At 36.3% G+C, this 61,598-nt stretch overlaps 1 protein-coding gene and 1 pseudogene across 1 annotated transcript in view; one reads left to right on the top strand and one right to left on the bottom strand.

The window, feature by feature from the left end:
- Positions 1–1,287: 1,287 nt before the first annotated feature.
- On the top strand, positions 1,288–52,906 carry LOC120204640 (annotated as a pseudogene).
- Positions 52,907–53,714: 808 nt separating this feature from the next.
- LOC120204537 (ERBB-3 BINDING PROTEIN 1-like) overlaps positions 53,715–61,598 on the bottom strand; it is a 19,999-nt gene continuing 12,115 nt past the window's right edge. The window contains exons 2-12 of the mRNA XM_039204591.1: positions 60,010–60,017; positions 56,829–56,882; positions 56,612–56,738; positions 56,433–56,517; positions 56,162–56,311; positions 55,925–56,078; positions 54,592–54,807; positions 54,364–54,500; positions 54,184–54,275; positions 53,904–54,083; positions 53,715–53,791 (exon numbers count right to left, since the gene is read on the bottom strand). Of these exons, the coding sequence (XP_039060522.1) occupies positions 53,718–53,791; positions 53,904–54,083; positions 54,184–54,275; positions 54,364–54,500; positions 54,592–54,807; positions 55,925–56,078; positions 56,162–56,311; positions 56,433–56,517; positions 56,612–56,702 (1,179 nt within the window). The 5' untranslated portion in view covers positions 56,703–56,738; positions 56,829–56,882; positions 60,010–60,017 and the 3' untranslated portion in view covers positions 53,715–53,717. The remainder of the gene's footprint in view (positions 53,792–53,903; positions 54,084–54,183; positions 54,276–54,363; positions 54,501–54,591; positions 54,808–55,924; positions 56,079–56,161; positions 56,312–56,432; positions 56,518–56,611; positions 56,739–56,828; positions 56,883–60,009; positions 60,018–61,598) is intronic.

The raw sequence follows: 61,598 nt of genomic DNA, 5'->3' as shown, positions 1-61,598 counted from the left end.
CCCATTTTTAATAAAATAAATGATCGGCGGTGACTCCTAATCCATTTAATCTAAGTCGAAGCCCAACTCCGGGGCCCAACCGAAAGACGGTCTCGATAGCTTGGCGACTCCGCTGGGGAGAGGTAAGCGAGTCAGGCTAAGGTAATTTCCAGTTGTCTTTTAACGAAAAGGGTAAGTTTAAATTTTAAGGTAACATTTCGATCCTTATTGCTTACTTTTGATTATATTTTTTGAGTAAATAGTTGTACTAATCGTTTTCTAATGATTTCAGCCCTTAAAGATTTTTCATCTAAGGCTCTAAACCCGAGCTCTGAACCCTATTTTAAATAGGGGTGAAGGCGACGGCTTCGTGTGAATTTATTCACCGTGCGGGCCTAGCTAGTAGCCTTCGGGATTCATATACCTTATGTCTTCGTGTGAATTTATTCACCGTGCGGGAATAAGGGAATGTGTCCTCTCGAGTTTAACTTAGTCCACACAAACCTGTGATGGGTTTAGGACTAAGGGTCTGGCAAGCCCAAGGGAGCACCAGCAAGGACAACTCGGGTACCTCTTTTAGAACCTAAACCGGGAGACTATGGAGAATTAGAGCCCACCCCAAAACCTTATTTCAAACCCTAGGTATTTTTATTTCCTGCTTTTTTTTTGTTCAAAGCATGCGAATTAGACAAATATGCGGTTATGATTTGTTTGAAATTAGCATGTGGGATAGAGATCATGTCCAGGTAGGAATAATAAGCACATGGAGTAGATATCATGTGGGGTAGGACTTTTCATTTTCATCATTTTTTATTATTATCCTTATCTCACTAACTTTTTATTTTCTTTCATTTTTGTTCCTTTTCATTTTTTTATCATTCACATCATTTAGACGAGGTGTTGATCCATAAAAAACGTGTTTTTTAAACATGAATAATCTACATTAATGGATAAAGGGATTATAATACAAAGAGATAAAAAGTTCAGAAGCCCAGTTGTGGTCAAAGAATACTCAGAGTCAAAGGTTGTAGGGGCAAGACGAGGAAAAAGTTACTGACCCGGAGAGTCCTTTCGAAAACTACGAGAACAAGATGAATTCCAGAAACAAGTCGATAAGCTTTAGATGGATAGCTCCAATGGAACTTTCGTTTGGAACAAGCTCGACATAGAGTGAAGGCCGGAGATGCAGTCCTGAAAAAGAAAAAAATGGAAGCCAAGATTGCTCAGATCGAGGAGAACATGTTGAAGCTCTAGAGAGAGCTAGAAGATATGATAAACCAGAGTAGTATGAGTACTCTTAATACAATAATGAAGAACCAAGAGTCCCTGGTTGATCAGATTGTTGCCAAGTTAGATGGCCTACAACAAACCAGTGCGTCTGGGGCAGGTTCACCAGAAGGGGTAACTATACCACCTACCCCACAAGTAGTTGTCTCACCTGAAATCATACCGGAACTTTGAAGGGACTCATCTACTGCAAAAGCGAAGCCCTCATCCTCTATATTTAACCCTGAGAACAATCCGGGTTATTACTATACACCGGATTCAGATGAAGAGGACAAATCAAAGAAGATAGAGGAGAAAATCAAGCAATTGGAGGACCAAATAGAGGTAGTTAAAGGAGATAATGACTACCATGGAGTTGATGTCGCGGAGCTCAGTCTAGTCCCGGACTTGGTTCTTCCTCCGAAATTCAAGGTCCCTGAGTTCGAGAAGTTCGACGGGAACAGTTTCCCCTCAGCCCACATCATCATGTTATGTCAGAAAATGACAGGGTATGTGGGAAATGACCAACTCCTAATCCACTTCTTCTAGGAGAGCCTGTCCGGTTCAGCTATCCGGTGGTACAATCAGCTAAGCCGATAATATATCAAGACCTGGAAAGACCTGGTAAAGTCATTTCTGGAACAATACAAGCACGTCAACGATATGAGACCAGACCGGGTTATGCTACAAAGCTTGGAGAAATAGCACAATGAAAGTTTCCGACAATACACACAATGATTGAGGGATTTATCTATGCAAGTTCATCCACCATTGGATGAAAATAAAACTCGGAAGCTATTTGTACAGACCCTGAAGGCACCTTACTTCGGGCACCTGGTGGCAATCACATCAGGAAGTTTCTCAGATCTAGTCATGGTTGGTGAGATGATCGAGCTAGCTATAAAACAAGGAAGAATTGAGGGAAGAGACTCCAGTGAGAAGCCTCCTATGAAGAACAAAGAGCAAGAGATCAACAATATCAACACCTACAACGTCAACAAATGTGTTACGATCTCAAGTTAAAAAATCACTGATGTTGTACCATCCGATACTTCTAAACAAACTCAGAGAGAACTATGGAAAGAAAAGATTCACATCAGTCCAATCCCAATGACATATTAGGAGTTACTCCCAACGCTAGTTGAGAAGAATCTTGTGACTCCGGTTCAATACAAACCCAGAAAGGCCCCATACCCTGAAGGCCATAATGTTAACGTTGTATGCAGTAATCATATTGGGAGCTTAGGGAACACCACTGAGAATTGTGGGGCATTGAGATGTAAGGTCCAAGATCTGATCGATTCAGGGGCATGAACTTTCAATGTGTAATGTGGCATTATGAACGATAGTCAAATGGGGCATCCATCAGGAATTATGTTGCATTATCAAGCATATCATCTTGTTTGAACTTTTTTTCTTTCGTACTTCTTATGCGTGAACATTTTTAAGTCACTTGGCGTTTAAACATTTTAAATAAAATGCTTCATTCTTAGAAAATGAGCAAATTTTAATCTTGAATTCCTTGAATATCACTTTATTTAAAAGATGTTTAATAATTGGGGTTGTAAATCTTTGATAAATGACAAGATTAAACCCTACAAAACAAAGGCCCCTTGATCCTAATTTAAATATCATACTACACGCTCTTCTCCTATAGGGACCGAGCTAGTTTTCTCTTCTCATGAAGAGTCTATCAAAGGTTTCGTATTCAGGTATGTGTTAGGAGCGAACAGAATGGGGAAACTAGCACATGAGATTGCAAAACTAATTGGTTTATTCTTTTGTTTAAGACGTTCAATGATGATCCTGATCTTCTCAGATGGAATGGTCAAGTAGGTGAATCTAGTTTAGGTCAGTTGCTTGGGAATTGAACTCTAACGATGAGATTTTATGACCTTAAAAAACACCTAGACTATAACAGGTTCTTCTTAACAAATTTAAGAAATTGGACCCGTATACCCACATTATAATATTATTTATATACAATAAAGCTTGAGTTGTCCCTCTACAACAATTGGTTAAACGCCTCGGTTTTATGGATAATATTCAGCTAGCCTAATAAAGGTGATTATACTATACAATAAAGCTTGAGCTGTCCCTCCAAGGCAATTGGTTAAACACCCCGGCTTTATGGATAAGATTCAGCTAACCTGATAAAGGTATTTACATATTGAGTTGTCCCTGTAGAGCAATTGGTAAACGCCCGGCTTTATAGATCCAACTATCCATTTAATGGAAAATTTAAATAAGGAGTTTCGGTAAAAATGGACTAAGGGAAGATTTCAGAGAACTGAAACAGAAGTATTTTGAAAGGTCTAGCCATTGATTATGCTAGTTGTGTAATTTTGTTCGCCTCCGATCAAAATGCCAAATCAAGAAAGAGGGGCATGCCATGGTTTTTGCGATGATCGAATCGATGAAACAAACCTTAATAACCCACCTCTAAACAAACTTTTCGGTCTTGATATTTGTCAAAGATTTGCAGCTATCAAAGCTTAAAAGAGAATTTGATTCTTTTGATATCCAATAAACTCTTGTTTTATGATTTGCTTCAATTCTGAAACCTATGAGGAGACAATATTTTGCAAAACTCCTGTTGCTATTTTTCAAACTTTTGAAAATTCAAAGAAAAAAACATTTTCAAACAATATGAGTTCTCTGTAAGCATGTATTTGAAATCAACGAATATCTCTCCGAAGCTCAAGATTGAAACTGGGGCAGGAGAACCCAAATTTTTTGGGCAAAATTTGTTGGAGAAAGGAAAATAAATTGTCTTAGGTTGAGGTTTGCAAGAATACACCCTGGTGAAAATGAAGACAAACTGAGAGAATAAAGACTGCTCACGCAATTATTCCCTTCACAGATCAACATTCTGTTTTAAGATCAAGAATCAGAAATTTAAGATTCCAACATCAAGAGTCATCAAGACTGACAACCAGGGATTGAGATTTCTATCCAAACCCTAAAATAACATGTTTTGCATATACATTTTAGGCATACATAAGAGCATCGCATCCATAGCATCACATATGTGTATAATTTTGCAGATTCATGCTAGAGTCAATTTCAACTTCTCAGTGAAGGATATTGAACTCAAAAGAAATGCAATTTACAAGTGTGGATCTGAACTTCACAACGAAGAACATCCAATTAAAAGCTCAATTTCACAGCGAATGAGCCATCCACGATTTCAACTTCACGAATAAGGATATCGTGCCCAATGAAGTGATCTAGTGTAACAACAAACATGTCATCCACAGATTTGACTTCCTTAAGTCAACGATTAAAGCTTTTGAAAGGATTTCTTTAACATGTATGAACAAGCAAATTATCGATCACCTTTGAGATTGTTTCTCTCGAAACAAAGGGTCGCCTCGCTCAAGACTAATTTACTCAAAACAAAGTTTTGTCTCTCTTGAGACAATTTCTCTTAAAACAAATTTTATCTCTCTTGAGACATTTTATCTTAAAACAAATTTTGTAGGTTTCCCTTGAAACAAAAACTTTGAATTTTTTTTCCTTGAAACAAAGTTTTGTCTCTCTTGAGACAGTTTCTTTTAGAACTAAATTGTCTCTCTTGAGACATTTTCTCGTAAAATAAATTTTGTCTCTCTTGAGACAATTTTCCTTGAAACAAAATCTTTGAATATGTTTTACATTACACGAATTTTGTCTCACTTGAGACAATTTATTTTGGAACTAAGTTTTGTCTCTCTCAAAACAAATTTTGTCTCCCTTGAGATAATTTCTCTTGAAACATAAACATTGAAAACATTTCCCTTGAAATGAATTTTGTCTCTCTTGAGATAGTTTCCATCGAAACAAAATTTTGTCTCCCTAGAGACAGTTTCTCTTGAAATGAATATTGTCTCTCTTGAGATAGTTTCCCTTGAAACAAAATTTTGTCTCCCTAGAGACAGTTTCTCTTGAAACATAAACATTGAAAACATTTCCCTTGAAATGAATTTTGTCTCTCTTGAGATAATTTCCCTTGAAACAAAATTTTGTCTCTCTTGAGACAGTTTCTCTTGAAACATAAACATTGAAAACATTTCCCTTAAAATGAATTTTGTCTCTCTTGAGATAATTTCCCTTGAAACAAATTTTGTCTCCCTTGAGATAGTTTCTCTTGAAGCATAAACATTGAAAACATTTTCCTTGAAATGAATTTTGTCTCTCTTGAATCGAATTTTGTCTCCCTTAAGACAGTTCCTCTTGAAACATAAACTTTGAAAATGCTTCCCTTGAAACACAAAATATTTGAGTCAGTTCTCCTTGAAACGAGTTTTAAGACAGTTTTCCGTGAAGCAGCGCAACTTACATTGAACCCAATTTCACGACGAATGAGTCATCTATAACACAGCCATACCGAAGTCTTCAGGTCAAGTTTCACCTTCACGTCGAAGTATCTTGAGCCAGAAGACGATCCAAAGACCACCCACCAAGTGCTTTGAGTCCGATTTCAACTTCATGACGAAGGATATCGTGCTCAGAGGCTTCCAGTTTAACTCGACCTTACAACGAGAGAGTCTTTTCGTATTTCAGTTCAATTTGACAAACCAATCAAATATCGGGTTTCAACTCTACGATAGAGGATATTCGATATGACCAAATTTGTGTCTTGTAGTGTTTGCTCTATTTTTGTTACACGATAATGAGCAAAGAGGGGCAGCTGAAGACACCGAATTTTGACCATTAACATTAATACTATATAATATAATATATTTATAAACTATATTATATAATAAATATATATGTTTATTTTTTATTTGTTTTGGGTTTTATTACACTTTGTACAGGCCCAACATTATGAGTAGCCCAAACTAGTATGGATTAGGGTTTGTATGAACCCTAATCTCTAATTCTCTCATCCAACCGCCAAGCACCTTGACGTTGGATCAAGGTGTGATCCAACGGTCCATAGCAGACCCCTCTAGGGTTTTCAGAACCTAGCAACCTTTGCTCCACGGTGCCGTTCTCTCGAGAGATCCTTACACATCACGCCCCATCTCATCCAGCATCAAGCAAGCCCCAATGCATCACATCTCGCCTCCAAAAACCGAGATTCTCAGCCACGAACAACAAACCCATTAACAGACAGTGTTTTAGTAGGAATCAAACGCTAAAATAAGAGTAGTTTAGTCCAAATCGGACTCTAAAAATAGCCGAATCTAATGCTATAAATACATGTAATCCATTTTTTTGCAATACTATGATTGGAAATATGAAATACAAACAGAAATTTTCAAGCAACTTCAAGAAGCAATTCAAGCATTTTTGCAAAGTTTCGAAGGTAACAAAGGGGGAATACCTTACCTTTGTGTTGTTGTTTGGCTTGCATGTTGGTGTGGCGTTTGTTTTCTCACTGTTTTTGTTCAAATAAACCCCAAAGGGAAACGTTTTGAGCCAATGACAAAAAGGGAGTTTTCGTAACTTTAACTTCAGATCTACGCTCCCTGGAGGCTATTTAAAAAAAACAAATCGCATTTGATGAACACGGCGGTCTGCGAACGGCGTACCGCCGTGTGGCCGTATTCTAGAAAGCACGGTGGCGTGTTCATCTGCCTGGTGAACACGCAAGAGCAGGTGAGAGGTTTTGGGTTTTCTGATTTTGATCCAAGGGAGGGGTGGTTTTAAGAATGGAAATTGTTTGCGTTTATTGAGTTATATACTCAACCCACAGATGCCCGACTCGACCCAGTGCCCGGTGACCTACGTGTTTAGAGAAACAAAAGGGAGGAATTATGTTCAGTCACCCTTGTTTTTTAAACAATTCAATTTTGCCCATTCCAATCAATTTTAGCCGAATTTCCTTTTAAATTAGCACCTGAATTTTACTTTTGATTCAAATTGACCCCATTATTATTGTGTATATATATATATATATATATATATCTATTTTATTATTTTGTTTCCCTATTTTTCTCCTTTCTAATACTTAATTATATATGCATCTATACATTTATTATTATATATATATATATATATATATATTATTTAAATATCATATTGTATTATTTTACATATATATTTTCTTTTCCTTTTATTTATTTTATTAATATTAATATTAGTATGTATGTATGTATGTATGTATTATTATTATTATTATGGTTTTGTTTTCTTCATATCTATTTTTCATTTTTCCTTCTCTTGCTCTTATTTATTTATCTATTATGTATATATCATTTTTACCATAATTTTCCTATATTTTATTAATGTTATCTTCTTATTTTTTCTTCATTTATTTTTGTTTATTCTACTCATTTATGTTCTCTTTCTTTTCCCTTATGATCTGTCTCCTATCATTATGTTTTTTCATCTTTATTTTGTCATTATTTTTCTTTATCTCTTTACTTTTTTTATCTTCTTTATTTCATCTGTTTCTTATTTTATTCGTTTTATTACCTTTTTTATCTAACACGATTTTCGATTTTTTAAGGGCACAATTTAAATCAATCTAAGGTAAGTAATTTGGATCAATTTTTAGCTTTTAATTTAAGGTTACAATTTTCTTAATTAAAGACAACTGGAAATTATGTAGTACCGAAAGGGCAGTTCCAGGGTACAGTTCCAGGGTGCTAACCATTCCTTAACTATAACCGACTTCCGAATCTGACACATCGCTGGTAAGACGCAGATCATGTAAGAAATAAAGTATCCGATCAACCCATTTTTAATAAAATAAATGATGTGGCGACTCCTAATCCATTTAATCTAAGTCGAAGCCCAATTTCGGGGCCCAACCGAAAGATGGTCCCGACAGCTTGGCGTCTCCACTGGGGAGAGGTAAGCGAGTCAGGCTAAGGTAATTTTCAGTTGTCTTTTAACGAAAAGGGTAAGTTTAAATTTTAAGGTAACATTTTGATTCTTGTTGCTTACTTTTGATTATATTTTTCGAGTAAATAGTTCTATTAACCGTTTTCTAATGATTTCAGCCCTTAAAGATTTTTAAACTAAGGCTCTAAAAATGAGCTTCAAACCCTATTTTAAGTGGGGGGTAAAAACAACGCCTTCGTGTGAATTTATTCACCGTGCGGGCCTAGCTAGTAGCCTTCGGGATTTATATACCTTATGTCTTTGTGTGCATTTATTCACCGTGCGGGCATAAGAGAATGTGTCCTCTCGAGTTTAACTTAGTCCACACAAGTCTGTGATGGGTTTAGGACTAAGGGTCTGGCAAGCCCAAGGGGGCACCGGTAAGGACAACTCGAGTACCTCTTTTAGAACCTAAACCGGGAGACTATGGAGAATTAGAGCCCACCCCAAAACCTCATTTCAAACCCTAGGCTATTTTTATTTCCTGATTTCTTTTTTGTTCAAAACATGCGAACTAGACAAATATGCGGTTAGGATTTGTTTGAAATTAGCATGTGGGATAGAGATCATGTCTGGGTAGGAATAATAAGCACATGGAGTAGATATCATGTGGGGTAGGACTTTTCAATTTCATCATTTTTTATTATTATCCTTATCTCACTAACTTTTTGTTTCCTTTCATTTTTGTTCCTTTTCATTTTTTATCATTCGCATCATTTAGACGAGGTGTTGATCCACCAAAAACGTGTTTGTTAAACATGAATAATCTACATTAATGGACAAAGGGGTTATAATACAAAGAGATAAAAAGCTCAGAAGCCCAGCCTTGGTCAAAGAATACTCAGAGTCAAAGGTTGCAAGGGTAAGACGAGGAAAAAGTTACTAACCCGGAGAGTCCTTTCAAAAACTATGAGAACAAGATGAATTCCAGAAACAAGTCGATAAGCTTCAGATGGAAGGCTTCAATGACACTTTCTTTTGGAACAAGCTCGACATAGAGCGAAAGCCGGAGATGCAACCCTTCGAGACCTTTTTTGGGGCAAGCAACTCGTCACATGCACAAGGAGCCAGAATGGTTCGAAAGGATATTCAACTGGTGAAAAATTGACGAATCAACTTATCAGAAGTTGTGCGGGATATACCATCAATAAGTTTTTTGTCTCTTCAGACGTAAAACTTTTGTCCCCAATAAGGATTATTCAAAATAACAGGCACATGTTTTGGATCAATGCCTCAGACATTTCATGCATCATGCATTCTTGCATATTCTGCATTATTTTCTTTTCTTTTTTTTTCTCATTTCATGGAAATTAAATAACAAGTGATGTCTCATAAAAATGGGTACAAACAATGAACATTCCACCTCAAGTATTTGACACACCCCATCCACATAACACCTGCTTGAAAAAGAAGAAAATGGAAGCCAGGATTGCTCAGATCGAGGAGAACATGTTGAAGCTCTAGAGAGAGCTAGAAGATAAGATAAACCAGAGTAGTCTGAGTACTCTGAATACAATCATGAAGAACCAAGAGTCCTTGGTTGATCAAATTATTGCCAAGTTTGTTGGCCAACAACAAAGCAGTGCGTCTGGGATAGGTTTACCAGAAGGGGTAACTATACCACCTACCCCACAAGTGGTTGTCTCACCTGAAATCATACCGGAACTTCGAAAGGACTCATCTGCTACGAAAGCGAAGCCCTCATCCTTTGTATTTAACCTTGAGAACAATTCGGGTTATTACCATATACCAGATTCAGATGAAGACGACAAATCAAAGAAGATGGAGGAGAAAATCAAGCAATTGGAGGACCAAATGAAGGTAGTTAAAGGAGACAATGACTACCCTGAAGTTGATGTCACGGAGCTTAGTCTAGTCTCGGACTTGGTTCTTCCTACGAAATTCAAGGTCCCTGAGTTCGAGAAGTTCAACGGAAAAAGTTATCCCTCAGCCCAAATCATTATGTTATGTCAGAAAATGACAGGGTATGTGGGAAATGACCAACTCCTGATCCACTACTTCCAGGAGAGCCTGTTCGGTTCAGCTATCCGATGGTACAAAAAGCTAAGCCGATCATATATCAAGACCTAGAAAGACCTGGCCAAGTCATTTCTGGAAAAATACAAGCACGTCAATGATATAAGACCAGACCGGGTTATACTACAAAGCCTGGAGAAAGAGCACAATGAAAGTTTCTGACAATACGCACAACGATGGAGGGATTTATCTGTGCAAGTTCATCCACTCTTGGATGAAAAAGAAACTCGAAAGCTATTTGTACAGACCCTGAAGGCACCTTACTTCAGGCACCTGGTGGCAATCACTTCAGGAAGTTTCTCAGATCTAGTCATGGCTGGTGAGATGATCGAGCTAGCTATAAAATAAGGAAGAACTGAGGGAAGAGACTCCAGTGAGAAGCCTCCCATGAAGAACAAAGAGCGACAGATCAACAATGTCAACACCTACAACGCCAACAAAGGTGTTACGATCTCAAGTTCGAAAATCACTGCTACTGTACCATCCAGTACTTCTAAACAAACTCAGAGAGAACCAATGAAAGAAAAGATTCACATCATTCCAATCCCAATGACATATGAGGAGTTACTCCCAACGTTAGTTGAGAAGAATCTTGTGACTCCGGTTCAATCCAAACTCAGAGAGGCCCCATACCCTAAAGGCCATGATGTTAACGCCGTATGCAACTATCATATTGGGAGCTCAGGGCACACCACTGAGAATTGTGGGGCATTGAGATGTAAGGTCTAAGATCTGATCGATTCAGGGGCATGGACTTTCAATGTGTAATAGGGCATTATGATCGAGAGTCAAATGGGGCATCCATCAGGAATTATGTTGCATTATCAAGCATATCATCCTGTTTGAACTTGTTTTTCTTTCGTACTTCTTATGTGTGAACATTTTTAAGTCACTTTACATTTAAACATTTTAAATAAAATGCTTCCTTATTAGGAAATGAGCAAATTTTAATCTTGAATTCCTTGAATATCACCTTAATTAAAAGTTGTTTAATAATTGAGGTTGTAAATCTTTGACAAATGACAAGATTAAACCCTGCAAAACAAAGACCCCTTGGTCCTAATTTAAACATCATACTACACGCTCTTCTCCTACAGGGACCGAGCTAGTTTTATCTTCTCATGAAGAGTCCATCAAAGGTTTCGTATTCAGGTATGTGTTAGAAGCAAACAGAATGGGGCAACTAGCACATGAGATTGCAAAACTAATTGGTTTATGCTTTTGTTTAAGACATTCAATCATGATCCTGATCTTCTCAGATAGAATGTTCAAGTAGGTAAATCTAGTTTAGTTCAGTTGCTTGAGAATTGAACTCTAACGATGAGATTTTCTGACCTTCAAAAACACCTAGACTATAACATGTTCTTCTTACCAACTTAAGAAATTGGACCCGTATACCCACATTATAATATTATTTATATACAATAAAGCTTGAGTTGTCCCTCTACAACAATTGGTTAAATGCCCCGACTTTATGGATAATATTCAGCTAGCCTGATAAAGGTGATTATGCTAGTTGTGTCATTTTGTTCACCTCCGATCAAAATGCCAAATCAAGAAAGAGGGGCATGCCATGGTTTTCGCGATGATCGAATCGATGAAACAAACCTTAATAGCCCACCTCTAAACAAACTTTTCGGTCTTGAAATTTGTCAAAGATTTGCAGCTATCAAAGCTTAAAAGAGCATTTGATTCTTTTGATATCCAATAAACTATTGTTTTATGATTTGCTTCAATTCTGAAACCTAGAATGAGATAATATTTTCCAAACCTCCTGTTGGTATTTTTCAAAATTTTGAAAATTCAAAGAAAAAAGCATTTTCAAACAATATGAGTTCTCTGTAAGCATGTCTTGGAAATCAACGAATATCTCTTCGAAGCTCAAGATTGAAACTGGGGCAGGAGAAGCCAAATTTTTGGGGCAAAATTTGTTGGAGCAAGGAAAATAAATTGTCTTAGGTTGAGGTTTGCAAGAATACACCCTAGTGGAAATGAAGACAAACTGAGATAATGAAGACTGCTCACGCAATTATTCCCTTCACAGATCACCATTCTGTTTTAAGATCAAGAATCAGAAATTTAAGATTCCAACATCAAGAGTCATCAAGACTGACAACCAGGGATTGAGATTTCTATCCAAACCCTAAAATAACATGTTTTGCATATACATTTTAGGCATACATAAGAGCATCACATCCATAGCATCGCATATGTGTATAATTTTGCAGATTCATGCTAGAGTCAATTTCAACTTCTCAGTGAAGGATATTGAACTCAAAATAAGTGCAATTTACAAGTGTGGATCTGAACTTCACAACGAAGAACATCCAATTAAAAGCTCAATTTCACAGTGAATAAGCCATCCACGATTTCAACTTCACAAAGAAGGATATCGTGCCCAATGAAGTGATCTAGTGTCATAACAAACATGTCATCCACAGATTTGACTTCCTTAAGTCAACGATTAAAGCTTTTGAAATGATTTCTTTAACATGTATGAACAAGCAGACTATTGATCACCTTTGAGATTATTTCTCTCGAAACAAGGGGTCGCCTTGCTCAAGACTAATTTACTCAAAACAAAGTTTTGTCTCTCTTGAGACAGTTTCTCTTAAAACAAATTTTGTCTCTCTTGAGACGGTTTCCCTTGAAACAAAAACTTTGAATTTGTTTTCCTTGAAACAAAGTTTTGTCTCTCTTGAGACAGTTTCTTTTAGAACTAATTTTTGTCTCTCTTGAGACATTTTCTCGTAAAACAAATTTTGTCTCTCTTGAGACAGTTTTCCTTGAAACAAAATCTTTGAATATGTTTTACATTACACGAATTTCGTCCCCCTTGAGAGAGTTTCTTTTGGAACTAAGTTTTGTCTCTCTCAAAACAAATTTTGTCTCCCTTGAGACAGTTTCTCTTGAAACATAAACATTGAAAACATTTCCCTTGAAATGAATTTTGTCTCTCTTGAGATAGTTTCCATCGAAACAAAATTTTATCTCCCTAGAGACAGTTTCTCTTGAAATGAATTTTGTCTCTCTTGAGATAGTTTCCCTTGAAATAAAATTTTGTATCCATAGAGACAATTTATCTTGAAACATAAACATTGAAAACATTTCCCTTGAAATGAATTTTGTCTCTCTTTAGATAATTTCCCTTGAAACAAAATTTTGTCTCCCTTGAGACAGTTTCTCTTGAAACATAAACATTGAAAACATTTCCCTTAAAATGAATTTTGTTTCTCTTGAGATAATTTCCCTTGAAACAAATTTTGTCTCCCTTGAGATAGTTTCTCTTGAAACATAAACATTGAAAACATTTTCCTTGAAATGAATTTTATCTCTCTTGAAACGAATTTTGTCTCCCTTAAGATAGTTCCTCTTGAACATAAACTTTGAAAATGCTTCCCTTGAAACACAAAATATTTGAGTTAGTTCTCCTTGAAACGAGTTTTGAGACAGTTTCCCGTGAAACATTGCAACTTACATTGAACCCAACTTCACGATGAAGGTGTCATCTGTAACACAACCATACCGAAGTATTCAGGTCAAGTTTCACCTTCACGTCGAAGTATCTTGAGCCAGAAGACGATCCAGAGACCACCCGCTAAGTGCTTTGAGTCCGATTTCAACTTCACGACTAAGGATATCGTGCTCAGAGGCTTTCAATTTAACTCGACCTCACAATGAGGGAGTCATTTCATATTTCAGTTCAATTTGACAAACCAATCAAATATCGGGTTTCAACTTTATGACAGAGGATATTCGATATGAACGAAATTTGCGTCTTTTAGTCTTTGCTCTATTTTCGTTACACGATAATGAGCAAATAGGGGCAGCTGAAGACATCGAATTTCGACCATTAACTTTAATATTATATAATATATTTATAAACTATATTATATAATAAATATATATGTTTATTTTTTTATTTATTTTTGGTTTTATTACACTTTGTACAGGCCCAACATCATGTGCAGCCCAAACCATTATGGATTAGGGTTTGTATAAACCCTAATCTCTCAATCTCTCATCCAGCCGCCAAGCACCTAGATCGTTGGATCAAGGTGTGATCCAACGATCCACAGCAGACCCTTCTAGGGTTTCCAGAACCTAGCAACCTTTGCTCCACGGCATCGTTCTCTCGAGAGATCCTTACGCAGCACGCCCCATCTCATCCAGCACCAAGCAAGCCCCAACGTCGCACGTCTCACCTCCAACAACCGAGATTCTCGACCACGAACAACAAATCCATTAACAGGCAGTGTTTTAATAGGAATCAAACGCTAAAATAAGAGTAGTTTAGTCCAAATCGGACTCTAAAAATAGCCGAATCTAAGGCTATAAATACATGTAATCCATTTGTTTGTAATACTACGATTGGAAATACGAAATACAAACAGAAATTTTCGAGCAACTTCAAGAACAATCCAAGCATTTTTGCAAAGTTTCGAAGGTAACAAATGGGAAATACCTTACCTTTTTGTTGTTGTTTGGCTTGCATGTTGGTGTGGCGTTTGTTTTCTCACTGTTTTTTTTTTCAAATAAACCCCAAAGGGAAACGTTTTGAGCCAATGACCAAAATGGAGTTTTCGAAACTTTAACTTCATATCTACGCTCCTGAGAGGCTATTTTTCAAAAAAAATAAATTGCATTTTTGGAATAAGGGTGTGAAAATCTTTTGAAAAAATGAAAACTTTTTATTTTTACTGCCGATGATCGACGGTCGGCGCAGATCAACGGCGATCGGCGAGGCGGCATGTGGTCGTGTTCTGGAAAGCACGACGGCGTATTCATCCGCCTGATGAACACACAAGAACATGCGAGAGGTTTTGGGTTTTCTGATTTTGATCCAAAGGAGGGGTGTTTTAAGAATGGAAATTGTTTGTGTTTATTGAGTTATATACTCAACCTACGGATTCCCACCGACCCGACCTAGTGCATGGTGACCCACGTGTTTTGAGAAACAAAAGGGGGGAATTTCTGTTCAGTCACCCTTGTTTTTTAAACAATTCAATTTTGCCCATTCCAATTAATTTTAGCCGAATTTCCTTTTAAATTAGCCCCAGAGTTTTATTTTGCTTCAAATTGACCCCATTATTATTGTATATATATATATTATATCTATTTTATTATTTTGTTTCCCTATTTTTCTCCTTTGTAATACTTAATTATATATGCATCTATACATTTATTATTAGAGAAAATAACCTCAGTGACCAAAAATGCCTTATAATATATGATTTTAACCAACTTTTTTTTTGGATTTGCCAAAATGACCAACTAAATCGCAATGCGATCGATAATTCGCAACGCGATCTCCGGTATCGCAAATCAGTTTCCAGATTCGCAACGCGATTCTGACTATCGCATTGCGATTTTCCAAATTCGCATTGCGATTTTCCGACTATCGCAATGCGAGTATGACTATCGCAACGCGATTCTGACTATCGCAACGCGATTCTGAATGTCGCAACGCGATGCTGACTATCGCAATGCAATTTTCAAAGTGCCATTATTATCGCAACGCGTATTTTTTTTCAAATTCCAAACATGAATATTAATATATCGGAACACTGAACCGTCCACAGTATATCCCGTAATCGTAACTCATAACCTAAAACCCTAAATCATAACTCAGTCCCATCTCCATCTCTCACTCTCTAAGGCGACATCCGTCCCCATCTCCGACGAAATCAGTCCACATCTCCGGCGAAATCCGTCTATCTCCATCTCTCAGAGCCACCCTCACAATCATTCACGGTCAGAAATGGAAAATCAACCAAATCAACCACCGAGGGTTAGTTTTTTAATTATTTTTATTTTAAATTTTTTGCATTATTATTAGGTTTTTCATATTGAAATGATAAGTTTACTGATAATTTCAATAATAGATTAACCATTTCATTTAGATTGCTTATTAAATTCATTCGATTGCTGCCAATACTGCTAAACTGTTTAGTGTTTAAACCCTGTGAATTTAGTATTTGTCTTTGTTTTGTCTTCTGGTTGAAGTAATGCAATCCATTCAAGTTTCAATTTTAGTATTTGAAACCGAGAATATCAACGCGAAATGAAAATCGCAACGACAGAATCGCAATGCGATTTTAGTTTCGCGTTACGATTTTAGTTTCACGTTGCGATTTTCATTTCGCGTTGCGATAGTTATTTTCGTGTTGCGATTTTAAGTTTCAGAAACTATTCTTCTTCTGCAAATTGAAACTTGAATGAATTGTATTACTTCAACAAAAAAAACAAAGACAAATACTAAATTCACAATGTTGTAAATTTAAGTTTGAAGAATAAACTACTACTCTTTATGTTTATTATCCTTGGTATATCTTCACAGTGTAGTTTTTGGTATATCTAATTTGGTATGTTTATTGTTTTTGTAGAACTTTTATTCGGCTCAATTGACCTTAAGAAATAAATTAAGCCTGGCCAAAACAATTGCGTCGAAGCTTTCACCTGCACAAAGAAAAATATTTGAGGATACTTGCTTCGAGCCATGGCTGAAAGTAAAACATCCGGGTGGAGATGCTATGTTGACCCATCTGTTTCTTCAAACCATGACTAGCGATCTACCAGAGACTATACAACATCGTGATGAAGAGATATGGTTTGATTTTCCACCGGCGTATACGTGTTTTGGGCGGGAGGAGTTTTGCTTAATCACCGGTCTACGCTTCGAACACGATGATGTAGGTCGGTACACTAGACATATTACCCCCCTATCATGGTTATCCCGGGTTTTTCCTGAGATGTCAATGGAGAAGCTGAATTTACACGTGGAAGACTTGACGAGATTATTGAATAAGAAAGATGGTTTTACTCGGATGGATGACGTCGATGTTGTCCGAGTATGCCTTCTAATACTTTTGCATGCCGGCTTTTTAGGCAGAGAGGCCAGACAACCTATTCCTAATGATCTAATTAAATTGGTAGAGGACATAAATGCATGGAACTTATTTCTGTGGGGTTCGTATCTATGGAAAGCTACATGGAATAAGTTGTCGTATGCCTTTGATGATCGAAAAAGTTTGCGTGGCGATGGTTCCAAATACACTTTGTCAGGCTTTATTTGGGCCTTTAAGGTAAGAATTTTTATATAATGTTTCCAAAATTATAATTAATTATTATTTAATAATTACTAATGTTTGTTATTATATTGTTTGTAGATTTGGATATTTGAGGCCTTTCCCGTCATGCATACATATGCATTAAAAACTTCTAATGATATTCCTAGGGCTATTTCCTGGAAGAGGAAATGGACCTTGCAGCAATGGGAAGATTTACTACCGTATACGGCAATAAATAATGTAAGTTAACACAAATACTACCACATGTTTATAAACAAGTTATTACTAGTACACGTTTAACTTTGTTTGAGCTTTTATACTATTAGGAGTCCAACACTCCATTACAGAGGCTGACACCCACGGAAGCTGAGCTTGCCACTGATTGGTGGCAAGCTAGTAAGTGTTTTTTTGATGGCACGGATGATGAGAAGCCTCCACTTCGAGAGCCATCACCTCACCCAGAGCCATCACCTGATCGACCCGACTATACACCTCCACAACGAGAGCCATCACCTATTCTGTCACATCATCGAGCCTCTTCTCCACCATCACCTCATGATAGGCGACCGGCAAAGATGCCACGATGTTTATCTCCCTGTTCTCCACCTCCACGGGATGAGTTAGGGGAGTTACGTGATGAGGTCAATGCCTTGCGTGAGGAGGTCGATACTTTACGCGATGACAATGGTGCATGGCGTGTTGAGGTGTCAACTTTACGTGGTGAGGTAGCCGCTCTACGTGAGATGGTAGCATCGTTGGCAGAATAAGGTTCATACTCTACGCAACGAGGTAAGTTTAATATTTTTCATATTTAACTTGATGATAAATTTACTCGTAATTTCACTTAGATTAACCATTTCACTTAGATTAACCATTTCACTTAGATTGCTTAGTAAATTCATTCGGTTGCTGCCAATACTACTAAACTGTTTATTCTTTAACCCTGTGAAGTTAGTATTTGTTTTTGGTTATCTTTTGGTTGAAGTAATGCAATCCATTCAAGTTTCAATTTGCAGAAGAAGAATAGTTTACTTTCGCAACGCGAAAATGACTATCGCAACGCGAATTTGACTATCGCAACGAAAGAATCAATATGCGAATGAAAATCGCATTGCGATTCTCTCGTTGCGATAGTCAAATTCGCGTTGCGATAGTCATTTTCGCGTTGTGATAGTCATTTTCGCGTTGCGATAGTCATTCGTGTTGCGATTTTAAGTTTAAGATTCTATTCTTCTTTTGCAAATTGAAACTTCAATGAATTGCATTACTTCAACTAAAAGACAAAGACAAATACTAACTTCACAGTGTTGAAAATTTAAGTTTCAAGAATAAACTACTACTCTTTATGTTGTCATTGAACCTGCACTAAACCTATATGTTGTCCTTTTAAATGTTTATATAAGTGATTACTTCTGGAATGTTATCTGATGCATTTTGTGAACAATGATAGAATAATGACTTGGGTGAATACCGTGCAAGTTTGAAAAATATTTGTCTTTGTTTTCACTGTTTAATATCATGCCTGTTTATTTACTGATTTATGTATTAATTTATTTTTAGTGGCCCGCTAAGGTGGATGCTCTACGTCGGGTTTTTCTTGCAAGACGGAGTTCACGCATCAGACGGCGTGCACGTGCCATTAAGTCTCCGTTCACCCCAATAGTGCAAAGAATCCGTAAGAAAAAACCCGACTCACCTGTCATTGTTCAAGAGGCCTCCCATATCGTTCAAGAGTCTCTTATCATCCCTCAAGAGTCCCCTCCCACCGTTCAAGACGCCACTGTCATCGTTGAAGAGGTCCCTCCCAACATTCTAGAGCCCGATTCACACGGCATAATATATCGAATTATTGAGAAACCCCCTCACATGCCGGACATGATGGATGACTGTTTGCTTTCGTATAAGTTACCGGCCAGTACCATTCCGGAAGATGAAGTGGAGAGGAAACAACTACCGGAAACAATTCTGGATAATACCATTTGGGCTAAGACCGCAGTTGATTTTTATCTACATGAGCGGAGCCAAGGGTGTTACGCTAACATATACAAACTCAACGATGATATGCATTTGTTGATTGAACGATCTTGGTGGGGTGTGTTATTAGGGGTTGAAGACAATGGTTATTTCGATGGGGGGTAAGTCTTATATTTCTTCTTATATTTCTTCTTATATTTCATTTTGATTAATTTTTTTTTAAATTTATGTAATTCACTAATATATGTCTTTTTTTGTAAAACAGCATATTGATGCATGGGTGTCACGTCTTCTAATAGTAAGGAAATTAAAGAAAAATAAAAATAAAAAAATACGCGATATACAATTATGCCGACGTCTTTTCACGTAGTTCACTTGAAGAATCAACGACATGAATCATATGTGTTGGCTAATGGACAATCTAAACTTTATCCTGTATGGTGGGAGGTCGTTAAGGTTATTATTTATTTTTTTTAAATATTTTAAAGATGTTCATAAATAAGTACGCAATTTGAATTATTACTTATGATTGCAGGTGTTTATCCCTGTTTTGGAACGTACTCATTGGCTTCTCGTCGAGCTTCAGCTCCCATCCCTGAAGATAATAGTATATGACAGCATGATAAATTACATATCATTGTCTGATTTGAGAGATATTATTAAGGGATGGAGCTCTCATTTGGCTAAATTCTTGGATGCGATTAATTATTGGACTTATTCTGGAAACAAGAAGCCAAAGAAGTTCAATGTTACAGTTATCAGAGATGAGACCGCGCTACAACAAACGCCGGAAGCTAAAGGGGATTGTGGTCCTCTCGCATGCATGTGCTTGGAGCGTTTGACGACAGGAATTACATAGTTTCTACCTCCCACCGATAGAGATAGAGGTGCAGTAGGCTTGTGGTTTCGGTATTTTATGGCTAGAGCGATATATTCGAGACGCTGCCTACCTGCATCCACGTTATGAAAGTGTCCATAAACAATTTGTAAGTCAAATGCAAGTGTTGTTAAGTACCTAGAATTCAATAATAATTTACTGTTTGTTGGTTTTAGATGTGTAGAAAGTGTTATTTGAGCAAATGTTTGGTTTCTGCAGGTTAATCCTGAAGTGAGCTGCGTGAAATTGATGTATAGGTGCATAAACAACTATCTGGGGTACACTTTTTTTATTGTTTAATTGATTCTTAAAAGTCTGATTTGTTTAATTGATGAGGAAAATAAGAATTATTATCATTTTTTGCTTGTTTAATTGATTTATAAAAGTTGATTTGTTTAATATTGATGTGTAAATAATTCTTATTTGTGCTTGTTTAATTGATTGAAATGTAAAAGTTGATTTGTTGATTTAAATCTGCATCATATTGAAGGCAAAAACCTGTTGGAGGTACACTTTCGCAACGCTAAACTCAAAATCGCAATGCGAAAGACAAAATCACAACGCGAAAGTCAATTCGCGTTGCGATAGTCTAATACGCTTTGCGATTTTCTCGTTGCGATAGTCAAACACCCGTTGCGATAATCAAATTCGCGTTGCGATACTCAAATTCGCGTTGCGATAGTCAAATTCACGTTGCGATTTTCTCGTTGCGATAGTCAAATAGCCGTTGCGATAGTCAAATTCGCGTTGCGATAGACAAATTTGCGTTGTGATAGTCATATTCGTGTTGCGATAGTCAAATTCGCGTTGCGATTTTTGAGTTACGATAATCAAATTCGCGTTGTGATAGTCAAATTCGCGTTGCGATAGTCAAATGAATGTGTAATAAGTGATAACAACTGAACATATCATAGCAATGTTCAAACTCAAGTTACTAATACATACCTAACTGAAAATGTTAAAAGTTTACACATAAAATACACATAATAGTCAAATTCGCGTTGCGATATTCAAATGAATGTGTAATAAGTGATAACAACTGAACAGATCATAGCAATGTTCAAACTCAAGTTACTAATACATGCCTAACTGAAAATGTTAAAAGTTTACACATAATACAACGTTTGCATTTAAAAATCACCTAAGTTAATAGTCCCAAAAGGTGAAGCCGGTTGTGATTGGGATTTTGATTTTGATTGTGATTGCCTTTTTCTTGACACCATATGAGCTTTGGATTTTGATGAGGATCCATATTTTGGTAGAGGAAAAGATGATTGTGATGGCACTGGTGATCCATATGTCAACCTTGTATGACCACTTTCCTTGCACCGACTACATATCGATCTCTTCTTCTCTTCACCCTTAGACGGTATACGATCGTGACTTTTTGGTCAGCCAGGTAGCCTTCTGTCCATGGCTGGTGGCAAAACTGTTTGTAAGTCGTCTGGTATGTCCCACTCAGAAGGATGTGGAATAGGGTAGATAATCTCGGCATAAGTCTGTCGATATACTTCTGTAGTGTAGCAATCCATAGCGTATGCGCTTGAATCATCTTGGTTTAGAAGAAGAGCAACTTTTATTACATGCCCACACGGATAACCAGATGTTTGACATTTCATACAACTACATGTCTTTGCATTTAGATTGACAAGCCCATTTAAGTTATTATCCAGTACTTCAAACAAAGTGTTTGAACATGGTTCAACTCTCCATGATGTTGACTTCACAACACGTTTCGTTATCTTTTTTTCAGTCCATGATGTAACACGATGTTCCAATGTTCCTGTAAATTTAAATAAATAATACTTAGTAAAATATATGATAAGTTACGAATTTAAAGAAATAATACCTGCATGGTTTCTTTTCTTGTAGTACCACTGTTGAATAGAGGCTCGAAAAAACTCCATTAACATAGTAATGAGTAATTTCCGGGAATGACGACTTAGAGCGTTGATTGATTCTGCACTATTAGATGTCATGAAACCATATCTTGCTCCAAGTTGATGTACTCTTGACCATCTTTCAAACCCGACATCTTCTAGTGTTTGAGCACACTGAGGCAAAACACGTCTTAAACAATTTATATGCTTATTAAAATCCACTTCCCGATAAGCTTTTACAACCTTCCAGTATGTCCATTTGTGATTTTTTATACCAGCAGACCTTGATTTTAGATTTCTATATAAATAAACACCACAAAGTCCATGAAAAGCATATGGGAAACACCTTCTAACAGCGTTGTCAATTGAGTTTGCCCTATCGGATATGATTGTCAGATTGCTAATAGGACCTATGCAATCCCTAAGATGCCCCATAAACCATGTCCGTGAATCAGAGGTTTCAGATTTGCCAACCCTGTAAGCTATTGGCAGTATACCATTGTTAGCATCCATGGCTACTGCTAATAAGTTTACTCCAAGGTATTGACCTTTTAAATGTGCTCCGTCAACAATAATAATTGGGCGCATGCAAGTAATAAACGAACGAATCTACAAAATCATATACACAAGAAATATAATCATTTAAACGTGAAATGCATGTAAATAACAAAAATGAGTCAACAAAATTATATTGAATTACTAACCACAGCACCAATGGCGATAAACAGCAACTCAAAGCGTCCATCTCTATCTGTTTTGATATGAGTTACCGACCTAGGATTTTTCAGCTTTAAATTATGATAATAAGCCGGCAGTTGGGCAGACGATGCTTCTGGCGACCCCCTCAACAATTCCAAGGCATAACATTTGGCTCTCCAAGCTTGAGAATATGAGATACTAATCTTGAACTGAGCATTCATGTCAGTCATAATTTCATGTCCCCGATATACCCTGCCATTCAAAAACATTAACTCAACCAGAAAACCACCCAACACCTTTTTGTTTGCCTGTCTATGGTGAGGAAAAACTTGGGTTCTTGAACATGTATGTTTATCAATAAAAGTCCTAACTTGAAACATTTCGCAATCTTTTATCCTCTTTACAATCATACGCCACGTACAGTTTTTGTCAATCATACACATTGTTTCGAAACGATCTTTGTTTGATTTGTTAACTTTTAGTTGATAGCCATCTTCCACACATTTCGTATACAAAGCTATCTTCAAGTCTTCCTTTATATCAAAACAATCATCTTTCTTTATACGAATAATTTTTTTGTAACAATCAACTGCTATTTTTACCAACTCTTCTTCCGGTATCTAAAGTAATTCTGGCATATTCCAGTTATACTCCTGTGGTATTTTCTTCGGGGACTTTTCTTCGGGGATTTTTTCTTCTTTTTTTTCTTTTTCAGGGTTATATGAATTACAGAATGGATGTTCAACATGTTCATTCACAGTCGTAACTTCCTCCTCATTATCATCAACAACATCTTCCTCGGCAGTGGTTGTTTCATCATCAAAATTCGGGTATTGATCAATATCAAAATCATTACACGCAGGGTCTTTTTCTTCTTCTGAAACATCATCAAAATCCGAGTATTGACCAAGATCAAAGTCCGGGTATTGACCAAGATCAAATTTCGAATACCGACTAGTACTCACAATTTTTTCTGTTGGCTCATCATCGTCTAACTGGTTAATACGAAAATCGGAATTTGGTGCTGAAAGTTGATTGGGATTTGAATTAGGGAAAGGTTGTGGGTTTTGAGATTGTGTTTGGTATTAGAAATGTGGTGAAACAAAATTTTCTTGGTGATGAAATTATGGTGGAACCATTAAATTTTGAGCACCATAAACTGGGGTTGAAAAACTTAGTTGATTACTACCCGCTACTGACCCAACTTTACTACTTCTAGGTTCAACAACATACAATGTCTTGCGAAACACTAATGTAAGCAATGAATCGTTCAACTTCTTCATTGTCGGTTAACAAACAAACTTTACCTTTTCTCTGATAAGATAGCCTAAATCCACTTAAGGGCTCTAAATTCAATTTATTTGCAACACGTAACATTAGAGTTTCATAAGTTAACTTTTTTAATGACAGTTTTAGTTGAAGATTCATGGGTAAAGGCATATATTGTAAAACACCATGAACATTCTCCCATGACCCTCCAAAACACAAATCTATCCAAACATGATCAATATTAGATGATTTCATTATTGTAAATTAATTTACTAAACAAACGAGTTGCGAAACTAAAAATTGTTGCCGGATGGGAAAGGATGTCGTTGGATATAAGAACGGATGTCGCCGGAGAGAGTGATAGATAGAGATGGAATGAGTTGTGATTTAGGGATTTAGATTATGAGTTGCTTCTGCTGCGTAGTTATATGCCCAAAACATTTGTGTTGCGAAACTAAAACCTGTTGCGAATTTGAAATTCAGTGTTGCGACAGTCAGAATCGCGTTGCAATAGTCAGAATCGCATTGCGATAGTCATAATCGTTGTGATTTACATATTCGCATTGCGATTTACATATTTGCATTGCGATAGTCGGAAAATCGCAATGCGATAGTCAGAATCGCGTTGCGAATCTGGAAACTGATTTGCGATACCGGAGATCGCATTGCGATTTAGTTGGTCATTTTGGCAAATCCAAAAAAAGTTGGTTAAAATCGTATATTATAAGGCATTTTTGGTCACTGAGGTTATTTCTCTTATTATTATTGTATATATATATATATATATTTATTTAAATATCATATTGTATTATTTTACATATATAATTTCTTTTCCTTTTATTTATTTTATTAATATTAATATTAATATTAGTATGTATGTATTTATTATTATTTTTATTATTATTATTATGGTTTTGTTTTCTTCATATCTATTTTTAATTTTTTCTTCTCTTGCTCTTATTTATTTATCTATTATGTATATATCATTTTTACCATTATTTTCCTACATTTTATTCATGTCATCTTCTTATTTTTTAGGTGTTTTTCTCGAAAAATAACCGGTGATCGGTATATTTACCGAACAAACACCGGTCAGATTATATTTCTCGATCTAACACCCGTAGCAGTAAAGCGCGCCCCTTGCCCCGTGCTATATGCTGATTTGGCGCCACATGGGGTATAACGCGCCCTCTGTACCGTGCTAGAGGGCGCGCTATACGCTGACATGGGTTACACGTGTGTATAGCGCGCCCCCTGATTCGCGCTATACGCCACGTAGGGGTATAGCGCGGATCAGGGGCCGCGCTATACGCCACGTACCAGAATTAAATTTAACGCGGTCCCTGGTCCGTGCTATATCTGTTATGAATAATTGCATATAGCACGGTGCAGGTACCGCGCCTTATATGGTTATAAATACCCTCCTCCGTCGGTTAAGTTTCTCACATCTCCTGGCATCTCTCCTCCCAACTTATAAATTAATACAAAAATTCCGTCAACGAGTAATAATTCAGGCAATCTTCTCATATTTAATTTAGAAGTTCATGCGATTTTTCGTTATAAGGTAATTAATTTTGTTATAATTTTTTAATTATACTTATTGTTTATTATCATTATTTGAAAAAATATTATACTAATTATTTTCAATTAATTTTTATGTTTGTAAAATTGAAAAGCGGGAGCATACGTCGAAATTGTTTTGCGGTGCAAGTAATAATATAATATTATATTATTTAAATTATTTATGTTGATGTGTAAAAAATTTATTGTGTTATATTTTCGTTCATATATAATTTATTTAATCATGTTTGTTTCAGTAATTTTTTTTGCATATATAATATTATCGCACTTTTAAACTCAAAGAATGACGCGACTTTCAGCTATTGTTTATTATGATGGTGAAATTCGAGAAGATGAAACCGGCGTTGTATTCGTATCAAATGAGCGTGTTAAAATATCATTCAAGAGAAACATAACTCTTGAGGAGCTGATAACGAAGATTTCGAGGAAGATTCATGTTGGAAGTAGTAGAAGAATATCGCCGTTGCAGTACAGATTTCTAACATCATTGTTGCCATTAACTTATACAGCGTTCGAACTTTCAAACAATGATGATGTTCAAATGATGGTTGAAGCTCAAAGTAATTATTCAGACGTCGCTATTGAGATGTATGCATATTTTGTTCAAGTGCGTGCTGTTCGGGGTCAATCATTAAGCTCCCACTATGGGCTAGCTGAACAAGTTGATCAAGTTGACAGCCCGACTACAGTAATGTGTAATGATTTTAATGCCATAATGGGGAGACATTCATCCGCAACTCCTTACGATATGTACCGAGGTGGGTCCATGAACAATCCGTATGGCAACACCGCGTCCAGTTCAAGGGGAAGACATTCATCTGCAAATTTCTTTGACCTTAATATGGAGATGTCATCGACGCAACAATCTGTGCAGTTTCCATTTGACACGATGGCTTCAAGCTTTAAGGGGAGGCATTCGACTGCGAGCTTTTTCGATCTCAATGTCGATATGCCTTCTAGTTCAAGGGGAAGACATGCAAGTAGTAGGTTCTTCGACCTAAATGTGGAGCGCATGGAGGAACCATCATCTCCACCAGAAGAACCACTTCGTGAGCCTGATGCGGATGGTGTTAAGACTGGACTATTCATTCACCCAGAATCACCGCAATTCAACTCCGATGATGATGATGTAGATGAAGTTCCAGGAAATGTGACACAAACTGACCCTCCTGCACACATGTATGAAGTTGATTATGGTGCAATGTAAGGGCCAGAATTTGCGGATATGCCTCATCTCAGTGACTATGGATATTACTCATCAATAAATAATGGTGAGTTATTTTAGGCATGGAGTTTTCAAGCAAAGAATAAGCGATGATGGCTATCAAAAATTACAATATCCGTAATTTTGTTCAGTCCAGAGTCAACCGATCGACGACCAAAAAATATGTATGTTATTGTGCCCGACGCGAAAACAGATGCAATTGGATGGTTCGCGTATCGAAAATGAAGAAGAAAAACAACATATTGGAACTAACAGTATACAACGGTCCTCACACATGTTGTGCTGGAGGGGTCAACCAAGATCATCCCAACTTGGACTCTGAAATAATATGCCAAACCATCATGCCCATGGTAAAAGCAAGCTCTCATATAGCTGTTGCAGTGTTGGTTTCAGCTATACAATCGCAGTATGGGTACACTGTCTCCTATAAAAAAGCTTGGTTGGCAAAACAAAATGCCATTGTCAAACTTCATGGCGAATGGGATGCATCTTACAACGAACTTCCAGGTTGGTTTAGGCTGGTGCGGATGTTGAATCCTGGGATAATTGTGGACTTCAAAACCTCCTATGCATACCATAATGATCGAGTTCTTTGCGATCGAAGCTAATTCTATCGGGTTTTTTAGAGTTACCCATAGTGCGTTAATGCTGCCAAATACTGCAAGCCTATGGTCCAGATCGACGGGACTTTCTTGTATGGAAAATACAAGCAAGTTTTATTATTGGCAGTTGTCCAAGATGACAATCGCAACATTCTTCTAGTTGCTTTTGCTCTTGTCGAAGGAGGAGATACAGATTCTTGGGCTTTTTTCATCCGAAATTTACGTGCACATGTTATCACGAGGGAAAACATCTATGTCATTTCAGATCGCGGAGCTGGGATCAAAGCAGCAATGGAGTCTTTGGGTCCAATGTGGAAACCACCCTTTGTCCAACATAGATATTGTCTCTGACACATTGATGCGAACTATCATGGAAGGTACAAGAAGAATGATGAGCATCAATTAATTGTGCGCATGGGTAAGTGAAAGCAAGTTAGTAAGTTATACATTTTTTTATCATTTTAATTTTGCAAAGAAAGCAAGTTAGTAAGTTATACATTTTTTGATCAGGTTATGAACTACTTCCTCGAACGTTTGAATCAATGCTTCAAGATTTACGGGCGAAGAACGAGGAAGGATACGATTACATCAGCCTCATCGATAAAGAAATGTGGACGAACACATATGGAGACATGACGACCAACTTGGCTGAGGAAATCAATTCAACCTTAAAGGGTGCACATCACTTACCTGTAGCGGCTTTGGTAAAAAGTACATATTTTCGTTTGGGGGCACTTTTTGCGAAGCTCGGGGGACAAGCTCAAACTTGGATGCAAGGCGGTCATGTCTATCACCCTAGATTAGTTGCAGATCTACAAAAAAAATTGCTGCATCAAATGGAATGTCTGTAACAAGCTTCTCTAGAAGGCATGAAATGTTTCGTGTCACAGAGTTACCGCGACATCTTCAAGGGATTGAAGTTGTGTCGTTAAGAGTAAATCTAAGGGACAGAACGTACGACTGCGGGTTTTTTCAAGCTCTGAAGTATCCATGCTCTCATGTGATAGCAGCTTGCTCGCACACACGTTAATACTATAACCATTTTGTGGATCCCGTATACCTACTATATGAAGTTTTTAAGGTATATGAATTTGAGTTTCCCCCATAGGTAATGACAAAGACCCTGATGAGGTTCAAGATTGGCTTCCGATTGTACCAAATCCGAGTTTATTGAGGGAGCGTGGTCGTCCAAAATCCAATCGAATTCATTGCGATATAGATATTCGAGAAAGATCTAGACAAGATAGAAGATGTGGGCATTGTAGAAACCCAGGACACATGAGAAAAACATGTCCACTTCTGTTGTCATCAAGTAACAATTGATGAGGAAATGATGTATTTGTTTATCAAATAATAATTCTTTTACTTTAATTTGCATTTACTTCAAGTTAATGATAACCAAATTGGTATTTGAATATAATTTTAAATACAACAAACTTACAATAAGTATTAAATGATAACCAAATTACAATAACTGATACTAAATGGTAATAAACAAAATTAACTGAAATACATTAAAAAAAAGTCTAACAAATTTAACAAAATAAAGTAAGTATTAAATGAGAAATAATAAAAAATTACAATTTAACAAAATAAAGTAAATACAAATATAAAAAAAATCTATCGATGCCTGCGACGCGAATGTGTTCCAAAGGGCGGTGGTTGTCGGTCTCGAGGAAGATTTCTTTGTATCACTAGTTCTGACTCCTCGTTGTCATCGTCATCATCACCATCGTCGTCGTCGTCGTCGTCATCCTGAGCAGATACATTAGGTTGATGATGAGCTGATGACGAAGAAGCACCTCCATAGAATAAGGACCCTGGAGGTGTATGACTGACTATCCCACCGGCCTGCGAAAACTGGGAAAACTGGGAAAACCCAGACATCGCTGAGTGTGAAAACTGTACAGGAGGTGTCTGTGCTGCGGCCATGGGTGATGAGGCTGAACCTGCCAAATATCCAGTATATGAACCCCAAGTCGGATCTACAAACATAGACCCATAATAGCCTCCAGGAGGGGTCATCTGTGACGGTGGCGGCGGCGGCATCTGGTAAAGAAAAGGCGATGCCGGTATCATATATGGCTGTAGTAGCTGCTGTGAAGGTCCTGTTGGTGCAGCTGAGGATGAACCGGAAGCACCTGCTCTCCGTCCACGAGTCGGGGGACAATGGTGCTGTGTCGGATCACGTCTCTGTCGATGTCGCGGAAAGGTCTGCCCTCGTGCATCGTCGGGAAGCAGAAACTGTTTCCCGTTACTGTTGAACCATTCATAATAACCGTCAGCATACATCAAGAAGTCAGTAAAAATGGGCTCTCTACGGGGAAGGCGTCGATGTCAATCCTCCCACAATACGACCCACTCATGATGCCTCACCAGCCAATCTGTATCTGTCTTGCTGCGTCTATCTAAGCTATGCAACTCGTCCATATTGCGAGGTACTTCCGAAATTGGTTGAAAACAACCAAACTGCCGGAGCACGCGTTAGTGGAGTGCCACTCGACGGTCGCATAACAGATCAGAGGGATCATCGCCATCCAAACATCTGATGGACCCCTCAACTCAGGTGGGATCACCGCCCTCACATCATCAGTAGAATATGGCACCCATTCAAACTAAAACAAATAATATATAATTTTTATCAAAATAATAATCTAATTATATAACTATAATCTAAAATCGATTTTTAAACATTAAAATTCATACTTGTGTGTTAGCCTTCTGATCGATTAGCACCCTAATTTTTTCTAAATCATCAGGTAGCTCCTGATGATTTTTTATCAGTAGACCACCTATCCAAGGAAAAAATTTATTATAATCTGTATAAAATTATTAATATACAAAATCAGTTTTATAATTACCTCAGAAGTAGTGGAAATACGAATGGATTCTTCATAACGGGACATAAAAAGGGCAATCGATACCATGTCCAAGACTGCAGCAGTAGGAGACATCCTCTGATAGCATTACGCCTGTATTCAGTGGCTCCACACATCTCCCTGTACAGCAAAGCTAAAACTGTCGAGCCCCAACTGAATGATTCGGCGAGACGAAAGTCGCTAAGATGTCGCAACCACATGCAGTGAACTAGGTTACGCGATTTGTCCGACATCAGCAACCCTCCTATCAAGTACAATAGGTATGCCCGTGCATACATCTTAACCTCATCCTCAGAGGCGTCTGCGCTCAAGTCCCGAAAATTGGCATCTAACCAATTTAACGGTATCCTACCTCCGATAAAACTTTCCGGGACACGTCTTAGATTTTCCCGGCACAAAGTAGTCCAAGAACCGGAAGCTATCCCTGATATCACATCTCCATCCACCGGAAGCCCCAGGTGTATAGAAACATCCTCAAGCGTGATCGTGTACTCTCCGCACGGAAGATGGAATGTGTGGGTCTCCGGCCTCCACCGCTCTACTAAGGCAGAAATAAGGTCTGGTTCTATCTTACAGTGACCCTGATATCTACCTATGTAACCAAATCCAGCCTCTACTAAATACGGCAAGACACGGCTAGGTATCACTAACTTAAGATTCCTAATAAAATGATCTAATACACGGTCCTTCTCCTAAAAATAAATAATTACAAAAATTAATTCTTAATCTAATAATCATGCATTAAATAAATCAACTAATTATTACTAATAATTTAAATTAAATTAAAACATTAAAATGTTACCGTATCAGCAAAGTGTCGAGATATATGATTTCCATCCAAGCGAAGTAGACTGTCTTCCATTATATATCTACAAAAAAATTATATTAGTAAAATTTTAAATAAAGTAAAATACTTAAATAAATTAAATACATAATATTAAAAATATTATAAAATATACCTTAAATAGAAAGAGTATTTGAGAGAAATTGAGAAAATTTAAGAGAATTTGGTGTGATGAAAGTGATTGAGGATGGGGGTATTTATAAGGAGGATTGGGGTGTGAACGGGTGGGTAATTAAAGGTATAGCGCACCCCCTGTATCGCGCTATATGCTGACATGGGTTACACATGTGTATAGCGCGGCCCTTGATCCGTGCTATACCCCTACGTGGCGTATAGCGCGGATCAGGAGGCGCGCTATACACACGTGTAACCCATGTCAGCGTATAGTGCGGTACAGGCGCCAAATCAGCATATAGCGCGGGGCAGGGGGCGCGCTTTACTACTACGGGTGTTAGATCAAGAAATATAATCTGATCGGTGTTAGATCGGTAAACATACCGATCACCGGTGATTTTTCAGGAAAACGCATATTTTTATTCATTTATTTTTGTTTATTCTACTCATTTATGTTCTCTTTCTTTTCCCTTATGATCTGTGTCCTATCATTATGTTTTTTTCATCTTTATTTTATCATTATTTTTCTTTATCTCTTTACTTTTTTATCTTCTTTATTTCATATGTTTCTTAATTTATTCGTTTTATTATCTTTTTTATCTAACACGATTTTCGATTTTTTAAGGGCACAATTTAAATCAATCTAAGGTAAATAATTTGGATCAATTTTTAGCTTTTAATTTAAGGTTACAATTTTCTTAATTAAAGACAACTGGAAATTATGTAGTACCGAAAGGGCAGTTAAAGGGTGCTAACCCTTCCTTGACTGTAACCGACTCCCGAATCCGAAACATCACTGGTAAGACGCAGATCAAGTAAGAAATAAGGTATTCGATCAACCCATTTTTAATAAAATAAATGATCGGTGGCGACTCCTAATCCATTTAATCTAAGTTGAAGCCCAACTCTGGGGCCCAACCGAAAGACGGTCCCGACATATACCTTATAGACGTAGTTAAAAAAATATTTTATTTTTTAAAATAAAAATATTGTGAATTTTCTTAAATTTTCTTACATTAGATCTCGGATAAGACTTTACTTTTGTAATGCCACGAAACTTTTAGTACTTAAAATTTCATACGTATAGTTATTTTAATAAATTAGACACAATAAAATAAAATATGTATTAAAAATTAATACATTGACTAGTTGATGCATTTGAGTGCTTAATTAAATGTCTTTAATTTTTGAAGCGATAGACTGAAAGGATAAATTTGTAAAAGTTATAAAATATTGGGACAAAATTAGAAATATGACATGATTTATTAATGAGAAACAAGAAAGTGAAACTCCTTATGTAGTGGTTTACCTATAAAGTCTTTAACGTTGGTGGATAACTATCACTCTATCAGTCTATCCCCACCACCGTCGGATCTCATTCAAATTGTTGGATGCGTCTCAACCCTCCATAGGCTTTTTTCCCCCCATTGAATTAAAAATAATTGATAAAAAATAATTAAAAAGTAAGTATTTACCAATAACCGATTAGTCTATTGGGATGAAGTACTAAATCCCTTAAGTAAGTATTTACCAAAAAAAATTGTTTAATTATACATTTTATTGATTTTAAGTGTTTAATTTTTTTGTTAATGTAGACATTCATTTTCTCCGTTATTATTTTAAGGTATATCGTTGTTAACCGATGTTAAAAAATACATCAATCTTTCAAAAACATAACATAGTTGAGTTTATACATTTTTAAAATATTATTTTAAAAAAATAAAATTATTATTATAATTAAAACTTATTTTTTAAAAATATAAAAAAAATATTATCAAATCCTTAAAATCTTTAATTGTAAATCTCTTATTATTATTATTGTCAAAGACCATCCCTAGTTGTCATTACAATCACTAAATAACCATCCATTCATTGTCGTTCATTTTTTTAATTGATTATATGATCTGTTGGTCAAGTTGTTCATTTTTATTCTTTCATATTCTCTTAGGTCATGAATTTTACACCCATAAGGAGCACTCTCCTCTTTCCCCTTAGGGTTCCTCTCTCCTCTAAATATGATTAAGATTAGATTTAGAATTTATCAAAAGAATTTATTAATAATTATTCTATGTGTATTTTAGACATTATACTTTTCGATTTCATTTATGGTTAATCCAATATTTTCTTATTATCAAAATAAAAATATGATAGATTTAATATGCATATATGATTGGTTTAGTGAATTAAAACAGAAAGAACCAAGGTAAAGAATCAAGTGTAATTGTTACGCCAAGATGTGTTTGATGAATTATCTTTTCTGAAATCTCTTATTATTATTAATTTTTTAAAGGATATTATTATTATATTCTCAACGACAGAGGAAAATTAATTATTATATTATTAATAAGTATCAATTTAAATAGATAAATATTATAAATACGCTTCTTGTGAATAAAGATGAGATAAGCGAGAGAGAAAATATCAGTTTTAATGATAAGATAATATACAATAACTTTAATTTTTATTCATAATTAATAATTTAGTTTTTAAATTTGAATGAAAAAGAAATTATGATTGAACTGCAAAAAGCATTTCCCTACAATATCTATGATTTTGATAGTATTATAGATCTATTTTAATTGTAATACATTAAGAGTTTCAACCAATAAAACTACCCTATCAAGTATATCATGTTATGTGACGAACCGTGGATGAACAATAAAACAGCTATAACACCTTATAGAAATAATCTTGGGCTGCGTGTGAGCGAACTAGACGAGTACAACTGCCAAAACGCCAGACGAAGACCATCAAAATCCCCTTTATTCCACCTTCAAACTACTCAGGATTATGTAATTGTGTGAACCGTCGCTCTCCAGGCGGTTCACCGATCCGACTCGCTAGCTCGGACATTGCTTGTTCTCGTAGTTAAAGATAAGTGTACCGGGATATTGTTGGAGATGGCAATGGTGCTCAAGACTTCTCATTTGACTTACATATACTCGTTGCTTGTCAAGTCAATGATCCAAGATGAGTCTGTTCGGAAACCGGCCGATGCGACTCTCTTTCAAATCGAGCGTATGCCCGGTTTTTGCTCTTATCTCATGGTATTTATTTATCTTCTTCGTCTTCGTCGTCCTTTCCATTTATGGCCTCTTTATATTTAAAAAACATTATATATCGGCATTGGAGGCAGAGACGAGATTCACAGTAAGTTGTAGACCATTTTTTCATGCATTTAATTCAAATATAAGGATTGGATATTCAATTTAATTCTCCGAAACTGATTTTGACTTTTTTTATTAACAGATAGCGCTCTACAGGCTGATGAATTTTGTTTAACTATATTCTCTTAATTTATTATTAGGGTTACAGTATTGTTATTGTACTATTAGTTCAGTTAGTTAGCTGTTATGGCTAGTAGCTAGCTGAGTTAATTAGCTGTGAGTAGGTTTCAAGTCTCCTCGGTATATATATACTGATCCTTATTTAGTTTATTAACTTGATGAAAAAGTTCATGATAAAATTCTCTTAGAACTCACATTTATTTCTTGAAATAAATATGCATGTGTGTTCTTTATTGACATGTAATTTTGTATTTAGGGGGATAAGCAGCAATGAGAAACTACATTTAAGGAAAAAGTTGTTTTCGCACTTGAGCAAAGACAATTGTCGCAATCGTCTTTCGGTTTGGCTTCGGAATTGGGCTTCGACTTAAGAAAATGTGGATTGGAGTCGCCACCGATTTTTTATTTTAAGATAAATAGGTAGATCGGATACCTTATTTCTTACATGATCTGCGTCTTACCAAAGATGTGTCGGATTCGGGAGTCGGTTACAGTTAAGGAAGGGTTAGCACCCTTAAACTGCCCTTTCGATACTATGTAATTTTCAGTTGTCTTAAATTAAGAAAATTATAAGTTAAAATTAAAAGGTAAAAATAAGAAAATTACCTTAGATTGATTTGAAAATATTCTTAAAAAGTCGAGAAATATGTTAGATAAACAAGGTAAAGAAAAGAAATAAGATAAAGAGAATAAAATAAAAGGAAAAAAATAAAATAAATAAATAAGATAAGGGAAAAAAATAGTAAATTAATAATTATATATAGTAATATTTGAAAAATGAAAAATATATATATATACATCAAAGTATTAATAAAATAAATAAGCTATATATATACAACAAATATTTAAAAATAGAAAAGTTACTCTCTCACTTCACCGAAAGTGTGGGGCTTTAGTCAGAAATAAGACAAAAAGAAGAAAGTGGGAGATACTTTAGTTAGAAATAAAACAAAAGAATTGGTACTCTAGATTAGTAATATATAATATAATGTTTAATAATAATAATGATAAAAACACAAGTTTTTTTTAAAAATAATATAATAATGAATAAAAAATGAATATATATATATATATATATATATATATAAAGTTATAAAATATATTACGTAAATAAAGAAATAATCAAATAAAAATAATTAAGAATATATATATTAATAATAGGTATATAAATAAACTATTAAAAGTATAAAAAATATATAACTAGATAAAGATAATTACAATATATATAGTAATAATAGACTTATAAGTTAAATATTAAAGAAACATATATATATATATATATATATATATATATATAATAAAATATAGTAAAAAAATCAAATGAAAAAAATTTAAAAAATATATATATACATACGTATAATAATAATAACATGAATAATAAAAATAAATGAATAAAATATCCATATAATAAATAAAGGGACTAATATAGATTTTTAAAAAGCTCTTCCCCTCCTTTAACCGAAAATCAAACCGGTTTTTCAAAATAAGCCTCGGGGAAGCATAGATCTAAGAGAAAAGATCTCGGTTCCCTTGTGTTCATCGGCCCTTTCAAAGTAAAAACGGAAAAGAAGAAGTGAAACAAGCCACATGCAAGCGAGAATCGAAGCAATATAGGTAAAAATACATCTTTTATTTCTTTGTTGAAAATTACAAGCGAATCTTTGGGGATTCTTGCGTATTTGCTTTGGGTATTTTTTGTGTGTGCGTAATCCCGTATGATAATCGTGTTTTACAAATGGGAAGGATTACATGTATTTATAGTTAAAAAAAACTAACTAACAATAGAATCCTAATGCAACTAGACTCCTTGCTCGGTTGTTGCACCTTTATTGGTGTGGTTGTTGCTTTAAAAGATATGGTGGTGGAAGAGTCCTCTTAAGATATGAACTCTTGCTAGTTCTATCTTTTAAGAAAATTGGTGTCTACAGCTGCTCCTCTTTGTCTTTTTTCGTGGAACGAAAAATAGGACAAAGATAAAAAGACACAAATTTTCATTCAGTGGAGTTGAAGAATAACTCCCTGTCGAATTGAGTTGCGGATGGCTCCTCCGTCGCAAAGTCGAGTCCATCTTGAAATGATTTGAATCAGAATGTGGCTTCTCGTTGTAGTTCACTTTGGTCTTCTTCTCGGTTTAAAGACCTTGGCTTAAAATTTGACTGGAAAGTAATCCCTTGACTCCATAATGTGGTTGATATACTCTCGAGCTGAATGAAACCAAACTCGAAAAGTCTTCATTGACAGATAGCTTATCTCGACTTAAGCTATGCTAACGGAAAAAAGGCTTCTTGCTACTAAGGCACGGCTAACCCAGATCTTCTTCTCGGCTTGAAAACCTCGATTGTAGCCGGACAATAGTGTGATTGAGGTGTCATCGAGCTGAATGAAATCGAACTCGACAATTTTCGCAGATAGATAGCCCTTCTTGCCTTGAGCTATGTTGTAAATTTGATTTACCTCTGAGCTGAATGTAATCGAACTTGAAGGTCTTTGATGATAGATAACCTTTCTTTTAGTTGGATATCCTTCGTCGTGAAGTTGAAATCCAATCTAGAGATGGATGTTGCTTGTGTGCATGATTCCCCTTCGTCGTGAAGTTGAAACCGCGAGTGGCCCTTTCGTCGTGAAGTTGAGCCTGGTAATTGGATATCCTTCATCGTGAAGTTGAAATCGAAGTGGGTAGTATTTTTCCGAGTCCAATATCCTCTGCTGTGAAGTTGAAATTGGTTCTGGAACTGGGAAATTGTTTGTTGACAACCAGCCGTCCCTTCGTTGTGAAGTTGAACTTGTGTTGTCTCGAGTCCAATATCCTTCGCTGTGAAGTTGAAATTGGTTCTGAAATTGGGAAATTGTTTGTTGACAACCAGCCGTCCCTTCGTTGTGAAGTTGAACTTGTGTTGTCTCGAGTCCAATGCCCTTCTATGTGAAGTTGAAATTGGCTATGAAATGGGGAAATTGTTTGTTGACAACCAGCCGTCCCTTCGTTGTGAAGTTGAACTTGTGTTGTCTCGAGTCCAATGCCCTTCGCTGTGAAGTTGAAATTGGCTCTGAAATTGGGAAATTGTTTGTTGACAACCAGTCGTCCCTTCATTGTGAATTTGAACTTGTGTCATCTTGAGTCCAATATCCTTCGCTGTGAAGTTGAAATTGGCTCTGAAATTGGGAAATTGTTTGCTGACAACCAGTCGTCCCTTCGTTGTGAAGTTGAACTTGTGTTGTCTTGAGTCCAATATCATTCGCTGTGAAGTTGAAATTGGCTTTGAAACTGAAAAGTGGTTTGTTGACAACCAGCCGTCCCTTCATTGTGAAGTTGAACTTGTGTTGTCTTGAGTACAATATCCTTCGCTGTGAAGTTGAAATTGGCTCTGAAACTGGGAAATTATTTTGTTGACAACCAGTTGTCCCTTCGTTGTGAAATTGAACTTGTGTTGTCTTGAGTCCAATATCCTTCGCTGTGAAGTTGAAATTGACTCTGGATGAAACTGAAAAGTGGTTTGTTGACAACCAGCTGTCTCTTCGTTGTGAAGTTGAACTTGTGTTGTCTCGAGTCCAATATCCTTCGATGTGAAGTTGAAATTGGCTCTAAAATTGGGAAATTATTTGTTGACAACCAGCCATCCCTTCGTTGTGAAGTTGAACTTGTGTTGTCTCGAGTCTAATATCATTCACTGTGAAATTGAAATTGACTCTGAATGAAACTCAAAAGTGGTTTATTGACAACCAGTCGTCCCTTCGTTGTGAAGTTGAACTTGTGTTGTCTCGAGTGGCGTGATATCCTCCGTCGTGGAGTTTAAATCGCTGATGTGTGGGAACGATATCCTCTATCGTGGAGTTGAAATCGTGGATGACCCCTTCGTCGTGAAGTTGAGCCTTGACTTGTATATCCTTCGTCGTGAAGTTGAAATCCAAGTATTGTGAAGTTTGGCTTCGAGCTAGATATCCTCCGTCGCGAAGTTGAAATCTACTCTCGAGTTGATTGTGTAGCTTTGAGCTCAATATCCTTCGCTGCGAAGTTGAAATTGACTCTAGCTAAAACCTGAAAAAGTTATGCATATATGTGATGAGATGGATGCAATGCTCTTAGGTATGCCTAAAATGCATATGCAACATATGTTATTTTTGGGCTCAGGAGAGAAATCTTGATCTCCGGTTGCTTTTCTAGAATCTTCAAGTTCTGATCCCTGATCTCGAATTCTTCAAATGTTCAAATCTGATGTGCACATTCTATTTTTTTTATTTGAGAAATGCTTTCGACCATCACAAGTATGTGCCTGAGATGAGTGTAACGGTTCAGATGATGCTTCAAGAGAAATTGTCTCGAAAGAGACAGAATTTGTTTCAAGGGAAACGATCTCAAAGATATCTGTTGTTTCATGAGAAATGGTCTCAAGAGAGACAAAATTTTGTTTTAAGAAAACTATCTCAAGAGAGACAAAACTTAGTTCCAAAAGAAATTGTCTCACGGGGAGATGAAATTAGTTCCAAGGAAAACATATTCAAAAATTTTATTTCAAGGGAAACTGTCTCAAGAGAGATAAAATTCATTTCAAGGGAAATGTTTTCAATGTTTATGTTTCAAAGGTTTTTGTGTTTCAAGAGAAACAATTTCAAAGGTTTTTTTCCAAGGGAAACTGTCTCAAGAGAGACAAAGTTTGTTTCAAGTGAAATTGTCTCAAGAGAGACAATGGTGAGCACGATTCCCTTCGTCGTGAAGTTAAAACCGTGGGTGGCCCCTTCACCGTGAAGTTGAGCCAGGAATTGGATATCCTTCGTCATGAAGTTGAAATCCAACTTGAAAATATGAATTGGATCGGTTTTGAATTAGCTCTCGAACTCGTCTGAAGTTGATTCTAAGATCTGTCGATCTTTCAATATATCAAATTAGTTGAGGTGTAGCTCCTTGCTTCTGAGTTAAGCAACCACTATCGATTTTTACAAACTCTTTTGAATCAGGTATCTTTCGCATTAAAGTTGAAACTTGACTCTAAAGCTGCAAAAATTATGTATGCTAAAAATGATAAATGTGATGCTCTCAAGTATGTCTAAGATGCATGCAACATGAATTAATGTCATTTATCTCTTGCATAGAGCCTCATTTTTGCCTGCTTGTTCCTGCATGTGGAGGAAATGCTTTCAGAAGGTCTGATAATTCACATTAGGATGTTGAATCCCCAAAGATGCCCCAATATCCAAAAATGCCCAATATTTGATGTTGAATCTTCAAATATGCCCCAAATGTTCCTTATTTCTTGCTTCAGCATTGATTCTGAGCACGAGCTTTGTGTATAAGAGTCATATTTCATTTACCAAGATCCACTCTAGAGAGACTGTCTTGTTTGAAAAAAAAATGTTTTTCTTTCTCTTTTATTTTCAAAGTTATGAAAATATCAATTAAAAGAGTTTCGAAAAATGTTTAAACAAAAGTTTTGAAAATATTGTCACTTTCACGGTTTTACAATTGAGTCGAATAATAAAACTAGGGTTCATTGGATATCAAAGAATTAATTACAATGTTAATCTTTCAATAAATTATAGCTATTTGACAAGTGTCAAGATCAAAGCTATCATTGGGAAATGGTTAAGTAAGGAACGGATAAAAAAGTCTCAGATTATCGTGTTTGGTCAAAGGTTTGGCATTTTATGCTCAAAGGATTGATGGGGTAGCTTGCATGTTTCTCTGCTGGAAGTGTTCTATGACTCCCAACCTTCGTTGTCATACTTGGATTGTGCGATGCCTTATCAAGGAATTTGTGTGATCGCCTCAGTTGCACAATTTTTATATTCGAGCCGCATTTTTAGGTTTTCAACTCGAACCCTCCTTTGGTTTCAAGACGTTATTCAGGATTTACGTCTTGAACTCCCCTTTGTCATTTTTCTCTACCATGCATTAATTACATTGTTTTTTACAAATTAATCCTGATGGGCGGGATGAAATCTGAAGATAGTCTCTTCTGTTTAGAAATCCATGTATGATTAGAAGGGACTTTTAAGGCACGTAATGTAGGCCAGGGCTCATGGTTATGAAAGAAAATGATAAATAGGCCCAAATAAGTGTTTCAGGGTATTGAACCAAGGATTAATTCATTCTGATGCTGTCGATATTGTCTTGCTCAAAATGTCTCTTTCTCCTGATGCTATATGATCTTCGAGTGAAGTGATTCAGTGATTCAAGAATGATTGTGCTTGATCAATCTCATAGTTTGAAGCTTGATGTGCCATTTGTCTTTAGGGAATCTTTGCATGTGCTTTTTACCCCTTTTCCTTTTGATTTTTGCTTCTTTTCTTTTTTGTTATTGTTTTTTCTTTTTTGCTTCTTTTCTTTTTGTTCTTGATTGAATCTTCGCACTTGGTATTTGGCCCACCTTTTGGTATTTCCTTTGGATTGATGTTTTCACTCATGTGATCATATTTCTTCCACCTTGCCCCCTAGTGTGGAGGGTGATCCTTGGTTAGGGTTGAATCAGAAGAAAAATACTATAGGCTCAAAAAGGGACACAAGGGATATATTTTTTCTCCTGTTGTGAAGGGATAAAGAAACAAAGTCGTTCATCATTTCATACATGGAAGTCCTCACATAATAGGTATCCCCAAGGGGATAGATTTTTAGGATTAATTCTATTTACATGAAAACAGTGTAATTAATGCATGATAGAATTATTTCGGATGAATTCTTCTTATTTTTTCCCCCAGATGTCTTAATGTTCAAGCTCCCTGCGAGATGCCCCAAGTTATGTCTTAGAAGAATGCTCATGTTCAAATGAACAACTCGATGCTGTGGGCTTTAATGGTGTAAAAATGTCAATTTTGAGTCTAAAAAGACAATGGTGTGATCTTATTAACTCAAAGAAATGTGTGGGTGTATCAAAAAGATAAAGGTAATGTTCAAGAATTTCAAAGGGAGGTAATGTCAAAATTTGGTCTTTTTGGTAATGACCATGAGTTATTTTGGGTAAAGAATCAAGGTTTTTTATTTTGGGGTTTGAGACAGGATAAGAAAGGTCTAACCTTGTCATATGTCAAAAATCTATAATTCTTGAAGAATTAAAAGAATCCTTAATTCATTTAATATTCGAGCAACTAAAGATTAGAATTTGTTCAATTGCTCCACCTTAGAAAGTAGCATAAATTCAATCATTTAAAAGATTAAGCAAAAGATGAAAGATTAGAGATGTGTTTAAACAAAACAATCATCTAAGTGCAAATGGTATATGCCATGCCCCCTTCTTCGGCCGTTTATGCCCCTGAATCCATCAGGTTTTGGATCTTGCGCTTCAGCGCCTTATAGTTCTCAGAGGAATGTTTGGGGCTTCTTATGTGGTAACAGCTAACAGCTTCAATATCGTAGTCCTTAGGATATGGGGGTTCTTTTCTTAGATCATCCTGGTTGGCTTTGTCCTACCATCAGCTGATCAGACTCTTTAATGTTACAATCTTGCTTTCATGTGGTTAAATCCACTTCATCGAGTCCTTCGTGACTTAATTTCATGTTTGTGAAAATGCTTAAAATGTAGATGAAGATGCAAAAAGTCAAAAATACAAAATGCAAGAATGCATGAAATGTTCGAGGCATTGATCCAGAAAAGTGTCCATTATTATAAATAATCTTTACTTTGACAAAAATGTTTTATCTTGTAAGAGACATAAAAACGATCAAAGGTACATTCAGACTAAATCCTCTAGACCCCGAACAACTTCTAGTAGGTTGACAAGTCTTCTGTCTTCATTTGTCACTGGTTGTATGCCTTGTCGGACCATTCCAGCTTCCCTTACTAGGCCGTATAGATGACGAGCGGCCTTCTGTACTTGATCCAGGAAGTCTCGGATGACTGCGTCTCTGGCCTTCACCCTTTGTTGTGCTTGCTCCCAACGGAAACACCACTGTAAACCTCTGTCGAAGAGCACTATCTGAAGCTCGCTCACTTTCTTCTTGAACCCATATACAATAGCTTCTAACTCAGCTATTGTTTTTCCATCTCTCTCATGTTATTTCTCCAGATCAGCCATCTGGATTCTCAAGCATTGCTTTTGATGCTGACTGTCTGCTAAGCGCCTCTGGGCAGTCTTCATCTGTTCCTTCCAAGCTCTCTCATCAAGCCCTTCGAACTTTCTTTTCGGACTATGAGCTTCGTCTTTCCAGTATTCAGAAGCCACTTTCAACTTGGAGTTATCCTTGACTTTATCTTGATACCCATTTCTCAAGTTTTCGAGCTCAAAACAAACTTTTTTCTATTCTTTTTCAAGTTTGTCTGCTCGATCTTTCTGAGAGTCGACATCTAGCTTCCACTGATAGCGCTCAGCTTCAAGCTCCTTTACCCTATGTTGTAGCTCGTTATTCACAGCTTCAAACTCTGTCTTGGCTATCTCAAGTTCAGAAAAGACGGCCCTGAGATGTTCTTCCAGGGTTCGGGTGTCATCACAGTCTGGCACCGGGATATTGTCATTTTTTCTCAATCTTCGCCACTCCACATAGTCCGGAGTAAGCATGTTTCTGGCAGCTACAACATCCATCCGGAATACTTTCTTCCATGAATCGGCTGCTTCTTTGATCATCTTCTTATAGCTGTCACCGTGATACCTAAACTCTTCCCTAGCTAGTTCGCAAGTTGCTGGGACAAACTGACGTGCCCCATACTGTCTAAGTGCTAACAATGAAGCACCCAACTACACCCCAAAGTCCAAGTAAGGTCATGGTGTCAGAGTCCCCACATCGAAAAAGAACATCACTGAGGAACAACCAGGGGGCTCTCCAGGCAATATCTCGGTCCTGAAGACGAGTGAACACTTTCATCCACTTCTATTTTGAAGCCCCTTCATGCCATTTCATAGTGATGAACTCTCCCAAAGGGGAATATGTAGTGTTAAATCGGCGGTAGGCAACCCCGTTAGTGTTCCAAAAGTAGTTGTGTATCTAGACTTGAAGGAGCTGAACACACCCAAAGAATCTTCCTCCACCAGCTCTTCTGCAATGATTAAGAGAACGAAAGGTTTCGGCTAAGATCGTAGGTGTTGGTTTTACTCGCTTCGGAAGTTGCTCAAATAGTTTCACCACAGCAGCATCAATGTATCCCAAAGTCTTCGAGAATATAATCAGACCATACAGACTCAGTGCAAACATGTCTATTGCCTTCCACTCATTGGGATGGTCCTTCATCAGTTGCTTGATATGAAGCCAGGCAATTCCTTCCCCACTGCCTTTACATCGATCTCGGTCTGTTACCCATCTTTCGTCAACCCGTCAACCTTGGCTAGTGCAATCTTGAAAGACTGACTTTTGATGTGTTTGATATAAGCTCGCTCAAGTCTGATATTTTCACAGTGCAATAGTGTAGTGTACTCTTCAATGGTGGGTACCATGTCCTCCTGATTAAAAGTAAAGCAACTGTATCCCGGGTTCCAGAACTGAACCAAGGCTCTGATCAAAGGCTCATCAGTCTTGATATGAAGCAACAATGCAATGCCACCGTACCGTTGGTTGAACTTCTATTTCTGATCATTCTTTCAACTGCCCCAGATGTCCCGAAGCTCTTGCACGTCGTTCTACTTTAGGCTGATAGAGGCGTAGATAACCAGCTCTGACACATAGCTTCCTTGAAGACTATCTCCATTTTCCTTCTGAGTCTTCTCGGACCATAATCGTACCTCGGGGTTTTTAATCTCTTGTATTACAACACTTTTATCCATTAATTCAGATTATTTTGTGTAACAAACACCTTTTTAGGGATCAATGGCCTCTTGTTATGATACAAATGCTTTAAAAACAAACACAAAGGCAAACAGTTAGTAAAATAAAAATAAATAGAAATAAAAAAACGACAAGAAAAAAACATAAGAGAAAATAAACATGGTTAGGAAAGAAATGTCTTAGGTTTTGGAATGTGGTTTTCGGGTAGGCTCTATTTCTTCAAATTCTCCCGATTTAGGTTCTAAAAAATGGTACCTGAGTTCTCCTTGCTGGTGCCCCCTTGGGCTTACCAGACCCTTAGTCTTAAACCCATCACAGGCTTGTGTAGACTAAGTTAAACTCGAGAGGACACATTCCCTTATGTCTATTCGGAGAATAAATTCACACGAATGCGTCGCTTTCACCCCTACTTAAAATAGGGTTTGGAGCTCGGGTATAGAGCCTTAAGTGAAAAAAGATTTGAAGGCTGAAATCATGAGAAAACGATTAGTACAACTATTTACTCGAAAATATAATCAAAAGTAAGTAAAATGATCGATATGTTACCTTAAAATTTAAACTTACCATTTTCGTTAAAAAGACAACTGGAAATTACCTTAGCCTAACTCACTTACCTGTGTCCCCAGCGGAGTCGTCAAGCTGTCACAACCGTCTTTCGGTTGGGCCCCGAAATTGGGCTTCGACTTAGGAAAATATGGATTGGAGTCGCCACCGATCTTTTATTTTAAGATAAATAGGTAGATCAGATACCTTATTTCTTACCTGATCTGCGTCTTACCAAAGATGTGTCAGATTCGGGAGTCGGTTACAGTCAAGGAAGGGTTAGCACCCTTGAACTGCCCTTTCGGTACTATGTAATTTTTAGTTGTCTTAAATTAAGAAAATTATAAGTTAAAATTAAAAGGTAAAAATACGATCTCAATTACTTACCTTAGATTGATTTGAAAATTTCCTTAAAAAATTGAGAAATGTGTTAGATAAACAAGGTAAAGAAAACAAATAAGATAAAGAGAATAAAATAAAAGGGAAAATAAAATAAATAAATAAGATAAGAAAAAAAATAGTAAAGTAATAATTATATATAGTAATATTTGAAAATGAAAAAAAATATATATATATATATATATACATCAAAGTATTAATAAAATAAATAAGCTATATATATACAACAAATATTTAAAAATAGAAAAGCTACCCTCTCACTTCACCGAAAGTGAGGGGCTTTAGTCAGAAATAAGACAAAAAGAGGAAAGTGGGAGAGACTTTAGTTAGAAATAAAACAAAAAAATAGGTCCTCTAGGTTAGTAATATATAATATAATGTTTAATAATAATAATGATAAAGACACAAGGTTTTAAAAAAAATAATATAATAATGAATAAAAAAACGAAATATATATATATATATAAAGTTATAAGATATATTACTTAAATAAAGAAATAATCAAATAAAAATAATTAAGAATATATATATTAATAATAGGTATATAAATAAACTATTAAAAGTATAAAAAAATATAACTAGATAAAGATAATTACAATATATATAGTAATAATAGACTTATAAGTAAAATATTAAAGAAACATATATATATATATATATATATATATATAATATAATAATAAAATATAGTAAAAAAATCAAATGAAAATAATTTAAAATATATATATATATACGTATAATAATAATAACATGAATAATAAAAATAAATGAATAAAATATACATATAATAAATAAAGGGACTAATATAGATTTTTAAAAAGCTCTTCTCATCCTTTAACCGAAAATCAAACCGGTTTTTCAAAATAAGCCTCGGGGAAGCGTAGATCTAAGAGAAAAGATCTCGATTCCCTTGTGTTCATCGGCCCTTTCAAAGTAAAAACGGAAAAGAAGAAGTGAAACAAGCCACATGCAAGCGAGAATCGAAGCAATATAGGTAAAAATACCTCTTTTATTTCTCTGTTGAAAATTACAAGCGAATCTTTGGGGCTTCTTGCGTATTTTCTTTGGGTATTTTTTGTGTGTACGTAATCCCGTATGATAATCGTGTCTTACAAATGGGAAGGATTACATGTATTTATAGTGAAAAAAACTAACTAACAATAGAATCCTAATGCAACTAGACTCCTTGCTCGGTTGTTGCACTTTTTTTGGTGTGGTTGTTGCTTTAAAAGATATGGTGGTGGAAGAGTCCTCTTAGGAGATGAACTCTTGCTAGTTCTATCTTTTAAGAAAATTGGTGTCTACAACAATTATAAGGTATTGATCAGTACTTTTTATTGCTAAAGAATTTTAAGCTTAGGTGCGCTAATAACTCTCCATGAGCATTTGCATATATTTTTTTCTGACACAGATAACTGAAATTCTAGCAGTGATCATCTCTAAAATTGCTCGCTTTGATTATCCGAAGGAATGGTGAATATCTTGACGCTTTAACTTATTAGCATTAATTATATTTCCTCTTCCAGCTGATTGTACTTACTGATTTGATTGTATTTTAATTTTAGGCCAAATCTGTTTTCTTTTCTAGCAGAGCAGCTTCAGTCAGCCGATGTTCTTACCTCCCACAGAATATTTATGATCCTCTTTAGAACTTTGAAGGAGTTATCCACAAAACAGCATACTGCAGACCAAAGGAATTTTGCATAGGCATGTAGTTACTGAAACATCTACGTTTTTAACTTTTTATTAGCTCATCTTAAATGGAATCTGTGTGTTGGTCCTCCCATTTTTCTAGCCCCTCTTATCTAAATTAAAGAGAATGCTACCCTGACAAGTTGTTTAATCCTGGACAGCTTTGATTTGAAAATCATTTTCGTGCTAATGCCTAATAAATATGTATGTGTGTGTGTGTTGTTGACTGTAATTAGTGGCTAGTCTTCTGCATTCTGGCTTATTAGTACTTCTGGCGGCGCTCTCTTCTTTTAAAAGACCTAATTAACTTGTTTTAGGAACAATTTCCTATTCTGAAAATAGCAGTTTTGTTCTATAGACTGGAAAACCCCGACTTATAGAACCTTTTTTTTTGGAAGATATCATGCTATTTATTTGAGTATTGCTTGAATCTTTGGCAGAGTGATGTACAAACAATATTACACGGTTTTTCTACAACCACTGAGAGCTATAATTCGAATATTGTGGTGCAGAATCATGATGACCTTTATCTAATTGGTTGTTTTGTCTAAAGGTAATATGTCATTTAGTGATTTCAGGGTTTCAAAGTGATACAGATTGTGTTCAGGTACTTATACTTCTTTCACCTTCAATTTTGAACATTTTGAGGAATTTAACGTCAATTGACACTTCATTTTGTTTTCTTGTTTGTACTTTTCTGGTAGTTTGGAATTATAATATATGATTGAAGTGCTTCATTTTGCAGGAGGTAGGACCAGTTAAGGACGTTTGTCCTGTACTTTTGGTTGCTGCTCAATCATTACTTCCATATTGTAAGATAGCTTGCTCCTGATTCCAATTTTTGGTCCCATGTTTTTAAAAATAGATTCATTTGTGCTAGATATTTGTCTCCACCTGAAAAATAAGCTATAACCATGTTAGTAAAAGAGAGGTAACTTGTATTTTCATATAAAAAATGAGCAATCATTATTCATTAATTACAATTAGCGTACAAAATATTCTGAAGTTTCCTTCTTTCTTATAAGCAAGATTGTGGGAGAACCTATCAGCTTTTGTTCTTGAACTTGTATCTTCACGTTTTAAAGAATGAAGCTGAAGCCATCTCGAAGTATTTGTTATAGAGGATTTTGTATGATTAATTCATCTGTATGTTTACCTATCTTACAGATAAATCTTTTCAGAATGGACATTCTAAATTCTGGGACTTCATAAAGAGGGCATGTACTAAATTGATGAAGATTCTAAATGCAATTCAACAACGGCATCCTTATTCATTTAGTGATAAATCTGTCCTTCGACCTGTACTCAATTTCTGTTTAAACAAGATTATAGATCCTGACCTTCACATACTGTCCTTTGAGCAATTCCTGATTAAGTGCATGGTAATGATAAAAAGTGTATTGGAATGTAAACAATATAAACCAAGTCAAACTGGATGGGTTATTGATGACAATCGTGATGCTGGTGTTTTGACCTCCCTCCTGCCTAAAGAACTGATAGTACTTTTATGCAGAGTATTAATAATGAGGTAAATATTCTTCATTTCTGCTTCATTTTAGCAGTTTGTGGTCTGTTGCCCAGTATCTTCCTTTCCTCAAACCCAGCATCTCTTGATTTTTCCTATTTTGAACATTTCTTTCTTTAAATCAGTCTTAATTCATGTACTACCAGGTATCTTGGTCTAACTAAAAATGACTTAGAGGAATGGACCGAGAACCCTGAGGTTTTTTATCACAAGCAGGATCTTGTTCAGGGGACAGAGAAACTAAGGACTTGTGCAGAGTCTTTATATATTGTATTGTTTGAGAACTACAGTCAAGTATGTGGTATTATCATGATAATATCCTTTCTGTTTATTTTGGTTGTCATCTGTTTCATTTAAGTACCTGAAATGCTCATATGAATTAACTTTTTACATTTAGCTGCTAGCTCCTGTTGTGTTGTCCATCCTTCATGAGGCAATGGACCCTACTTCTGTGACTGAAATTTCTCCAGGGTTACTTCTTAAAGAAGCTGCATATGGTGCTGCTGCACATGTATATTATGAGCTCTCAAATTACCTAAGCTTCAATGATTGGTGTGTCCATTCTTCAGTTTGCTATATTTTGTGTTTGTTCACGTAATATTGTTAAAACATTTGTTCTCTTTCAACCCTAGGTTGTTTGGTGTGATTTTTTATTTTTTATTTTCTTTGGTGATGGGGCATTAAGGAGGCTTTCTGTACCTTATTTTGCAGGATAAACCCAGATAATAATCCAAGCAAACCAGGAACACTATTTAGTTGCCTCTTAATATGTCCCTTAATTCAAAGAAGCCGTTAAATTATTGACTGCATTATGAACAAATAAATCAGCATCATCTTAATAGGTGATATGATGAAGTAATCTTTCTTTCTTTCCTTATTTTCCATAAATAATCATGAAATGCAGGTTTGATGGTGTTTTATCCCTGGAACTTTATAATGATCATCCAAATATGTGTATTATCCACCGGAATCTTGCACTAATATTGGAATGGGTTCCTGAGGCAGTGGCGGATCCAGAGGTAAATTAAAACCCTTCTATACTCTTTACCCATATAGTCTCTGAGACTTCTTTCTTGTGAACTGTATGTGTGTGTGTGTGTTTGTATGCATGTTACTGCAGTGTGCTGAAGTGTCCATTATAACATCATTGTGACCAATAGTTTGCAAGTAGAAGCTTGTCCAATCAACATGGAAAATTTTCCACTGGCTAAGAGTAGTTGGTACCTGTTTTCAAATCATACTTGGTAGATTTCTAATAGAGACTTGAAGTTGCTTCCCTCATGTAAGAAACCAGTCATTCAAGGAAACTAGACAAGCCATAAATCTAAAATGACTTCAACCCTTTAGAACTTGATCTGGTTACATTATCTACAACACCAGAATATAGATTTCATAAATCAATGGTCGAGTTGAATAAATTCCACTAGAAATAGACTTGGATACGTTGTGTATTGGATTATTTTTTTACATGGAAATGTATCAATTATTGAAATCTGTATTACATTGTCATAGTAGAAGAGAATGATGCTCGTGTATGTAATTCATAACGTCAATTTAATACTATGCACTATTTCCTGTTCCTCTTTAGTTTCTGATAAGAATGTTGATTAATAAAGTACTTTGATTGCAGCAAGAAATTTGTCATAAATTGTTCGTTTCTGATATTTGCATTCTTGCAGATTAAGAATGACACAAAAAGAGATATATAATGTGCCTTGATGCAGTTGTTACTGTGAAAAGATTGACTAAATGGTTATTTTCTGATGTTTGCACAGATTGAGAATGACACTAAAAGAGTTATATGCCGCGCATTGATTTGTCTGTTACAGGACAGAGACCTATCTGTGAGGGTATATGCTTAATAAGTTTGACTTTCCCTCCGCATCATGTCCCCAAACTTTCTTTTCCATAATAATCTAGAATTTTATTTTACTTTTCATACTTGCTATGTTTTGTATTGTTGTATTAGCTGGCTGCCTGCCGATCATTATGTTTACATGTTGAAGATGCAAAATTTTCAGAGAGGGATTTTTCTGACCTGCTTTCTGAGTGTTGGGCTTCATGTTTTAAGTTGGTGGATGAAGTTCAAGAGTTTGATTCGAAGGTAAAATTTGCTTGACTTCTTGCACAAATGTTTCTGCTCTACCAGCCTGTCTTCAATCCAAGTATTTATTTTCTTATTTCTGCGTGCACGTGTTTTTTTCCAGACATACAATAAACATGATCTGCTTTTTTTCCCACATTTATTCAGGTCCAAGTTTTTAATTTGATTTCTCTTCTGCTTGGTCATTTCAATGAGGTCATCCCATATGAAAACAACTTGGTGCAGTTTTTCCAGATGTTAATTGTTATTGCTTTTACTCTTTTTTTTGAAAACTCCATTATTGCCGACCTTTATGTCATGGAGGTTTAACAGGGATCCATGTTATCAGGTCAGATAATTACTAATATTGAATATTGCTGTGGTGAAAATGCAAATTTTGCTATCAAGAAAGTACTAACTATTCACAAGAGGTTTTTTTCCTAGTTACTAGTTGAATACAACAATGGTTCTGAGTGTAATTGGGTTGATTAACTAGACTAACATGTCAAAGATTGTACTTATCAATTTTTTTATATATATTCATTTAATTTTCTTTAACCTCTTTATCTGGAAAGATATGGGAGGAATCTTCTGGTGAAAGCCTTTTACAGATACAGCTTCTTATCACAATGCGAAACTTTGTTAATGCACTGGGATATCATTCACCTAGTTCCTATGGCATGCTTCTCCCCGTTCTTCAGAAAGTGATTCATATAAATGATCCAGATGAACTCGATCTTCTGGAGTATGGCATGCTGGTAAAGTTTTCCAAAGTTTTATATTTATCTGGCTGCCTTTACCCATAAACATTTTGTGCTAAATGGCCTCATATCTGCAGTTGTGGGAAACTACAGTTTCTCATGCGTCTGCAATGGTGTCTTAACTCTTAGCATACTTCCCAGGTCTGGTGGAAATCGTGGAAAGAGATTTCGACCATTTGGAGGTTAGCTTTATTGAATTATTTCTTCAGGAAAGTAGGATTTGAATGGCTACTTTAGAAACTATATGGTCATTGATGGTCCACCTATTGCATTTGGTGGTTTAGGTTCCTCCAGTCTTAGACCCCCCAACACAACACATATAGTCTTAAAATCATCCGAATGTGCTTGCAGGTTGCTGTCAAAATAACAGAAGGTTACATTATTTTGGGTGGAAGGGAATTTCTTAACATGCATGCTTCCAGAGTGGCTATACTTCTGGATCTCGTTGTTGGAGATGACAATGACAGGACGCTACTTTCAACTCTTCCTGTCATTGACATTTTAATACAGGTATCTGTGGATGACAGAACTGTATTGATAATCATAGATATTTGGAATCGTTAAAACTGCACTTTCTGCTTCTTTTTTATTTTTGTAGTGTTTCCCCATGGAAGTACCACCATTAATCAGCAGTACTTTACAAGTAATCATGGTTCTTTACCAGCAGAGTTGGTTGATCATTCATGATCTCAATTATATTCTCGATGATGAATGCCTTTTCATGACATCTAATTCCAGTTATGCCTATTTAAATGTTGGCAGAAACTTCTTGTTATTTGCTTGAGTGGAAGTGACGATGGCGATCCTTTAGACACAGCTATTAAAGCGTCTTCAGCTGCTATACTAGCAAGGATTTTAGTGATGAATTGCAACTATTTTGCACACTTAACATCACAACCTTCCCTTCCATCACTACTGCGCCAATCTGTTGAATATAATATTCTTCTTAGTCTGGCTGACATCTGGCTTGACCAGGTTAGTAAAAAGTATACCCTCGTTGAAGAGACGATTCGAAACGGTCGAAGTACCATTTTCTGTTAGTTCTCTGAGATGAAAAAACAAAAAATAAAACACCGACATTTATTGGCAGGATTCTTTCAAGTTAAATTTTCTTTTTATCTTACTTTAGCATGTTTAATTTTTATTCAGGTGGACAATGTAAATCCATCCTCAAAGAAAATATTTGGCCTAGCACTTTCCATGATTCTGACTGTAAGGCTGCCTCAAGTTCTATACAAACTTGATCGGATATTAAGGTACGAGCTGCATCTTGATTTCGATGCACGTCTTCGAGTAAAGTGTCTAATGACATTTAATACGTTCGGTAACAATTGCGTTTTCTTCATGCAGTGTCTGTACTGGTATCATTATGGGAGGGACTGATGACTTAAGAATGGAAGAATCAAGGTTATACACTCTGAGTCATTGTATTATGAATTTCGAACGGTGGAGATTACATCAGAGATTCATAAACTATATATTTTATACTAATGGTTTGCTAATGAACTGCAGTGGTGATGGCATGAGCTCCAGCGGGTCCCATGGCGAGGGTCCCCCTTCCAGTAAGGAGCAAAGAAAAAGACAGGTGGACATTCTTTGGTTAAATCATTTGTCAAGTAATATGTAAAATGATTATGTTATTTTTTTATGATGGATTGATTGTACGATGAATCAGATCAAAGGGGCAGACCCAATTAAGCAGTTGTCAGTGGAATGGGCGGTGAGATACGGTCTTAAAATTTGTGGCGAAGTTCATAAGGAGTCATTTAATTATGCCGTTGGTAGGATGCATCCTGAAGCTGTTGAACTTGGGTAACTTATAATCCGTATTGTCTCAATTCAATTCTATGCATAGCGAACATACTTCAGCTTGCAATCTGGACCCAGATTTACAACAGACACTAAAATTGGTCACATTTTTATTAAATCTTACGAGCGAATTTATTAATCTACATTGACTGTTAATTTAAGAACATAAACAGATTTATGTCATTTACATCAATTGTTTTAGTAGGGAAAATAATACTATTGGAAATTTCACTCCAAAAACATTTCAAATTGTTAAAAAAACATTTTCTGCAGTTCATATTCAATTTGACCCATACGACTATAAAGAATTTGAATACACTTTAATAAATAAATCAATTATAACTTAAATTAATAAAAACACCATGTCTACGCAATTCAAAATACATTAGGAAGATTATTGAAAAAGTTAATTCAAAAGAATATCCCTTGACTTGATTAGTTTTGAATCAAACATAATATTCTGTCGAAATCAAAATCTATAAGGATTTCATTGATTTCTTTTTTGGGTTAATACAGCTTTTGGCATCTAACTTTGATATTTATACGGACGAACCATTTGTCTATTCAATCAACCCAATTAAATCCAATTCCAACAGCATTGCTAATTGGAATTTATTTTCTAAAATATTTCATCTTATAAAACTTAATTCATCTGCCCTTTAAAACCCATATGTATCATATAATTAGAGAGAATTCATTCAGCAACAGGATCAATGTCTGATATACTAACTCATAACCCTATCACATACAAAGTACCAAAATTGAAAAGTTGAGCACAGTAAAAAAGAGAGTGCAAGTAGAAGAACAAAGTTTGTTTTTTCCTTTTCTTAAGATGCAGCAGCTTCATTTGTTGATGCATCCATAGGCTCTGCATCAGCTTTGTCACCCTCACCCTTCTTGCCTGCAATACTCATGTACCACCTTCAGTTTACTACATAATCCTCAAATATTTGCTTCTACTACATCAAATTTATTTTATCGGACAAAAGAACGTGTTATACGTTACACCGTACCTTTCTTCTTCTTCCCACCACCTTTTTTCTTTGTTTTTGTTCCCAAAGCTAACCATGCCTTGATTTCAGGATCGTCTATCGTCTTGGTTGGCTGCAGCTCCTGAAGTGGATGGGATGTGATCCGATCTGATCCATTAGGCATTAGCAGCACCGTGAATTTTATATGAGCAACATAATCCCCTGCAGGATTACATTCCAGATTGCATTAGCTCATAGTGTCAACATGGTACCATTTCATCTCCTATCACTATTAAACTAGATTTCAGCCATCATTTCTTACCAGGCTTCTCATGAAGAACAGGATATGGCTGCAAGAGGTCATGATTCACACATTCAACTAAACCCAGACGAGCTCTTTTCTCTTCCAAAGCCCTGTACATAGAAAATAGACATGAAGCACTGCACAACAGTAATAACCACCAACACATATTCAGACCAGATACGTTTCACAATTACAGACCTAGCAGTGAATGGGAGAATAGGAAATTTCTGATTTATTTCACTGAAAATAAATCTAGATGTCTTCATCTTTAAATGATAATTCTTGTCAACTGCTCTCTTATAAATTGTTGTCTGCTTCTCATCCAAGAGCTTGGGCTGTAATTTCAGTGCATGGAAATTTCAAGGACAAGATCAATAGACATAAGCATAGGCACAGCAACAAGGTTAAAAAACAAGAGACAATTACCTTGCCTTCACCAGTTGAAACAACTATATCTACTGCATAAACTTCATTTTCCTCAAACTCCGCATCATCAACTCTGGTATCTGGATTGGAGACGCTTAGTATGACTTTGTTTCCATCTATCACAAACTGCTTCAGTTGATGGCTAAGAACACCTTCAACAGTTTTGCAATCATAAGTTGCAACTACCTTCTGAATTGCATCCGTTACATCTTTATTCTGCCATTAAAACCATAACAAAAGACTTTAAGTACAACAGATAATATCAATTAAAGTAAGGATGCATGTACTAAACAATATAAATTACAAAGGAAACTAGTAACTAGTAATGCATTCATCAGAAAAGGAGGAACATTAAAACATTTCCCTATCAGAATAACTATGCCTCACTTGGATGTTGGTCCATAGCTTTCGAAAATTATTCATCGCATAGGGAAAATAGAATAGAGGAAAATTCGAAAGTCCAAACTATGTTAGATAATTTAAGGGTGAAAAAGAAAACAATCGATCTCCTGTGAGTTGGCTTCCCACTGCAACAGGTGGGTTAGATGGTCAAAACAGAGGGTAGAAAGCGACTCACAAAGGAAATGATCATAAATGATTCTCTATCAGTGTATCTACGACTAAAAGAGGCTATATTGGAACTAAATCCATAGCTCAGGGTTATCTTCATCACATAGGAATCATGTGAACCAACAAAAGATATATATATACACGAAAAAGAGTTAAACAAACCAATATTTCTGGACAGAGCAAGACTTTGAAACAATGAAAAATATAGCATTTACTTGACAGTATTTCTCAACAGTTAAATAAAAACAGTCATAAGATTGTACCCACTTTATGTTAGTGACAAAGAAAATGTTGGCCATGTAGAACAACTGGCATGATCCAATGAAAGATGTACTAGCCAAAGGCAGCCTAACATGACAAAACATAATACGGGCAACAGGGAAAAGAGGGGATGGATAAAAGACTGATCACCTCGGCAAAGTTGCCTATCCTTCAAATTTATATTATACATATTTCAATCACTTCTACGAATCAAATCAAAAGGCATAGTGTGTTGAGAGATCAAATCCCCTATCAGAGTAACTATGACAAAAAGCTTCATTTGAATGTAGATCCATAGCTAATAAAAGATATTAATCATTTAGGGGGCCAAAATTCATCATGTAAACGTAATAACTGAAAACGGTCTTTACACCCCCGCCCCCCCAATTCAACTTGAAAACCAAAAGCTCGGCTCAAGAATTATAGAATAAAAAATGCACAATAGCTAAAGAAAACACGAGAATAATAAAGAATGTTGCAGAGAGATATGTAGAACAATTACATTTTTCCCAGGCCTGACAAGCCTCAAGGCGACTTCAGCAGCTGTATTTGCAGCAGCAACAACATCAGCCTTCCTGCCGGTGACTGGCCCTTCCTGAACAACATGGGTGTGCGCAACTACAGCTATAAACCCATCAATGTGGCAACCCATATCACTGCATAAAGGGTAAGCATTAAATCCCAACAAAATATAAAAAAAAAGTCAAATTAAGCAAAAAATATAGTATATGGAGCTTACATCTTCACCATATCACCTTCTTGCAGCTCGGAGGTGTCACTAGCAAGTGGAGAGAAATGACAAACAGTGTTGTTGACAGAAAGACAAGTGGGGAAGGCAACACCCTTCTCAATCTTCTTCTTAGCATTCTTATACATATTGCCAGTTTGCCTTCACATTACATAAACAAACAAACAACAATCCACAAAATCTCTAATTTCATCATCAATAGTAACAATTATAATAAACTCTAAACACTGAAGACTAAAACCGTCAGCAACTAAACACTTACTCTCTGATAAATGCATCACCTTTCTCACAAACGTCACCAATCTTAGCTTTTGGTTTGCATTCTTTAACAACTAACTGCAAAGCCTCTGCAAATTTCCAAAGAGTATGAAACATAAACACAAAAATAGAAGAAATAAATGCCACAAAAAAGATAATATTAAATTCAAAAAACAGATTAACTGTTCACGATCTCAGCAGCGTTCTTGTATTTAGTAACAACTTCAGGGGAGGCGAGATCCAGCTCCATCTCCTCTCGTTCCTCGTCCGACATCGTTTTCGAAGCTTAAAAAAAGAATCTGTTGAATTCCTGGAAGGGGGAAAAAGAATATCAGTATCCGAAAACCAGTAATAATAATCGAGAGTCGAGCAAGAGAGACTGAGAGAGAAAGTAGCTCACTGAGTGAAATCGGCGGCAGCGAGTTAAGGAGCTAGGGTTTTGGAGAGGCGATTACTGAGAGTATATTAAATTGGTTTAAAAAAATGTAGGCAAAAAATGAAAGCTGAGGATAGGGTTGCGCTGCTCACCATAACGGCAGCGTTTCCTTATATGGGATTTTTCGTGTTTTTTCATTACAATTTTTTTTTTTTTACAATCACCGCTGGCCTTGCAGGGTTTTGCTTTTGTATGTATTTGTGGCAAATGTCTGAACACTCCTCCTAATTATGTGTTTTTGTCACTTTGACCTCTATATTTTCATATTTCAAATCACATTTATATAAAATAAAATAGAGAAAATAACCTCAGTGACCAAAAATCCCATATAATATACGATTTTAACCAACTTTTTCCGGATTTGCCAAAATGACCAACAAAATCGCAATGCGATCGCTAATTCGCAACGCGATATCCATTATCACAAATCAGTTTCCAGATTCGTAACGCGATTATGACTATCGCAATGCGATTTTCCAATTTCGCGTTGCGATTTTCCCAATTCGCAAAGCGAATTTAGAAAATCGCAATGTGAATTTGGAAAATCGCAATGCGATACTGACTATCGCAATGCGATACTGACTATCGCAACGCGATAATACAAAATCGCAACGCGATACTGACTTTCGCAACGCGATACTTACTTTCGCAACGCGATACTGACTTTCGCAACGAGATAATACATAATCGCAATGCGATTTTCAAAGCGCCATTAGTATCGCAAAGCGCATTTTATTTTCAAATTCCAAACACGAATATTAATATATTGGAACACTGAACCGTCCACAGTATATCCCGTAATCGCAACTCATAACCTAAAACCTAAAATCACAACTCAGTCTCATCTCCATCTCTTACTCTCTCACCCATCTCCGACGAAATCCATTCCCATCTCCGGCGAAATCCGTCTATCTCCATCTCTCAGAGCCACCCTCACAATCAGAAATGGAAAATCAACCAAATCAACCACCGAGGGTTAGTTTTTTTAATTATTTTCTTTTTAAAATTTTTGCATTATTATTAGGTTTTTCATATTGAAATTGATGATAAGTTTACTGGTAATTTCAATAATAGATTAACCATTTCACTTAGATTGCTTATTAAATCAACCAAGAATCGCAACGCGAAATGAAAATCGCAACGACAAAATCGCAACGCGATTTTATTCTCTCGTTGCGATAGTCAAATTCGCGTTGCGATTGTCATTTTCGTGTTGCGATTTTCATTTTCAGAAACTATTCTTCTTCTGCAAATTGAAACTTGAATGAATTGCATTACTTCAACCAAAAAACAAAGACAAATAAGAAATTCACAGTGTTGCAAATTTAAGTTTGAAGAATAAACTACTACTCTTTATGTTTATTATTGTTTTTAGTATATCTTCACAGTGTAGTTTTTGGTATATCTAACTTAGTATGTTTATTGTTTTTGTAGAACTTTTATTCGGCTCAATTGACCTTAAGAAATAAAGTCAGCCTGGCCAAAACAATTGCGTCGAAGCTTTCACCTGCACAAAGAAAAATGTTTGAGGATACTTGCTTCGGGCCATGGCTGAAAGTACAACATCCCGGTGGAGATGCGATATTGACACACCTGTTTCTTCAAACCATGACTAGCGATCTACCAGATACTATACAACGTCGTGATGAAGAGATATGGTTTGATTTTCCACCGGCGTATACGTGTTTTGGGCGGGAGGAGTTTTGCTTAATCACCGGTCTACGCTTCGGACACGATGATGTAGGTCGGTACACTAGACACATTACCCGCCCATCATGGTTATCCCGGGTTTTTCCTGAGCTGGAGAGGCCGAATCTACACGTGGAAGACCTGACGAGATTATTGAATAAGAAAGATGGTTTTACTCGGATGGATGACGTCGATGTTGTCCGAGTATGCCTTCTAATACTTTTGCATGCCGGCTTTTTAGGTAGAGAGGCCAGACAACCTATTCCGAATGATCTAATCAAATTGGTAGAAGACCTAAATGCGTGGAACCTGTTTCCGTGGGGCTCGTATTTATGGAAAGCTACATGGAATAAGTTATCGTCTGCCTTGGATGATCGAAAAAGTTTGCATGGCGATGGTTCCAAATACACTTTGACAGGCTTTATTTGGGCCTTTAAGGTAAGAATTTTTATATAATGTTTCCAAAATTATAAGTAATTATTTAACAATTACTAATGTTTGTTATTATATTGTTTGTAGATTTGGATATTTGAGGCCTTTCCCGCCATGAAAACATATGCAATAAAAACTTCAAATGATATTCCCAGGGCTATTTCCTGGAAGAGAAAACGGACCTTGCAATGGGAAGATTTACTACGGTATACGACAATAAATAATGTAAGTTAACATAAATACTACCATATGTTTATAAACAAGTTATTACTAGTACACGTTTAACTTTGTTGAGCTTTTATATTGTTAGGAGGCCAACACTCCATTACAGAGGCTGACACCCACGGAAGCTGAGCTTGCCACTGATTGGTGGCAAGCTAGTAAGCGTTTTTTTGATGGCACGGATGATGAGCAGCCTCCACTTCGGGAGCCATCACCTCACCCAGAGCTATCACCTCACCCAGAGCCATCACTTGATCGACCCGACTATACACCTCCACAACGACAGCCATCACCTATTCTGTCATATCATCGAGCCTCTTCTCCACCATCACCGCAAGATAGGCGACCGGAAAAGTTGCCACGACATTTATCTCCATGTTCTCCACCTCCACGAGATGAGTTAGGGGAGTTACGTGTTGAGGACAATGCCTTGCGTGAGGAGGTCGGTACTTTACGCAAAGACGATGATGCATGGCGTGTTGAGGTGTCTACTTTACGCGGTGAGGTAGCCGCTCTACATGAGATGGTAGCATCGTTGCAGAATGAGGTTCATACTCTACGCAACGAGGTAAGTTTAAGATTTTTCATATTTAACTTGATGATAAATTTACTTGTAATTTCACTTAGATTAACCATTTCACTTAGATTGCTTAATAAATTCATTTGGTTGCTGCCAATACTGCTAAACTGTTTTTGTTAGTATTTGTTTTTGGTTTTGTTTTTGTTTTTGTCTTTTGGTTGAAGTAATGCAATCCATTCAAGTTTCAATTTGTAGAAGAAGAATAGTTTACTTTCGCAACACGAAAATGACTATCGCAATGCGGAAATGGCTATCGCAATGCGAAATGAAAATCGCAACGACAAAATCGCAATGCGAAATGAAAATCGCAATGCGATTTGTGTTTCGCGTTGCGATTTTGTCGTTGCGATTTTCATTTCGCATTGCGATAGCCATTTCCGCGTTGCGATAGCCATTTCCGCATTGCGATAGCCATTTCCGCGTTGCGATAGCCATTTCCGCGTTGCGATAGTCATTTTCGCGTTGCGAAAGTAAGTTTCGTGTTGCGAAAGTAAACTATTCTGCTTCTGGAATGTTTATATATGTTGTCCTTTTAAATGTTTATATAAGTGCTTACTTCTGGAATGTTATCTGATGCATTTTGTGAACTATGATAGAATAATGACTTGGGTGAATACAATGCAAGTTTGAAACATATTTGTCTTTGTTTAATATCATGTATGTTTATTTACTGATTTATGTATTAATTTTTTTTAGCGGCCCGATAAGGTGGATGCTTTACGTCGGGTTTTCCTTGCACGACGGAGTTCACGCATCAGACGGCGTGCACGTGCTATTACGTCTCCGTTCACCCCAATGGTGCGAAGACTCCGCAAGAAGAAGTCCGACTCACCTGTCATCCCTCAAGAGTCCCCTCCAATCGTTCAAGAGGCCCCTATCATCCCTCAAAAGTCCCCCCCACCGTTCAAGAGGCCACTGTCATCGTTGAAGAGGTCTCTCCCACCATTCCAGAGCCCGATTCACATGGGGTAATATATCGAATTATTGATAAACCCCCACCGTTGCCGGACATGATGGATGAGAGTTGGATCTCGTATGAGTTACCGGCTAGTACCCTTCCGGTATCTGAAGTGGAGAGGAGACAACTACCGGAAACAATTCTGGATAATACCCTTTGGGCTAAGACCGCAGTTGATTTTTATCTACATGAGCGGAGCCAAGGGTGTTACACTGACATAAGCAAACTCAATGATGAGATGTATTTGTTGCTTAATCGGTCTTGGTGGGGTGTGTTATTAGGGGTTGAAGACAGTGGCTATTTCGATGGGGAGATAAGTCTTATATATGATTTTGATTAATTTTTTTAAAAATTAATGTAATTCACTAATATATGTCATTTTTTGTAAAACAGCATATCGATGCGTGGGTGTCATGTCTTTTAATAATAAGGAAACTTAGGAAAAATAAAAAAAATTCGCGATATACAATAATGCCGGCGGCTTTTCACGCAGTTCACTTGAAGAATCAACGAGATGAATCATTTTCGTTGGGCAATGAACAAGCTAAACTTTATCCTGCATGGTGGGAGGTCGATAAGGTTAGTGTTTATTTTTTAAATTTTTTAAAGGTGTTCATAAATAAGTGCGCAAATAAATGAATTATTACTTATGATTGTAGGTGTTTATCCCTGTTTTGGAACGTCGTAATTGGCTTCTCGTCCAACTTCAGCTCCCATCCCTGAAGATAATAGTATATGACAGCATGATAAATTACATATCACTGTCTGATTTGAGAGATATTATCAAGGGATGGAGCTCTCATTTGGCTAAATTCTTGGATGAGATTAATTATTGGACTCATTCTAGACACAA

The sequence above is a fragment of the Hibiscus syriacus genome, unplaced genomic scaffold (assembly GCF_006381635.1).
Source record: "Hibiscus syriacus cultivar Baekdansim isolate YM2019G1 unplaced genomic scaffold, ASM638163v2 tig00011079_pilon, whole genome shotgun sequence".
Lineage (NCBI taxonomy): Eukaryota > Viridiplantae > Streptophyta > Magnoliopsida > Malvales > Malvaceae > Hibiscus > Hibiscus syriacus.
This window is presented reverse-complemented; position numbering and strand designations above follow the sequence as displayed.